The sequence below is a fragment of the Theropithecus gelada genome, chromosome 2, assembly GCF_003255815.1.
Source record: "Theropithecus gelada isolate Dixy chromosome 2, Tgel_1.0, whole genome shotgun sequence".
Classification (NCBI taxonomy): Eukaryota; Metazoa; Chordata; class Mammalia; order Primates; family Cercopithecidae; genus Theropithecus; species Theropithecus gelada.
The window spans coordinates 26,575,408-26,647,496 of NC_037669.1; positions in this window are offsets into that span (position 1 = coordinate 26,575,408).

Genomic DNA, 72,089 nt, shown 5'->3' on the forward strand with positions numbered 1-72,089 from the left:
AGTTGAAAGACTTTCCTCTAAGAACTGGAAAAAGAGTGTCCACTTTCACTATCCCTATTCGACATAGTACTGAAAGCTCTAGCCAGAGCAATCAGGCAAGAGAAAGGAATGAAAGGCATCCAAACTGAAAAAGAGGAAGTAAAATTTTCACTCTTTGCTGATGATGTAATTTTATATTTAGAAAAACCTAAAGACTCCATCAAAAAATTCTTAAGTTTGACAAATAAATTCAATAAAGTTGCAATATATGAAATTAATGTACAAAAATCAGTAGCATTGCTATAAACTGATAATGATCTAGCTGAGAAAGAAAGTGAGAAGGCAATCCCATTTACAATAACTACAAAAAATAAAATGTCAGGAATTCATTTAATGAAGGAGGTAAAAATCTCTATAAGAAAAGCTACAAAACACTGATGAAAGACCTTGCAAATGACACAAACAAACAGAAAAACATCACATGCTCATGAATTAGAACAATTAATATCATTAAATACTACCCAAAGCAATATACAGAGACAATGAAATCTCTATCAAAGTATAAACATAATTTTTTACAGAATTAGAAAAATCAATCCTAAAATTCATATGGAACCAAAAAAGAGCCTGATATGGTTTGACTGTGTCCCCACCCAAATCTCATCTTGAATTGTATCTCCCATAATTCCCACATGTTGTGGAAGGAAATTAGTGGGAGTTAATTGAATCATGGGGAAGTTTCCCCCATACTGTTCTCGTGATAGTGAATAAGTATCATGTTATCTGATGTCTTTATAAGGGGTTTCCACTTTCACTTGGTTGTCATTCTCTCTTGGTGGCTGCCATGTAAGATGTGCTTTTCACCTTCCACCATGATTGTGAGGCCTCCCCAGCCATGTGGAACTAAAGGGTCCATTGAACCTTATTTTCTTTATAAATTACCCAATCTCGGGTATGCTTTTTTTAGCAGCATGAGGACAGACTAATACAGTAAATTGGTACTGAGAGTGGGGTGCTGCTGTAAAGATACCTGAAATTGTGGAAGCAACTTTGGAACTGGCAAAAGTTGGAAAACTTTGGGGGGCTCAGAAGAAGACCGGAAAATGTGGGAAAGTTTGGAGCTTTCTAGAGACTTGTTGAATGGGTTTGACCAAAATGCTGATAATTATATGGACAATGAAATCCAGGCTGAGATGGTCTCAGATAGAGATAACGAACTTGTTGGAAACTGGAGTAAAGGTGACCCTTGCCATACTTTAGCAAAGAGACTGGTGGCATTTTGTCTCTGCCCTAGAGATTTGTAGAATTTTGAACTTGAGGGAGACGACTTAAGGTATCCGGTGGAAGAAATTTCTAAGCTGCAAAGCATTCAAGAGGTGACTAAGGTGCTGTTAAAAGCATTCAGTTTTAAAAGGAAAACAGGGCATAAAAGTTTGGAAAATTTGCAGCCTGATGATGCAATAGAAAAGAAAATCTCATTTTCTGAGAAGAAATTCAAGACAGCTGCAGAAATTTGCAGAAGTAACGAGGAACCAACTGTTAATCACTAAGACAATAGGGAAAATGTCTCCAAGGCATGTCAGGGACCTTTGCAGCAGCCCCTTCCATCACAGGCCCTGAGGCCTGGGAGGGAAGAAGGGTTTCATGGACTAGACCAGGGTCCCCCTGCTGGATGCAACCTAGTGACTTGGTGCCTTGCATCTCAGCTGCTCTAGCCATGAGCAAAAGTGTCAAGGGAGTGTAGGAGAGATGCCTATTTCTTATGTGGTACCCTAGTAAAATTGTGAATGATAACCAAGTACATGTATTACTCCCTAGCTAGTGTAATTTACTAACAACAATATTTTTTATAATAAATTTTTAATTTTGCTTCAGATTCCATGATCTATTGAGTGGTGATGGGATACTTCACAGTGTTACACTGTATATTGAATATTTGCATTTTTCAAAGTTTATGGACTATGTAAATCTGATGGAACTAATAATTTAACTTCTCTAACTAGGTAGCTCATTCTTACATTTAATAATCTTAAGCATGATATGGTTAGAAACAGCTGCAGAGCCATAAAGTAAAATAGATGCCTGAGTCTTTCAAAATATACATTCAAATATACCTTCAAACACTTTTAAATATGATTGCCTCCAATAATACTCCCAATGACACCTGAAAATGTTCAAATCTAGAAGCAATGCAAGGTGAAATAGTTTATAAAACTAAATCACCCCTTGGTTTGTTGTTGTTGTTGATTGCACAGGAAATGTTGCATAGAATTCATGCTATGAAGCACTGAGATAAAAAGGTCGCCAGAATTGAGGGAAAAGAGTGGGCATTCAGGTCAGTCATCTAAATTGTAATTTAGATGTTTGAATCGTTAGAAATTGTTTGGGAAACATTTTCATGTTACACAGCAGAAAATCTAGTTCCAATATGAAGTAAAATTCTTGGAAACACATTGGAATAGTGGCAAATTCATATGCATAGCAGAGGAAGCACTTGGAGCACAGATCTGTTGAATTTGTTTCGCTTTGTATTTATCCACCATAGCACAAGCACTAAAGGGAATCAGTGTTTTTAATATACCATGTAAATGTTTTAAGGAACAATAATAAGTGAGAAAATCTGAGTAATCAATTTCATTCTTCTTTCCACTTTTAAAGAAAAATAAATAAGACCTTTAAATTATGTTGAGAAAAACAAATGTTTATGATTTAAACCACCTTTGCAAAAATTATGACAGTGAGAAAATATCTGACCTAACCAACTTCATCTTGCCCTTAACTGCCAGACAGCCCTTGGTCATTCCTGGGCACGGTTCAAACTAACTTTGGGAGAAATTTATTGTTTAAATGATAATATCCATTCTCAAAAAGCGAAACTGCCTCTGTAAAATTAATGAAAGCCCACCATAGTAGGAGGTTCAGAGGCACCTGAATTCAGAAAAAATTACCAACTATGATTCCAGAGATCACGAGATTTGCCACTTCCCCAATTACTCCTCCACATAACATCACCATTGTAGAACCTATGGTTGGCCTTTTGAGGTGTCTTTTCAGACTTTTGCATTTCTGATGACCAGATGGCCCCACTCAGACTAGTGACTCTTGTGGTCCCCACCCAGATTTAGACTCAGCACAGGAGGACTCTTTTATACACCCCTATTATTGCATCCTCAACCAACTCATTCCACAGTCCACTGCCAGGCAAACTATCCTTGAAGAACCCTGGCTTGCAAATTTTAGGAGAGGGTGATTTGAGTAATAATTAAACTACAGTCTCCTGTTTAGTGAACACCACATCTTGATACATGTATCAAGATAACTGCTAGGGAGTTAAGCAAGATGGCCAAATAGGAAACGGTCTGGGCTGCAGCTCCTAGTGAGACCAATACAGAAGGTGGATGATTTCTGCATTTCCAACTGAGGTACCCTGTTCATGTCACTGGGACCGGTTAGGCAGTGGGTGCAGCCCACAGAGGGTGAGCAGAAGCAGAGTGGGGCATCACCTCACTCAGGAAGTGCAATGGGCCAGGGACCTCCCTCCCCTAGCCAAGGGAAGCTGTGAGGGACTGTGCTCTCCAGCCCAGATACTATGCTTTTCCCATTGTTTTCACAACCTGCAGACCAGGAGATTCCCTCATGTGCCTAAACAAACCACCAGGGCCCTGGGTTTCAAGCATAAAACTGGGCAGCTGTTTGGGCAGACACTGAGTTAGCTGCAGGAGTTTTTTCATACCCCAGTGGTGCCTGGAACCCCAGCAAGACAGAACTGTTCACTTCCCTGGAAAGGGGGCAGAAGCCAGGAAGCCAAGCAGTCTCTTTCAGTGGGTCCCACTCAAATGGAACCCAACAAACTAAGAACCACTGGCTTGAAATTCTCACTGCCAGCACAGCAGTCTAAAGTCAACCTGGAACTCTTGGGCTTGGTGGGGGAGGGGTCTGCCACTGATGAAGCTTGAGTAGGTGGTTTTCCCCTCACAGTGTTGAGGAAGCCAGGAAGTTCAGACTTGGTGACTCACTGCACTGCGGCAAAGCGGTTGTGGCCTGACTGCCTCTAGATTCCTCTTCACTGGGCAGGGCATCTCTGAAAGAAAGGTAGTAGCCCCAGTCAGGGACTTATAGATAAAACTCCCATCTCCCTGGGACAGAGCACCTGGGGGAAGGGGTGGCTGTGGGCACAGTTTCAGCGGACTTAAACATTTCTGCCTGCCAGCTCTGAAGAGAGGAGTGGATCTACCAGCACAGTGCTCAAGCTCTGCTAAGGGATAGACTGCCTCCTCAAGTGGGTCCCTGAACCCCGGGCCTCCCGACTGGGAGACACCTCCCAGCAGGGGTTGACAAACACCTCATACAGGAGAGCTCTAGCTGGCATCAGGTGGGTGCCCATCTGGGATGAAGCTTCCAGAGGAAGGAGCAGGCAACAATCTTTGCTGTTCTACAGCCTCCACTGGTGATAACCAGGCAAATAGGGTCTGGAGTGGAACTCCAACAAACTCCAGCAGACGTGCAGAAGAGGGGCATGACTGTTAGAAGAAAAACTAACAACAGAAAGGAATAGCATCAATACCAACCAAAAAAAGTCCACACAAAAACCCCATCCAAGGATTACCAACATCAAAGACTAAAGGTAGATAAATTCACGAAGATGAGGAAAAACAAGTGCAAAAATGCTGAAAATTCCAAAAAACCAGAATGCCTCTTTTCCTCCAAATGATTGCAACTCCTCTCCAGCAAGGGCACAAAACTGGACTGAGAATGAGTTTGACAAACTGACAGAAGGAGGCTTCAGGAGATGGGTAATAACAAACTCCTCTGAGCTAGAGGAGCATGTTCTAACCCAGTGCAAGGAAGCTAAGAACCTTGATAAAAGGTTACAGGAACTGCTAACTAGAATAACCAGTTTAGAGAAGAACATGAATGAACTGATGGAGCTGAAAAACAGAGCATGAGAACTTTGTGATGCATACACAAGTATCAATGGCTAAATCAATCAAATGAAAGAAAGGATATCAGAGATTTAAAATCAACTTAATGAAATAAAGCATGAAGCAAGATTAAAGAAAAAAGAATGAAAAGGAATGAACAAAGCCTGCAAGAAATATGGGACTATGTGAAAAGACGAAATCTATGATTGATTGGTGTACCTGAAAGTGATAGGTAGAATAAAACCAAGTTGGAAAACACACTTCAGGATATTACCGGGGAGAACATCCCCAAACTAGCAAGACAGGCCAACATTCAAATTCAGGAAATACAGAAAACACCACTAAGATACTCCTCGAGAACAGCAACCCCAAGAAACATAATCATCAGATTCTCCAAGGTTGAAATGAAGGAAAGAATGTTAAAGGCAGCCAGACAGAAGGCCAGGTTACCTATAAAGGGAAGTCCATCAGACTAACAGTGGATCTCTCTGTAGAAACCCTACAAGCCAGAATAGAGTGGGGGCCAATATTCAACATTCTTAAAGAAAAAAATTTTCAATGCAGAATTTCATATCCGGCCAAACTAAGCTTCATAAGCAAAGGAAAAATGAAATTCTTTACAGTCAAGCAAGTGCTGAGGGATTTTATCACCACCATGCCTGCCTTACAAAGCTCCTGAAGGAAGCACTAAAAATAGAAAAGAAAAACCAGTACCAGCCACTGCAAAAACATACCAAAATATACAGACCAATGACACTATGAAGAAACTGCATCAACTAATGTGCAAAATAACCAGCTAGCATCATGATGACAGGATCACCTTCACACATAACAATATTAACCTTAAATGTAAATGGGCCCCAATTAAAAGACACAGACTGGCAAATTGGATAAAGAATCAAGACCCATCTGTGTCCTGTATTCAGGAGAACCATTTCACGTGCAAAGACACACAGAGACTCAAAACAAAGGGATGAAGGAGTATTTACCAAGCAAATGGAAAGCAAAACAAAAAGCAGTGGTTACAATCCTAGTCTCTGATAAAACAGACTTTAAACCAACAAAGATAAAAAACACAAGGAAGGGCATTACATAATGGTAAAGGAATCAATGCAACAAGAAGAGATAAGTATCCTAAATATATATACGCCCAATACAGGAGCAACCAGATTCATAATGCAAGTTCTTAGAGAACTACAAAGAGACTTAGACTCCCACACAATGATAGGGGGAGACTTTAACACCCACTGTCAATATTAGACAGATCAACGAGACAGAAAATTAACAAGGATATTCAGGACTTGAACTCAGCTCTGGACCAAGTGGACCTAATAGACATCTACAAAAATCTCCACCCAAAATCAACATAATATACATTCTTCTCAGTACCACATAGCACTTATTCTAAAATCAACCACAGAATTGGAAGTAAAATACTACTCAGCAAATGCAAAAGAACCGAAATTATAACAAACATTCTCTGTCCACAGTGTAATCAAATTAGAACTTATGATTAAGTAATTCACTCAAAACCGCACAACTATTTGGAAACTGAACAGCCTGATCCTGAATGACTACTGGGTAAATAACGACATTAAGGCAGAAAAAAATAAGGTCTTTGAAACCAATGACAACAAAGACACAATGTACCAGAATCTCTGAGACACAGCTAAAGCTGTGTTAAGAGGGAAACTTATAGCACTAACTGCCCATATCAGAAAGCTGGAAAGATTAAAATCGGCACCTTAACATCACAATTAAAAGAACTAGAGAAACAAGAATATAGCAGAGGACAAGAAATAACAAATATCAGAGCAGAACTGAAGGAGATAGAGACACGAAAAACCCTTCAGAAAATCAATGAATCCAGAGTTGTTTTTTGGAAAACATTAACAAAATAGACAGACGACTAGCCAGATGCCAGATTAATAAAGAAGAAAAGAGGGAAGAATAAAATAGACACAACAGAAAATGATAAAGGGGATATCACCACTGATACCACAGAAATAGAAACTACCATCAGAGAATACTATAAACACCTCTATGCAAATAAACCAGAAAATCTAGAATAAATAGGTAAATTCCTGGACACATACATCCCCCCTCAAGACTAAACCAGGAAGAAGTTGGATCCCTGAATAGACCAATAACAGGTTCTGAAATTGAGGTAGTAATTAATAGTCTACCAACCAAAAAAAAACCCAGGACCGGATGGATTCACAGCCAAATTCTACCAGAGGTACAAAGAGGAGCTGGTTCCATTCCTTCTGAAACTATTCCAAACAATAAAGAGGGGTTCCTTCCTAACACATTTTATGAGGCCAGCATCACCCTAATACCAAAACCTGGCAGAGACACAACAAAAAAAGAAAATTTCAGGCCAATATCCCTGATGAACATTGATGTGAAAATCCTCAATAAAATACTGGCAAACCAAACCCAGCAGCATATTAAACAGCTTATCCACCAACATGAAGTTGGCTTCATCCCTGGGATGCAAGGCTGGTTTAACATAGGCAAATCAATAAACATAATCAATCACATAAACAGAACCAATGAGAAAAACCACATGATTCTCTCAATAGATGCAGAAAAGGCCTTTGATAAAATTCAGCATCCCTTCATGTTAAAAACTCTCAATAAACTAGGTATTGATGGAACATATCTCAAAATAATAAGAGCTATTTATGACAAACCCACAGCCAATATCATACAAAATGGGCAAAAGCTGGAAGCATTCCCTTTGAAAACTGGCACAAGACAAGGATGCCCTGTCTTACCACTCCTATTCAACATAATATTGGAATTTCTGGCCAGGGCAATCACGCAAGAGAAAGAAATAAAGCGTATTCAAATATGAAGAGAGGAAGTCAAATTGTCTCTGTTTGCAGATGACATGATTGTATATTTAGAATACCCCATTGTCTCAGCCCAAAAACTCCTTAAGCTGATAAGCAACTTCAGCAAAGTCTCAGGATACAAAATTAATGTGCAAAAATCACAAGCATTCCTATACAACAATAATAGACAAACAGAGAGCCAAATCACAAGTGAATTCCTATTCATAATGGCTACAAAGAAAATAAAATACCTAGGAATACAACTTACAAGGAACATGAAGGACTTTTTCAAGGAGAACTACAAACCCAACACCACAGGTTCTCACTCAAAAGTGGGAGTTGAACAATGAGAATACTTGGACACTGGGAGGGGAACATTACACTCCATGGCCTGTCAGGGGGTGGGGGGCAAGGGAAGGGAGAGCATTAGGACAAATACCTAATGCACACGGGGCTTAAAACCTGTATGACGGGTTGATGGGTGCAGCAAACCACTATGGCACATGTATACCTTTGTAACAAACCTGCACGTTCTGCACATGTACTCCAGAACTTAAGGTATAATAATAATAATAATAATAATAAATGAAAGCTGATACCATTTAAATAAAGCTTTAAACAGGTAAAACTAATCTTTGGTGACAAAAAATAAAAAGGGTACTTTTTGCTCTGTTTTTTTAAAAAAAACAAAAAAAACAGAAAAGTGGGTCAGTGAGTGGGAGTGGAGATTAACTGGAAAGAGGTAGCTGAAACCTCGGCCGATGAATTCTGGTCACACAGATCTATGCATTTGTCAAAACTTGGTGTTTTGTACTCTTAAAATTTGTACATTTTGCATTGCTATTTCTACCTCAATTAAAATGTTACTATAAAAAATGTAACGTCTAATAATTTAACTTCTCTGACTAGGTAGCTCCCTCTTTCATTTAGCAATCTTAAGCATACATATGGTTAGAAGCACCTGCTGAGCCATAAAGTAAAATAGTTCTCTGAGTCTTTCAAAATTTATCTTCAAATGCACCTTCAAACAAACACTGTAAATATGATTTCCTCCAATAATACTCCTAGTAACACCTGAAAATGTTCATGTCTAGAAGCAATGCAAGGTGAAATAATTTATAAAACTACATCTCCACTTGGTTTGTTGTTGTCATACATCTTAATACATGTATTATATGCATTGTAGAGCTGCTAAACACCCTTTCTCTATTTCAATTTCTCTGTCTTGATAAATCAGCTTCATCTGGGCAGTGGGCAAGAAGAATCTGTTGGGTGGTTCAAATTTGGGGTCTTATTTAGGATAGACCTTTCCGGTAACTGTCCATGGCTCAGTAGTCCCTTGTTGCCAGTGAGGGGCTACTGCACCATGGTTACCTTCGGGAAAAAAAGGTCAAGCCCAAGCAGCTGCCTAGTTCTCTTGGACTGTGGACTGTCTCTACTAGTAGGGCACTGTTGAGCTAGAGTGCATGGGTCTAACTGCAATGGAGAAACAGTTCTGGAAGATGTCTTTTAACCTCTTTGGTGAGTATTCCAGGTGCTGCCAACACCTGCTTCCTTCTCTCTTATCTGTTGGCCTCTCTAGAGGTGTTGTACGTAGCCCTGTCACAGGAACTGTCTGACTCTGCAAGCCTCAACAATAAGGGACTTTTTGGAGAAATACTCTTTTCTGGTTTGGAACCTGGTCTGGAATCTTGGTTTAAAAGACCTTTTGTTCATCTTTACCTTGTGTGTGCACTTTTATTTACAGACAGTATTTCCTGAAGGAACTGCTGCTGTAAGTCTAGCAGGCTCTCCTAGTTTGTCTAGTCAGTCACATTCTGTGAGCCCTGAAGGAAGCGCAACATACCTAACTCAGGATGACAGTTCACTCTTCCATCTCATCCAAAGATCACCCATTGAAATGCTTGGTCAGAGGTCATCCCACCCCACTCGGAGTGGATCAAAGGTGACAGGGGCTGCCAAAGGAAAGTTTGAGCCTTGTCAGGTTGATACTTTGTTGCTAAGCAGGATGACTGGTGTCTGTGTTCTCATGTACATTTTATTCCAGCTGGAATGAGAAATGTTAGTTTAGCTCCGCTATGCAGTTGTTTGGGTGGGATCTTGCAAAATTGAGAGGCTTTTGCTGATGGTTCCATAAAATGGGAAAATAAGATTTCTTTTGTAATGTGGCTTGTCCCTCACATCTATGGTACTGCAAGCAGGGGCATCAAAAGCTACTCTGCTATTCCAGAAGCTACAGAGAAAACAAACCCAGGTAAAAAAAAAAAAAAAAAAAAAAAAAAAAAAAAAAAAAGGTAAGAATTTCTTACCAGCCAGGGCTTCTGGCCTCTCTCTGTGAGAAAACTGGTTGAATGAATGGAAAAAGTAACTGTTTGTCTGCTCTGCAATGTTTTAATAAATAAGGAAAATGATTTGTGAGACTAGTCTTAGACTGTAGAAAATCCAGTATATTTTGTGATATAAATTTGTCCGTGTTTTTCTGTTACAGAGAGGGGTACCACAGGATAGAACACATGCTGTGAAACCCTGTAAGTCTACCGTTCATGCTGGCCCACAGACTGGTGAGGTACCAACTTTGCTGCAGGTCCCTGAAAAAGAAACAGTTAGATGAAGTTTCCCTCTCATCTTGTTTTATGTTCTTGAAAACTCAACCATATGGAGGTACACTCTCTTGGTCTCTACCATCTGGACGTTGGGAATTTTCAACTTCATGTCATGGCTAGCTTTAAGAATTCTCTTAAGCAGTGAAAATCCTTTGCAAGCTCAAAAACGATTACCTGAGAGTACTTCTGGGAAGAGCGATGGTGACTGCCCCATACTGTGACTCACTCACTAAGGCTTTGTCCTTTCATGATGGTGACCAGTGTTCAATTCCTAACTGAGGGAAGGAATCCTGATTTAATACTTGTAGGACTTTTGCCATTGATTATTTTTCCTGTCATAGATACTTCTGATTTCTTGTCTTGAATTTTCTTTTCTCTGAGCTTGGGGCAACTCTAGATCTTGTAAAAACTGCTTGCCATCTCTTTAAAGACATCTCATGCATCCATGGTTAAGTTATAACCTTAGCTAGAGCTTATTGGTTTCATGTGGGAGGAGGTTACTTGTGGTCAAAAATTCAAAAGCCAGAAATACCAGCTGTTTGTCCTGGCTAACGTCTGCTAATAGAATATTTAAAAAGATTTTCTTCTGAGAGGTCAGTAGTTAAAAATTAAGTGAATTAATATTTATATTTTGGATATATGTGTACAGATATTATTTTAAATCCCCTGCTCTTCTTTTGTAAAAACCTCTCAGACAACTGAATTCTGTTTCCCATTTACTACTGTATGTTTTTCCTTGCTCTTGTATCCAATCTTTTTGACTTTTGTAGACAGGGGAACAAGAAATTACTTTGCATCATGAGAAAAATTAACCTTGATGTATAATAGTTAGATAAGAAATACACTTTTAAAAATGACTGATGGCAGTTGCTTACAGTGGCTATTTATTAATCCAGGATGGCATTCCTTTCTTTGAGTGTGTACATAAGAAAAGCATGCTCTTGGATACTGACAAAAGTATAGAATAGGATATGAGCTAATTAAAGAGTGGCCTAATTGGTGTTGGGTTGCCCAGCAGCCTAGAGGAAATGTCCTTTCAATAAGATACACTGTGAAAGTATTGCACTATCTTCTCCCATAGCATTTCCCTTTTGGGGGGCCGCAGCGTTTGCTGTAAAAATTAGATCCTTATCTTGTGGATCTGTTTTGCCTTCCAGCTATACCTGATAATTAGGCCCTCCTGACCCTTTTCCCTAAAAGACTCCATCCTAAAGCCAATAACCTAATCAAGAAACTTAAGTCTTTAAGGAAATCTCCATGTGTAAGAGTGTCTGGTTTTCCTGGCCATCTTGACTGAACTTTACCCATACCATTTTTCCTTGGTGTAAATAAAATATGAATTTTCTATTTTGCTTCACTTAAGAATTATCCCTTTAAAGATGCAAATTTGGAATTGCATGCCTGACAATTGTTAGGGCCTGGAACAGGTAATCAAGAGACTGATGGTCTAACATAAGAAAGAGAAACTTAAAAAACAGTCAAATAACAAATCTTATCACTCTACCAAATCTGCTTCTGTCTGTGTACTTGAATGTGTCATGTGTGTGATGTTTCACTATCAAAATATATGAAAAAGCTCTAATTAATTGGCTTAAAAATAATAAGTGCTTAAATAAAATATTTTGTCAGGAAAATAAAAGCCTAAGTGCCCTTTTGTTCACGTCACTCTAATAATCTTTGAAAAATAAAGACAGTTTTAAAGAATTTTGGTAAAACTAAAATGTTTCCAAAATTTACACATTTTGTCTGAATGAGGCAGGTCAGGTACAGTTTTTTTGCTAGATGCTCTAAGGTTATAACACTGCTCTGTGACTTTTAATTATTATTCAACTTGGCTGCTTTGGAGCCATTAGATTCTAGGTAATGCCTGGGGACATGTGGAGTAGCCATGCTCCCTACCAGTGATGGAAAGAGTCTGACACTATCTGCAGTTCTATCCTGTGTCATAGGCTCTACACATGATACACAATTAAAATTGCTTCCATTTAAAATAAGAGTTATGTGTTATTAATTAAAAGGTATAGGAACATGTTGTTTTCAAAAGTAATTTTGTCTTATTTAGAGAAATTAAGGATTGTTTCAAATATTTAAAAAATATAGGATAAAACTGAAGGTTTAAGCAAGTTGTAAAAGGTTTGGGAAAGAGTAATCTTGTTTAAAAAAATTCTACGTGGAGCAAGTTGGATAAAATTAAAAATATATTATTTAGTTTTTCCATAAATTGAACATCAAAATAAAAGCACACTGATGCAGGGCCAGAATCTGAGCTCATGGGTCTCAATAACAGGGTTTTCTTAGAGCATTAATCTGCTCTTTAACAGAAAATTGTAAAGTGTTATAAGAGATTTATGGAAATATTACCATATAGTCAAACTGATTAAGATTGGATCCATTTGTTTACAAAGTTTTATTAGGAATTGAGTTAATAATATACTAATGCAAAGGTGAAATTTGTCTTTTTCTTTTTAACAAGATTTTCATATAATATTAAAAGATAAAGAAAGATTTTTGTTTGCTTTTTGAATAAATTACAAGAAAAAGAGGGGAGAGAGAAGAGAGATGAGACAAATTCAGTTGGTCTCCTGCTGTCTTTATCGGGTCTTGCTTTTTGGAAAGCTATGTCTGTCCTTTATCTATGAGTATAGGTTTTTGCTTTAAAAACCTTTGAAAAGTTTTAAAGTATCATTTTGGCTAATAATTTAACTTATATTGACTTTGGATTCTGTATTGTGACATCAAGTATTTTAAACCTTTGATATATGACAAACTTTCAAAATCAAAGTCTAAATTCAGTCCTTTTTTGACTTCATTCATCATTTAAGTATTAGGTTCCCTGAAGTCCAGAGAGACATATTTGGTTTATGTGGAATATTAAAACCATATAGGATACATCATCAAATATAAAATGATGTTTAACTTTCTTTGGGTTATGTTAGTATTTGTTCCAGAATAGTATAAGATTCCTATATGTTAGGAAGATGTTATCAGTAATAATTATGATTGTTACGTTAAATTTTTGTGTGTCACAGAGATGACAGACTTCCTTGTTGATTATGGCTTAAACTGTCATTGCCTTAAGATTTTTGTCATCCACAGATAATTGTCCTGTTTTGATCCCTTTCAAAAGGTGCTTTATAATCAGGCTGTAAGATTCTGTGGGTATCTGTTGAATGCAGCCCTCTGATAACTTTGGAAATTTTGTCATTGAAATAGAGGACACAAAAGGAACTTCTAGGACTCATGGAAAGCTGATGTGTTTACGATGTGGAAAGCTGATATGTTCATGATGTGGAAAGTTGATACTGGACTGCCGGCCCAATACCAGGCATAACAGGAGTTAATTACATAGACCAAACTAATAAAAGAGCCAAATTATCTTTTCATTATTATTTTGTGTAAAACATTGCTAATTCTTTTATTTTGCAGAGTCCAGAAACCCTTTTTTTGATCTATTTATTCCTTTTAACAATTGGGTAAAGTATATGCCTATGAGCAAAATTTGGAGCATATTTCTTTTTTTCTACCTGATTTCTCCAAAATTTGAAAACTGTTTGTAAGTATACTTAATTTATGGCAGTCTAGTAATTTGCATAAGTTCAATAAGAACCTATTTTGTCTTGTAACAGGACACCATTGGAGACACTGGTTGTTTTTACCAGATTTTGACCAGAATGACATACTTTCAGATATAAAAAGAGCTTTAATGAATCAAAGTTGACTTCTGGAGCCAATTAAAGCTACTTGGTTTTATCTAAAGGCTCTAGAAAAAGCAGTAATAAAATATAAAAAAAAAAAAGAACAACAAAAAGGCTCCTTTGGAAAACTAGTATCATATCTTGTCTATGCAGTCCCTGTACCTGTGGTAAGTAAAGAATGTCACTTTCCGACAGGTCTATGAACCCCTGTTACCTTGGGACCTTGAGAAGAGAGTCATCTACCCAATGCATAGAGGACTTATAGGCACAGATAAATCTGTGGGTGGGCTTGAGGCTTTAAAAGGTCTAATCTGAGATTGCTTATGAAAAAAGTTCCAACAAAGCCAATTTACAAAGAGCTTATATGACAAATAATTATTCTTGCTCCACTTTATGCAAATAATCAGGTGAAATAGAATAAGACTAAGACTTATTTTGCAAATAAGTTTGTCTGTCTATGATTTGTCTCTAAGAAAAATGGGGACTGGAGAAAAAATTGTTTCAGAAGAAAAAATTACAGTACATCTATTGTTAGATTCTAGCCTTGTCCATTATTTTTGCATCTTTATTAATTTCTGCAATTCAGATTGAATTCTGAATTCTTTCTTGCTTACAAGTCCCCAAACTAATGCTTTCAACTTTTTCTTCCATTTTTCTGATTTTGACTCAACGAAATTGATACTACCTTTTTCCTGAGGTCCTGCAAGATAAAACTTAGCCTTGTAATATAAGCCAGAAAAAAATGCATCTATTGCTACTGCCCTCCTCCTCTGTAACTAGAGATGCTTTGCCTCTAACATGTGGATAGATTGTGCCCAAAATTAAGCTTTAGTTTTCTTCTGTTTCCATAGAAATTCCCCTTATTAAAAATTTGCCTTCATCACATATAGAAGCCTAGCCCATCTGCAATGCCACTACCTGGAATGAGACACAGCTGTTTGAACTGATACACTCTCAGGACTAAAAACTAACCAAAAAGATATGGCACAGTACATCTAAATTTGCTCTTTCCTGTTTATTCCAATTTGTATTTCTCAGAACCTGTGACCCACATCACTCTCTACTAGTGACACCATGTCTGATTGGTTCTTGGGGTTATATAACTGGATTACAAGGGCTTCAGAACAACTCTACAAGGACTTCTGAAGCGAGGATTTTATTCCTTATATTAGGACTCATTATCTTGTAGTCTTCTGTTAACCACCAACCTGGCACCCATGAACACATGTAGACAGCTGCAAAGTGGTTTCACTCTTCTTACCTTGGGGCCAACCCCTATCCCAAGTGCAGCCTCTGTCAGCAGGAAGAAGTTAGAACGGCTGTCAGTCTTTTTCCATTTCTGTAGCTCTTACCTTAAGAATAAGGTGTGGTGAAACCCCGAAAGAGACTATTAAAACTGCCTTTACAATTTTGTTTCAAAAACAGTGAAAAAAATTATGACAGTAAAAGAGACCTGACCTAACCAACTCTATCATGTCTTTAACTACCAAACTGCCCTCAGTGGTTCCTGGGTGTGGTCCATACTAACTTTGGGAGAAAATCAATTTATTGTTTAAATGATAATAGCTCTTCTCAAAATCTAAACTGCCTCTGTAAAATTAACAAAAGATCATCAGGTTAGGAGGATGTGAGGTGCTTGAATTCATAGTTAAATGATTAGCAGTCATTATTTCAGAGGTCACAAAATTTGCAACTTCCCTGTAAATAACATCATTATTGTAAAATCTAAGATTGGCCTCTTAAGATGTCTTTTCAGGAATTTCTGATGACCAGATGGCCTCACCCAGAAGCAGACTCACTACAGGCGCACCATTTTCCACACCCCCATGATATTGTCTCCAACCAGCCAGTAGCACCCATTCCCTACCCCACTGCCTGCCTACCTATACTTGAAAAACTCTAGCCTGCAAAATTTTCAGGGAGGCTGATTTGAGTAATAACACAACTCTGGCCTTCCATTTAGCTGGGTCCATGTGTATTAAATTCTTTCTCTATTTCACTTCCCCTGCCTTGATAAATCAGCTTCATTTGCACAGTAGGCAAGAAGAACCTGTATTATAATTAAGATCTGGATGGATTTCAAGGTGTTGTTTGGTTGAGAACTATAGAGAAGAGAATTTTTTATAGAAATTTCTTATTTGAATAAATAAAATTAACAATTCTTTATCCAGTGGGTTTTATTAATTAAATTAAATGGAAATTGGATAGGGAAGCACTAACTTTAGATGTTGGATCTTAGATAATATTCCAGGGGAAGCTGCTATGATACACTTGCTTTCATAATTAAATTTATCCAAATTATGCTACAATATTTAAGGAAAAGAAAAAAAATGCAATAGTTAAAAAATATTCCAAGGGATTAATTTTAATTGTACTAGTAATGGTTTTCTTTAAAAGAAAAACGTTCAATAAATGGTTAGAATAGAAACTATGTGGGTCTTTGCCAAGCTTCAGTGATGTACACATCTGAAAGCGTAGTCAATTGATATCTAATAAATACACAAGTTAAAGGGCAGTTGTTCTCGTTATCCCTTTCCAAACCAGTAAAACAATGCTGAGCCTTCACAATCCAAGTAATTCAATCAAAATACCAACTTCCAAGGTTTAGGTTAAAGTTCACATTCTCTTTTTGTTTTTTAATTGACAAATGAAAATTGTACATATTCATGGTATACAGTGTTTTGAAATATGTATATATTGTGGAATGGCTAAATCAAGCTAATTAACATATGAATTACCTCAAATACCATTTGTTATAAGAACACTTAAAATCTACTCTCTTAGCAATTTTTCAGTATATAATACATTGTTGTTAATTATAGTCATCATGTGTATAATAGATCTCTTGAACAAAGCTCACATTCTGCTTAATGCCTTCCCTAATACCTACAAACAGAATAATGTTCTCCACCTCCGGTGTACACAGAGATATATATTTGGGTTTTTTTTTTCCATATATATACAAATTTATATATGTATGCTTTCCTTGTAAGATTCTTTTGCTGGGTATTCTGTCTGGGTCTGTACAATTCACAACTCTTCCACACCCCACAATGGGCCCTGTGACCTCTATGAGCCAAATTACCCAGGCTCCCTTTATCTTTTGCTGATACTTTGCTTTGACAGGGTATAAAAGGTGGGTAGAATGGAGAGTTAGGAGTACGTCCTCTCTCCACTCCTTTCCTACTTGGTCACAGTCCCGGGAAAGATTTCATTGTTCTAACGACACATCTCTTGTTGGGTAAATTCTATATCATAGTTCTCGCTCCTATCCGTCTAGTTTTTGAGGTAAGTGATATATTCTCTTTTTTTTTTTTTTTTTTTTTTTTGAGATGGAGTCTGGCTCTGTCGCCCGGGTTGGAGTGCAGTGGCCGGATCTCAGCTCACTGCAAGCTCTGCCTCCCGGGTTTACGCCATTCTCCTGCCTCAGCCTCCCGAGTAGCTGGGACTACAGGCGCCCGCCACCTCGCCCGGCTAGTTTTTTGTATTTTTTTAGTAGAGACGGGGTTTCACCGTATTAGCCAGGATGGTCTTGATCTCCTGACCTCGTGATCCGCCCGTCTCGGCCTCCCAGAGTGCTGGGATTACAGGCTTGAGCCACCGCGCCCGGCCGAGGTAAGTGATATATTCTCATTATTGCTAGTCCCTGGGTCTGCTGGTTAGTTCTCTTAACCCTATCCATATTCACTAAGTTGTTCCTTTACCTAATATTCTCATACCATTCTCAGTATGCAATCCATTTTCTACTTCAACCTAGCAAGTATACTCCCAAAGAGAAGAATTTAGGCACTCATTAGCTGTTTTTACAGTGCTTTATACAATGCCTAGAATAGAGAGGCACTCATTAAATGTTGTTGAAATACGTCAATGAATAAATGGAAACAGTATTAGGTTAGCTATGGTGAAAGAGAAAAAAATAAGTAAAAACAATGGCCCTTATTCTAACTAATGAAGGTTACAATCTAAGGGAGAAAAGAATACAGTAGTTCATATATTCAAGGCTATATTTGGTAAGTAACAAGTCACAGGCCTCCATTTTCATATTCCAGAAAAGGAACAATCCTTACTATTATTAAAAAAAAGAAAAAAGCTACCTAACAAACACTGGGTTAAATATATGTGTGTATATATGTACACGTGTGTGTGTGTGTGTGTGTGTGTACACAGAGAGACAGATTCAGTAATCTCACAAATTTCACATAAGGTAAACAAAGATAAAAAGAACAACAAACCAACACTTCTTTGCCTCATGGGTGTGCTGGCAGCTTTGATTAGTTAATATTTATACAGCACTTTGAAGATGAAAAGTGCTAAACATTATCTAACAGCTCTGTAAATGCAAATTTGTCAGGTCTTATGAAATTTAACAGAAATTAGAGAGTGACAGACTACTCACACACACACACACACACACACACACACACAGCTCAACCAAGGCTTTGCATTTAGAGGGGCCAGATGGGGAAGAAAGTACTTTCTGCCTAGGGCAGAGAATCAAGCTAATCTGTACCCCCACCCCTACCCTCACTCCCACCAACACACAGGCTGCAGAAACGTTTAATTTAAAGCCTGAAAGATAATGCACTTTGCAACAGCATGTAAATCAGTGTTTTATTAAAGCCTGTTAATTACTATGCAGAAAAATGCAAATCGCAATAAAACACATCAGAAGCGGTTTCATCCCTGCTCTGTTCTCAGTGGAGCAATTACCACACACCTTACTTTGGCAAGTGGGGGCAGAATATAACTGGGCCGGGTTGGGGGTAGTTTTACCTCTTGCCTGCGGAAACTGCAGAATCTTCCAGTCATTTCCTTGCACCACTCAGAAGTACAAGATTCCCCCCCTGCCATTTTTTTAAGTTGTATTTTTAAAATGCTTATGCTTTCCTCTTCATTGACTTGAATATGCTTAGTCTAAGAGGCTTGCCTGGCCGGATAACCTTTTTACACAAAAGAGAGGAGCTTACATACCATAGCATTTCTCTCTAACTTGTTCATTAGTTAGAAGGCTTGGATTTAAGATCATTAAGCTTGTCCTTTTATGTCATTTTATTTATTCAGAATTTATGCATATAAACTAGACATTTGATTAAATTGCCAGAACCATGGCCTTAATTTTTCAGCTGGTAGGTCAGGATATGAGCTCAGGTTTACTGTTTTTTTTTCATTTGTCATAGACAGGAAAAAGGCATGTAGGCAACAAATCCTCCTTAAAGAATACTGGAATGATGATAAATAATATCTACTGAAATTGAATGCAAACATACAGAAAATAAGGGAAAAAGTAAAGGAATAGAGAAAATGCAATACCAAATGAATTCTAAGAAACACTGTATGAAAAAAGGTACTAAAAAAATAGTAAACCAATTCTTCAACTGCCTTGAAAGTGAAAGTTTTTAGTAACTAAGGTAGAGAGGAAGAAGCAGAAGCTATTATTGCCATTATAATCCATAATCTTATTTTATACTAGAGTTTGTGGAACTCTTTCATTTCAAAGGAGGCCTTAAAAGGCTTCACTGCTATGCATTTTGTTAAATAAATAAGGCATAATAAATAAACTACAGATAATAATATATCGTACAAGCTCTAAAAAGTTAAATAGGCCTTTAAGGCTCAGTGATTTTTAATATATTAAGCAATTGGGTATCCATGACAAAATAAACTGAAATTGCTGCAATTTTATATGGCTGATACCTTGAACACTTAGTAGCTAAGTGAACTTTCAGTGCATATAGTTTATGTTATTTATGTGTAATAGAATGCATATGATAATCAACTTTTCCATTTCTCAAGCAATGGGTTTTAAAGATCAAATGAGACACTGTATGTGAAAGTGACTTAAAACTGTAATGAACTCTACAAATATTAGGTTTTATTTGGTGTTTCAAATAATGTAATACCTTTGGAAAAAGAACAAAATATCAATCTATTCACATTTAAATTTCCAAGCCAGCGATAATAGTCATCATCATCACCATTCTTTCTTGTGATCTGATCAAACATCCTTTTCCAATCCATGTCTTCATATGAAAACAGCTTGTAAGCAAGGATTCCCCCCAACGCACACATACCCATAAGAAAATAAAGGGTATGAGGGAAAAGAGCATGTTTCTTGTCTGGCATCTCTGACTTGTGCTTCTGTTTTATTCCTCAGTTTGGAACTTTCTGAGAATAGGCAACTAACAGAGAAATTTTCTTGTATGCAAATACATATTTCTTTAAAATATGTGGTTGTGTAATAAGTGAATAATTCCCCAAAAGTGGCTGTCTTCCTCACTTATAATGTAATTGTCTTCCCCACTCCCAATAGCTATAATGGTCCTCAATACTCTAATAATTTTATGAAGAATAAAATTCTGGTGTCCTAAGTTACCTATCAGAATGTACTTTCCTGTATAAATAGTATTATGAATGGTAGCTACATATATATTTAAAATACTTCCATTGACTCCATGTGTTAAGTGTGTGTCTCTGTGTGTGTGTGTGTGTGTGTGTGTATATATATATATGTAATTTCATTAGTTTTCTGAGGTTAATATTGAACAAATTATTAACTTAATTATTTGCTTAATAAACTTTTTAAAATTTGTAATACAACTTTACAAATCAACTGTTTTTGTGTATGTCATGCCAAGTGTCAGGTTTCAGACCATGCTGAGGTCTGAGGGGAGTGGGTGGATGGGTGGAGGATAGATGAAAGAACACTCAAGGGGGGCCATGGGCAGGTGAAATATGGTTTTATTTAGCACCTCTCTCACACTATCTGCCTTTGTCTCGGCTGTCTGCTCTGGTTGCAGCCACCCTTAGCAGCCGACTCTGAGGCTCCTATGACTCCCACACATATAGCTGTACTCTCTGGCACACTTGCTAGTTCCTGGCTCCCTCCTGTCCATCTGCAAGACAGCAAGCTCTCTTTTACAGGGTCAGCAGCATTTCTTTCTTTCTCAGGGCACGTGCTGCATGTACAGTGTCAGCAGGACAGTGAAACCTTTTACAAACAATAGTGGCTTTGAGACGAGTATGAGCTTACACAAACAAGTTATATAACAAGAGGAGTTGTGCACCTGCACTCCTAACTTGCTGAGTCATGCAGGCCTGGATGTCTGCCTCTGCCTGTTCTTGACCAAAGCACATCCATTGACCTTTCAGTGTGTTTAGTCCATTTGCAAATTGAGAAATATTTATTCAGCAAAATTTATTATAAGGATACTTTGAGCACCATATTCTTGGTCAGGCTACCATTCCAGGAACTGTGATAATAGTGTAAAGTATCATGCTCACTAACATCTACCTCCAACTGGAATGTCTTCACTATTTACCTGATGGCAATTCTTCCTTTGATTAGTCCCCAGATCCTGCAGAGACTACATGCAATGGTCAATAGCAACTGTGTTCCTCAAATGTATGTTAACTTAGCCCCTGTTTTTATAAATAAAATATAATCAGGCAATTATTAGCAGTTATATCTATTTCCTCAATGTCAACTTATATAGTTTTATTCTTTATTTTTGTTTTTACGCATTAAAATAATATTAAAAACAGTGTTTAATCAATGTTGTTTTAACACATTGAAATAATATCCCAAATGAAAATTTTAATTCTACTATTCTTTAAGGCTATATTACACTGGCTATTTTTATAAATGCAAAGAAGACCTAAGTATAAATTTTATAATTGTAACTAAAATGTAACATAAGAAAATGAGAATGTCATGCTTACTGACTCCAAAAATATTCCAAATGTTATTTATATTTTCTTCCTTCTCATTTCTTTAACATTATTTAATAAACCTACTTCAATATTTAATATTTGATCATTGATAAATGTTTCTTTACCTATAACCTCATGCTAAAGTTAGCTACAATAACTTTCACTACAAGATATGTATGCAAAAGTTGATAGAATTTCTCCAAATACTTATGACAATTGAATTTCAACCTAAAATATTTCTATTTTAAAAAATCAGAAATTTTACATGAGAATTCTTATTTTGACCAAGATGGAATAACTTTTCCACTGAAACAACTTCTAAAATTTAAATATAAACATATACATATTCATACATGCACATATATAATATGTATGAAACAATATGGCATTTGTTTGCCATCTTTCAAGGATCACTGTTCTATATTGCCATATAAACCATACGTTTTTCAAGGCATTGAACTTCATCAGGCAGTATAGTACAGTGATCCCTGAGAGGTGGTGAACAAATGAGTCAAGCCATACTATTGGCCAAGCTTGCTGCATGTAGTTTCTAGGCTGTAGTGCAGGGAAGAAAACTGAGGCAGAACCCAGCATGTGGCCTGGATTGAAGAGACTGAGCTAGAAATCTGGAGTGATCAAGTTGGCTAAAGTTCAAAATAGATTACTAAAGATGAAGGAACTGCACAAAGAAACTCCAGCAACATGCAGAAGGTCTCCTGTGAGTGTTCTGCAGAGTACTGACCAGTGCCCGTATGTGACAAAACTACTCGAGGCTCAGGAAAGAATAAATCACAAAGTTTAGAGGGAGCAGCACCCAACACTCACAGAGAGTTGCAAATAATGTCTATTCCTTCCAGTCACACTGGAAAACTTTATAATTAATTGTATATTGGGAACAATATTCAGAATATTCTTGACTTAGTAGTAAGGAATGATTAGCCCTACACTACATATGAATTTGGTCTTGCCTAACAAATCTTAAAAGCAAGACCGAAGCAGGTTAAACTTTTTGTAAGTAACTCAGCTGAAGTCCAGAGAAAAAGCTGAAGCATATTTATAGAAATATAAAAATATCTAGCACCCAAGAAGGCAAAATTCATAATAATTGGCATCTAGTTAAAAATGATCACACATGCAAAAAGCAGAAAAATGTGACCCAAAATAAGGGAAGAAACACCAGAATTTAAAATAATCAAAGTTTAAAATAACCCAGAATTGATAGAAATAGTAGAACTGAATTAAAGATGAAAATATTGAGAGAAGTATTCATTCTATATTTCGTGTTAAAAAAGTTGAGTAGATACAAGTAAGATACAAAAATACCCAAATCAAAATTTTAGAGATTAAAATGAAAATGTCTGAGATGAAAAAGACATTGACTAAGATTAATGGCTGATTAGACATTCCAGGAAAAGATTACAGAAATAAAATATATAGGCAAGAGCAATTATCCAACATGAAACACAGGAAGAAAAAACAATTAAAAGAAATAAACAGAATAGCAGTGGGCTGTGAGACAACTACAATAGCCTAACATCTGCAACTGGAGTCCACGAGGATGGGAGAAGAGAGATCAGATACATTATTTAAAGAAGAGCTAAATGCTTTCCAGATTTGAGGAAAAGTGTATGTCCACATATCTAAATAACTAACAAACTCAAAACACAAGAAACAAGAAGAAAATTACACCAAGGCACATGATAATCAAGTTGTACAAAATAAATAATAATAGAAAAATCATAAAAGCAGTTACAGAACAAGAATCACGTCCAGAGGGAAAGATAACAATAACTGCAGATTTCCATCAGAAACAATATACACAAGAAGAAGGTGGAACAACACTTTTGAAGTACTGAAAGCAAAAATCTGCCCACGTTAAATTCTTACATTCAGTAAACATACTTTTCAAAATGAAGAACTAAGGACATTTTCATATATTAAAAATGGAAAGTATTCATCAGAAGCAGATGACCATGATGAGAAACATTAAATAAAATTCTTTACATTGAAGGGAAATAATAAATGCATATCTGGATCTACACAAAGTGATTAAGAGTACCAAAAATAACTGAGTAAATATTTTAAAAATTTCTTTATTATTTAAACCACTTTAAAAGATAATTGTTAAAAGCAAGAATACAATATATTGTAGAATTTGGAATGTGTAAAAGTAAAATATATGACAATAAAGCCTAGGAGGGGAGACATACAAGTATACTGTTGTAAGGTTCTCATTCTATATGCGAAGTGGTATAATACCATGTGAAGTAGACTATGATAATTTAAAGGTGTGTAATAAAAACCCAAACCAACCACTAACATAGCAAAACAGAAAATTATAGCTAATAGCCTACAAAGAAAGAAATTATAAAAAATACTGAATAATCCAAAAGAAGGAGAAAAAGAGAATAATGGGAACAAAGCACAAGTAGAGTAAGTAAAAAAAAAAAAAAAAAAGATGATAAATGATGAATGTAAACGCAATCTTAACAATAATTTCTCTAAATATAAATGGCCTAAATACCTCAAATAAATGTGCCACTTCATATACCTAGGTTCTCAAATTTCCATTTGTTCAAAACAAACCTATAAAGAGACTGCTGCTATCATGACATTTTACAGATGTTCAGTGAAATTGTATTATTTACTTTGTTTTTGTTTGAGGTAACTAGCAAACCTAGATCCTAAGAATCAGAATAACTGCCTCCTATAGGGGAAATGCTTTATACCTCTAAGACTATTACAGTCAGCATCTATGATCATGTCATAAATATTATTACAGGAAAGGTGTATATTTATTCACACTGATAAATGTACACCCTATGGAAACCATGTCTTATTGGTTTATATATTTGTGATAATTTTAAAATTTTGCTGCCAAATCTCTAATTCTAAATTTGTTGTCTACACAGTCCATTGTTTTCTTGAATCAAGTGTTCCCCACTGAATGTAGTTTCTCAAATAAATGTGGCCTTACTGATTAGTACAATCACAGACAATATACTCAGAGAAATTTCCCACTTAATGTGAGAATAATTAATCAGTGTCTACATTATCCTTACCACATCCTGCTCATGTGCGTTCATTCATGTTCTTTGGCTTACAAATTGAAGATTAGCTGGCAAATGGAATTGAGTTAAAAATGTGGCTTATGCAGGTAACAAATAAGCAGATGTTTAATTGGGGATGTAAAGTGTGAGGTCAAAGGCACCAGGCAACGTGTAAACAAAAGTTGTGATCTTAGTACCAACTCTGCAAAACATTATCCTTTAGAGTAGAAAACTGATGTTACATTGAGACTTGATACGTAGTAAGCACTGTCTATTCATAGCCTCTTTTAATCCTCATGGAGTAAGATACTTCTGAAATCTTAATTGATGAGGTTTCTATTCACAGTATTCCTTTCTATATTTTGACCACCTCCTCCTTGAGCCAGTCATGTGAATGTTCACTACTCATAGAAAGGATAACACATAAGATTACAGAAACAAAGGATGATTCTTGACTTTTGGATTTCAAACATAGGGCTCAAGGACATGTGAAAACTTATGCAATATAGTTGTATTAGGTAAAAATGATAAAGGAGAGATAATCTTCCCATTCAGGGACTCTAAAAGAGGCAAGGAAATGAGAACAGATGCAAGGGATATAAAGAGAAAAATGGAGATTGGTCTGGATTAGGATGAGACCAAACTTACAGGAAGCTTGTGGAAAGGAGAAAAGTCACCATCCAGGGATCACTCACCTTCACTTTAAGGCACACCATTCAGTGCCAGTACCAAGAGGTTCCATAAGAGCAGAATCAGTGTTCACAAACCGTCTAGGCTCCATCTGAGTAAGTGCACTCACCACCAGGACCTAAGGAATACATAACTGTCATTTCTAGTGGCTTTCACTGAGGATTTCACTTTGATGGCAGCCAACGTCATACCAGCTGACTATTCAGAGAGTTGTTTTCCTATACTTTGTCTGATAGATCCCTTCCTAATTTCACTGCCACCTTTTCACCAGCAAAGTCGACCTTTACATCTTTGGTTTCTGGACTTGAGGAAGGCTTCTACGTTTGTACTTGAGTGAGCCTTAATGAGTCAGTTTGAGATTTCTCCTAAGCCAAGTTAGAGGTAAAACACAACACTATTATAGTCAAAACAGCCAACTGGGTAACTGTTGTAATTCTTATAACACATAGAATAAAACTAGGATTCAGAAGAGTTAATTTGTTCTAGTTCAGTTCCATACCCTCTTTTTACTATACCTATTAGTTTTGATTTTAATGACAGAAAATATCAGATAAGTAATCTTTTATGGGAAGAAATCTGCTCAATTGCCAGGTTTTAAATATCTCCTAAGTTTCTGAATTATAAAATAAACAAACTAAACTTCTAAGTAATTCACGGAAAAAAGAATAAGCAAAATAGTTTATAAAAATATTTAGGATAATATGAGGAATTAGTAGAGAGACCCTATACATTCTGTATCATAAAATAATAAATAAATATTATGCCAAAGTCTTTGAAATTCCAATTAATAAGAAAATTTTATAGAGCAAAATAATTTTCAAAATCCATTCAATAATTGATTATACCAAGGATTGAAAATTTTGTCCAATAAAGAGCCAGATACTAAACATTTTACTCTTACAGGCCATAGTCTCTGTCCCAACTACTCAACTTTGCTATTGTAGTATTGAAACAACCACAGATGATATTTTTTAAAAATGAGTGTGGCTTTTTCCCACTAAACTTTACAGCAAAACCTTGTAGAGGACTAGATTTGGTTTTTAGGCTTTTAGGCCCTAATTTGACACTCTCTTGATTAGAAAATAGCACTGCAAATATACTCAAAAATATAAATACATAATAAACTCTATTTCCAGGTCATTTTAAAAGCGGGTTTGCCAAATTCTGAAAGAATGGATAACCTCAGATGCAACTATTCCCATGTAAAGAAAAGCCCTGTAAGATTCAAAATTCTTTCATGTTAGTACAAACTTTACATCAAAGCTAGATAAAATACTGTGAGATTGGGTGACTCTAGACCAATTTCACTTAGGAATAAAATGTCATAAGTAATTAGTAAACCAAATCCAGCCATATATTTCAAAAAGAACACAGCACAACCAAATTGAGTTTACAGAGATTAAAATAGGGAAATCATATGAACATATTAAAAATGCAAAAAAGAATAAAATATAACATTTGTATGTGATAAAAACTCTCAGCAAAGTAGGAATAGAATGTAAATACCTTATCTAGTAAAAAATACAGACCAAGATCCCACAAAAATTTTATAGTCAATGATCAAACTATAAAAGTATTCCAATGAAAATAAGAGACCACAGAAACATAATCAGTACTACTTCAACATTTTACTAGAAGGGCTTGGTAACACAATAAGACAAGACGAGTTAGATACAGATCAGAAGGAAAGAACCCAAATTATCATTATATCTCAAATATGTGTGTCTTCAAAAAGAATTCAAGAGAATTTATACACAAATATGGGAAATGAAAAGAGAGTTCAGCAAGTTTGCATGATATAAACCCAATCTTCAAAACTGATTAGCACTTTTTAATATCAGAAACAACTAACTTGAAAACACTGTAATACTTTTCAAAAAGCATTCCATTCATAATGACCACTAAATACTATGAGGACTCTTGGAATAAATATAAAAGTTAGTAAAGGAAAAATCTGAGACAATATTATAAAACTTCACTGAAGAATAAAAATGAAAATGGCATAAATAAGTAGAGAACAATTCAGTGCTTATGATAAATTAAGGCAATATTTTTAAATTGTTGCCCTATGCACATACATAGAGGCCAAATTAATCTGAACGTATGCTTTAATGTTATTAGGTATTCATGTAATACATTCATTAGTAAAATTGCAATTGTTTTTTTAAACCACCCAAAACAGTATTATTGGTTTCAGTAAAATCCCTTCTACCATGTAATCATTATCAGGGTATAACTCTTCTAATAACGGTCAGATTTATTAAGTGTTTAATACATTCATAAAACATAAAGCACACATTGACATAAGCATTTACTATTTTTTCAGTTGTAAAACAAAATATGTTTATCACAAAATACACACAAAAAATTTTGAAAATACATAAAAGTGTAAGCAAGAAGAAGTCAATCATAATTTTGCCATCCCTATAAGCAGTGCATATATTTTAGTTTATGTTTTTCATTATTTTTATACATTTATTTTATTGATTTTTATATTTCTTAAATATTTCCAGATGTTATCCTACATTAAAACGGATAATCCAGAGGTGCTAAAATATGTATTTCTGTAACTAAGCATAAGTCTCCTGAGCAGCCATCTGCTTATAAAGTGTGACTTAAAGAATCCACAGGGCAAAGTCAGTAGCAAGGTGCACTCTGGGGATACCTGCACAGCAAAGTCAGAATATACAGACGTTTAAAAAATATTTTGTTTTAATTTCATTCTTATTAGCAGCTCTCTGCTTGCAAATATTTTTACTCAAAAACAGTTTGAAGTAAACATGTATTGCTTTGACACACAGCTAATTTTAAATTCATTATTTTTTATTTTTGCCAGTTACAAATCATTTTCTGTTGTCATATTATTTCAACAGAAAAGGGCAAATCCTATTTCTTTTTTCTTGAAAACAAGTGACTAAGCCTCCATTCAATGACACACCCATGAGAAATGTTTTGCAATAAATAACAGCTCAGGGGAACTAAAATCCCCAAGTAAAATTCAGAAAACAGCACTGTTGTCTTGTGCTAAATAACACATTTGACATGTTGTGAAAACACCAGAACTGTGCATACTATATGATCATGGTTCTCAGTTTTATTTCACTTGATCAATTTATTGTGTGTTATGAGGCATAAAAAGTAATTTATGTTTATGTACTTGATAAATTGTGATAAAAACCACTGGTGCTCATCATGTATCTACATACTCCTTATGTTTTCCTAGCCACAAAGCTTCTAGGTGGGGTCACACAATAAACTTTTGCAATGGAACATCAAATGAAGGAATGTAGGATGTGTCACTTGTTACCGAAGCAGTTAAGAATGAGTATTTTCCATCCTCCCTCTTTCTTCACAATTAGAAACAAAGTACACATAGGTCACAAAATTCTAAAAGTAAACAGCCTAAGTTCTTAATTCTTGAAAGACAATTGTGCTGCAGAATCTCCTGTTCTTCATGAAGAAATAAATAATATTTTTGATGAGCCAATAAAAGATAGGTACTGCTTTCTTACTACAGTGTAGTCTAGTTGGATCATTTGGCATTGTCATATTGTTTTGCAGTAGTTCAAGTGTGTGTGTGTGTGTGTGTGTGTGTGTGTAGGAGAACACATATGGAAGCTGAGTAACCAGAGGAAAAGATTGTGCCTATTACCAATTTATCTCCTCTCAGCTCCAAATTCACTCCTTAGCGCTGGCTCTGACATAATGACCTAGACTCTAAACATTTCTTCTTAACAGCGAGAATCATGTTATTTTTCATCAATAGAGGGCGGAGAAAGACATTACATGAGAAAGGGACTGCTCTTCCTGTTCTAGAATGCTCCATTAGTAAAGAGAGGAGAGAGAGAGAGAGAGAATGTGTGTGTCCACATCCAGGGTCATCCTACCCCAGCTGCACACCCAGAATGTACTGTCCCTCAGCAACTTTGCAGCAGCCCAGGTTGCGGCCTGGTGACTATCACCAACTCCATTCCAGTATCTCTCTGAGCACTCACCCATCAGCTTCAGGAAGCCAGTGTTGGAGGAGTTATTTCCTGCAGGCCTCCCAACCTTACATGCCAGGCCACATGCCATTGCCAGCTATTGGACTCCTAACACTTGATTCCTTTATGACTACCTGCCAGTCAGTCTCCATTTGACTGCACCTAAGGCTGTTTCCTGCTTTCATGACAACTTTGAACCAGCACTGGTCTATAGGTTAACTTGGTTTACCTACTCTGACTGGCAGGTGAACTTTCCTACCAGTCAGTAGATTAAAACTGTACCTTTTCCATTGAGGTCTGAATCCCAGTTGTTGGAGGTAGTGGTAGGGCAGTTTTAAGTTGTCCTTTCTTATATAGTCTCATCCAGTTGTACAAAGCCCTTCAGAGTTCTCTTCACAAAGATAGTCTTTAATGCTACTCCCCTATTATAGTTCAATAATTGCTATGTTAAACCTTCCCTCATCAAATTAGTATGCCGGTTTTGTCTGTCTTGTAATGGGTCCTAGACTAAAACACTAGCCTAACCTAACTTATGAGCAAGTTATAGTAGGGAGATTTCAAATCAGAAGACTAAGCCCTAGGAATAATTTAGATTACATGCTATAGAATACATGGAAGCTACTGTAGATTATTATACTTAAGCTCAAACCTCTTAAATTCCAAAATGAAAATAATTTTGTATTTAAAGAAAATATATGTGGGAGTCAAAATGGGCTACAGATTGAATTTGTGTCAAGGTAAGGGTGTTATAGCTACCCCCTTGTGAGCTATTTGGGGAAGGTCCAACATGAGACATTTTTGTACCAAATAAAATATAAATTCAATTAATTTTGATAGTTAAAATTATGGATCTCTCTCTCTCTCTCTCTATATATATATATAATTATAATTAAATTTTAGAACTACCACAGACAATAGTTTTATTACTATTATTTTCTTGATAAAACAACCTCAGAAAAGTTCATTTTAAGCCTGAGGTCACAGAGCTTTACTCCATTACACAGTCAAGAAAATGGAGAGATAGCTATGTTAAATAATTTTCCGATGTTACTACCGGTCAGTGTCAGAGAGAGAGAGAGAGTCCTACTCCAGAGCCTTAATTCTTAACCTTTAAGTTACAGCATATCCTGTGCAGTGGTGCCAAAAGAACTGTTAATCAGCCGGGCGGGGTGGCTTAGGCCTGTAATTCGCACTTTGGGAGGCCGAGGTGGGCGCATCACCTAAGGTGGAGCTCGAGACCAGCCTGACCAACATGGAGAAACCCCGTCTCTACCAAAAATACAAAATTAGCCGGGCGTGGTTGCACATGCCTGTAATCCCAGCTACTCGGGAGGTTGAGGCAAGAGAATCACTTGAACCTGGGAGGTGGAGGTTGCGGCGAGCACTCCAGCCTGAGCAACAAGAGAGAAACTCTGTCTCAAAAAAAAAAAAAAAAAAAAAAAGGAAGGGGAAGGTTTTTAAATGAATGATATCTTTGATGATTAATTTTATATATCAACTTGACTATGCCATAGGGTGATGAAATATTTGGTCAAACAGTATTCTGGGTGTTTTTGTGAGGGTGTTTTTGGATAACATTTAAATCAATACACTGAGAAAAGCTCTCCGTAATGTGGATGGGCCATATCCAATCAGTGAAGGTCTGAATAAAACAAAATGGCTGACTCTCCTTTGAGTAAGAGTAAGAGAAAGCTCTCCGGTCTGACATCCTTCAAATTGAATAATCGGCTCTTGTTTTTACAGCAGTTTCTGGCTATTGGACATTAACTGGGGCAATAGCTCTGTATATTTTGTGCACACATGCTCTCTCTCTCTTTCTCTTTGTATATATAAATATGTATTTTAAAAGTTTATATATGTAAACTTTTAAATATATATTTTATTTCTCTAGAGAACCGTGCCTTATAAATACAGTATCCAAAGTAGTTATGTTTTAATGAAGCACAATACCCAATAAATATTTAAGAATTAATCATCCCTCCAAAAATTGTACATAGAAGAAAGCAGAAAAAAAAAAAAAAGGAAGGCAGGAAGGGAATGGGGAAAGAAGGAGAGAGGTTGATTGAAAAAAAGAAAAACTAAATAGCATATACATGAGAAGTGTTAACTCAGGTAAAGGGTCAGCAGGAATGATTGTGAGGAACAAGCACATGGCAAAAGGAGATGAAAATATAATACTTTCTGTATGTGTTATTTTCTGGAGTTTGTCCATGGAAAGTTAAAACTGCAAACCCTCTTTCTTACTAAAACTGAGAGATACACTGCAGTAGAATAGGAAATGTAACAAATGTATTTTTCTCTGTGCCTTTACAGAGTCTTAAATACACATGTTAAGTCTAGAGTCACTAGCATTATTCAAGACTAATTTTCAGTATCAAATTTGGTGTATCTATGCCAGAAAATATACCAGGCATTTATTCAATAGCTTTGCAAACCCCTTTCCGCAGTGAATCTACCCCTATGAATATCTAAGCAGCATTAATCTCATATCAAAGACAGAGTTTTCTTGTTTATATAGGAAATGCCAATATGCTGATATCAAAAATAAACGATTCATAGACAAACTAGGCTCAGCGATGCAGCTAAGTCAATAAAGAAGAACACTTCCATTTGCTCTATTTTAATTTTACTCTCAGGCAATCCCTAGCTATGCTGTGCTGTCATTTAGAAATTTTCCAATTCCAAGTAAGAAATGAAAGTGCTTTAATTTAAAAACAATTATAATGTAGAATAAATATTAATCTCCAGTGTCTGTTATGATGTATTGGTCTATATAATTAAGAAAGTGTAAATATTATAAAGTTCAGTTTACAAAAATATTTGAGATTTTCCATTTTCTACTAAACTGATGGGAGCTTGTTTTTTGAGCCACTAATTTTTGGGATAGTGTATATGCAACAAAAGTTAACTGATATATTTACCCTATACTTTCGTTATGTTATCTCATAAAATATTAGAATATGCTTAGAATATTAGAATAATGATATTCATTCACATTAAAACCCAAGTGTTGATTTAGTTGACTAAGAAGATTTAGAAATCAAAAACATGTTAATGTTCTGGAACAAATGCAGTCAACTCTACACATAAATACCCAGATGGTTTCATAAATATCTATGCTGTTTGCTTGTTTTTTATGAACTAGCCTAAAAGGATATTCTGTTTTTAACAGTAATACTAAAATGTACTGAAGCCCCTATTAGAAACTATGATGAAAACTTTATAAGCCTTGCCTCAATTTTAACTTACAGTAACCCATAACATGTAATTAGTATCATCATCTCTCTTTTTTTAACCAATAAGAGAACTGGGTCTTGAAGGATTTGTTTTTCCCAAAGTTTATCTAAGAAGCAGAAATGAAATTAAATAGTTTCTGACTCTAGATCCTGTGTGTTTAATAATAAAATATGCTGCCTATAATTTTCCAGAAACGTAAGGAAGCAGTGGCATTACAATGATTTCAAAGTGGTTTTCTTCCCTTCAAATTCAACTGGAGATAATAAATGTGAAAAACACATGTAAATTTAATGCACCTAATTTGAACTTAAACAAATTTACTAATTCTCAGTCAACTCAGTCAACAACCCACCATATAAATTTATTGTTGTGATATTACCATAATAAAAGTAAATTTAAACAATAAAATGTAGATACACATAAAAATAAACATTACTCATTATGCAATTAACTGGCTTTCACAAAGGTAATGGGTGTACAATGGTATTACATGAAAGTGGAAAATACAGATTCATGCTATGTAAGAGTAAAAACAAGTAGTCAAGACACTGAATGGAAGTTATGTTTATAAATTGGAAATTATCATATATTATTGCATAATCCCATATCTACAGGTCTAACATTTAGAATATTCTGAAAATTGAAAATAATTTGGTAAATTGGGTACCTTCTGGGCAAGAAAATCTGAAGTGATGTAAAGTGATTTATAGTCTTTATTTATGCCACTTAGTGTGATTATATACTTTATTGAAGAAATATGTTTGATTACCTGGCTCTGCCCCAAGCCCTGCAGGGATTGTTATGTAACATAGAATATATTTACTATATAAATTTTCTAAAGTTCAAAAAATCTTAACTCTAAAACAACATAAATACAAAAATGTTAGATAAGTGATTGTGGTCTCAAAGTATGATTTGAGCCTGAAATTAAGGCAATATATCTTTGTTCCTCATGCTTATATAGACTAAATCAGTCATTTTCATTTTAGTATGAATAAGTGGTCAAATAAAAATTAGGGAAGCATATTTTCATAAAGAAAAGAGGAAGGACAAAAAGAATCTGAAGCCATTTTCCTTAATTCCACCATAGATGCTTTTAAGACATAAATATGTCAACACAGAAAAAATGAATTATGGTTTCAGAATGCAATATTAAACTTATAAATTATGGTAACATAAAGAGAAAATATGGACTTTCTTTTTTGGGGCCGGGGGTGGACTGGCATCTAAAAGCTTGAAAGTCACTACTTTTTCTTAACAAGTAAAAAGACGAAAAAAAAAAATGAAAAATCAAGAACTCTTCTTAGAGAAGGGAGGTTGCAGGGCAAATTGCTATACTCCAAATTGGAGAGATCAACAGTCAATCACAGAGATCACAATTTACTGCAACAGAAACCCATGAGCAGGAACAGCTGTCAGGATAGCGAAACCTAAACTGTAATTGATAAGTTGCTGGAGACTGGATGGGGCCGACTCTGAGGGTTAAAAACTCCAGGAGAACACAGTCATAGGGCAAGTCCCACACTTTTGTGAATGTTGCCTCCTGGTGTTCTACCAGGTCCTCACGGTGAATACTAGAGAAAAATCCCCTTGTGTTGCTGGCAGGTGGAGAAGCAAGGGAACCATTTTGAAATAAATCAGACCATTCAGTTCTCTTAACAAAGTCCACCCTCAGGAAAAACTATTTTTACTGGAGTTTAACCTGCTGTAACTTTATCAGAGCCAAACTGACCTGGGAGGAAGAGAAATAGTCAGCTCCAACCCACTTTAGCCATCCTGTCCCAAGGGGTGGAGAGAAGCAGACTGGGAAACATGTATAAAGTGTAATCCAGAGGCACAAGCTCACTAAAATAGAGATAATTAATCATAGGACTATAGAACACTTCTTCTTCCCCATACCTTACCTCTACATTATTAAAAGATTGTTTATAGCAGCCTCTTTGGCACAGTACATACGGCCAGCTTTTAAGAAAACATTACAAGATATACTAAAAGGCCAAAACACAGTTTGAAGAGACACAGCAATCATCACAATCAGACTCAGATATGCCAGAAATGTTGGAATTACCGGATTAGAAATTTAAAACAACTATGATTAATATGCAAAGAGTCCTAATGATTTAACTAGACAGTATGTAAAAACAGATGAGCAATTTAAGCAGAGAGATGAAAATTCTAAGAAAGAGCCAAAAGGAAACACTAGAGATCAAAAATGCCTTTTATCGGCTTGTTAATAGACTGAACAAGACAAAGGAATGATTTTCTGAGCTTGAGAATATCTCAAGCAAAACCACAAAACTGAAAAGTTAAGAGAAAACAGACTTACAAAACTAGAATATTGAAGAATTGTGGGACAGCTGCAAAAGATGTGACATATGAATGGAGAGATTACCAGAAGAAGAAGAAAGAGAGAAAGGAATCGAAGAAATATTTGCAACAGTAATGAATGAGCATTTCCTCAAATTAATGTCAAGCACCAAACCTCAGATGCAGAAAGTTCACAAAATACCAACAAGGGTAAATGGCAGAAAGACTACATCTAGACATATTATTTTCAAACTATAGAAAATAAAAGATACAAACAAATTCTCAAAGAAGCCAGAGGAACTTTAACCAAGAGAGACCACATTCCAGGCCACAAAATACACCTTAGTAAATTCTAAAGACTATAAATTATACAATGTCTGCTCTCAGACCACAGTGGAAGTAAGCTAGAAATCAGTAACAGAAAGATAGCTGGAAAATCCCAAAATATTTAGAGATTAAACAATGTACTTTTAAATAACACATAGTTCAAAGAAGAAATTATAAAAGAATTTCAAAAATATTTTTAACTAAATAAAAATGAAAACAAACATAAAAATTTGTGGGATACAGTGAGAGCAGTGCTTAGAGGGAAATTTAAACTATTAAATGTGTATTTTAGAAAAAAAGAAAGATCTGAAATCAGTCATCTAAGCTTCCACCTTAGGAAACTAGAAAAAGGGGTGCAAATTAAATGCAACATAAGCAGAAGAAAATAAATGATAAAAACTAGAACAGAAATTCATGAAATTATAAGCAAGAAATCAAGAAAGAAAATTAATGAAACCAAGAGCTGATTCTTTGAAAATATTAACAAATCAATAGCACTTAGAAACGAGGCCAGGCGCAGTGGCTCATGTGCCTGTCATTCCAACACTTAGGGAGGTGGAGGCAGGAGGATCACTTGAGCCCAGGAGTTCAAGACCAGCCTAGGCAATATGGTAAAAACAAAACAAACAAACAAACAAACAATAAAACAGAAATGAAAAGAGGTACATCAATACACATCCCATAGACATGAAAAGTATAATCGAGGTACAGTATAGAATACTCTATGCCCGTGAATTTGATAGCCTTGATGAAATTGACCAATACCTGGAAAGACACTATCTGCCAAGATTCACATTAGAAGAAATAAGCAATCTGAATGGGTACATAAAGAAATTAAATCAATGATTAATAACCTTCCAAAATACACATCACCAGGCCCAGATGGGTTCACTGGCAAACTCTACCAAGTGCCTTTTAAAATTTTATTTTACTTTTAATTGACAAATAATAACTGTATATATTTATGGGGTACAATATGATGTTAAGATACATCAATCATATCAATTGTGAAAATTGAACACTCTGATGTTGACAAAAGAATAGGTGTATATATACCAATAAAACAGAATACAGAGCCCAGCAATAGACCTACATAAATATAGCCAGCTGATCTTTTACACAGAAGTAAAGTCAATATAATGTAGAAAAAATCATCTTTTCAACAAATGATCTTGTAATAATTGGACATCCACATACAAAAAGAAAACAAAGCAATCTAAATACAAACTTTACAACACCCCAAAAAATGTAAACCAAAATGAATCACAGACCTAAATGTAAATTACAAAACTATACAACTTCTAAAAGATAACAGGATAAAATCTAGGTAACTCAGTTTTTGGTGATGACTTTTTAGATACACCAAAGGCATGATCCATGAAAGAAAAAAATCAATAAGCTAGATTTCGTAAGAATCAATAATTTTTGTTCTTAGAAAGAGAATAAAAAGGGAAACCACAGACTGAGAGAAAAATATTTGCAATATACATATCTGTAAAGGATTTTTATCTAAAATAAGAATTTCTAAAATTCAACAGTAAAAAATAGTCCAATTAAAAAAAGAGGTTTTCATATGACAGAAATTTAGATGTGGTGAGTAGAGAGAAGGAAAGAGACATCAATATCTTTCTTTTACATCATAGGAACTCAAGAGATATTATGTCAAGTTGATGGGAAAAGGCATTGAAAAAGCTATATATTGTTCAATTTTTGAACAGTAGAAGGAGTAATATTATACAATGATCAACTTTGGGAGGAAAGGATGAGAGTAAATTAAGAGTGATGCAAGGAACCATAGCTCGGTCTTTCAAAGTGAGAAGTAAACATCTATGACTAAATTTGATAAATGAAGAAATATCTATATTAGAGTTAAAATGCTAATTATAATAAAAAGTGAAAAGCCAAAATTGTTCAATCAAAATAATTGCTTCTGAACAATAGCACTAAGAAAGACGAAGCAGGTCAGAGACTGATTTTAATAACTTTGAAAAACATTTAAAAAATAGAAAGTAAATAAAGCAAAAATTTGTTCATGATAGTTGATTGAAATGAAACATTGGCTATAAAGTGAGAGACCAGTGGTTACTTTAAGTCAGGTGGTCTGAAAGTGACCTGACTTATGAGAGCGGGGCAGCCATGAGAAAACTGGAGTCAATATGCTCCAGGCAGAGAGCGATCCCAGTCTCGAGTTGCTAAGTGGAAGCCAGCTTGTCATGTTGGGGGAAGAGAAAGGACACTTTAGCAAGCCAAAGGATGCACAGGGAGGTGAGCAAGGACCAAACATACAGTCCCTTATAGGTTATGGGATAAAGTTTGGATCATATTTAAATTAAAATGGAAAAACACCAAAGGGTTTACAGTAATGAAGACATATGTTCTGCTTTTAATTTAAAGAGACAATACTGGCTGGTCTGTAGATGGTAGACGGGTGGAGGTAAAAATAAAGGCAAGAAGATAGTTAGGGTGCTCCTACCACAGGTTGGAGAGAGGTAATGGTGATGTGATGAACAGTGTTTAAAGTTTGTGACATATCTTTGGAGACAAGGTTTATTCATGGATTATACACGTAGTGTAAACAAAGAGGGGGAAACACTGGAGACTCCTTGCAGCAAGGTGATGGTGTTGATTTCAACAGCTCTGTGACAGACACAGGTGGAGATTTTTCCTTGAAGTAAAAATCCAGAGTTCTCTTTTGTGCATCTTCAGTTTGAGATGTCCATTAGAAACTCACATGCAGATCCTATATGTGGAATTTGACATATGAATTTGTAGTTGGAAAAAGGGTTCAACTGCTGAAACGTATTTGATAATCATCAGAATGCAGGTAATACTTAAAGCCAGAAGAGCCTCATCTTAAAAAAAGAGGGTCTACAATAAAAATAGCAAATGTTATTCTGTGGTTATGATATGCCTAACACTCACCTAAATGCTTTTTACATGTTATGTTTGGAGGTCCCAAGACCACCTCTGGGTTTGATGATTTGCTAGGGCTGAAATAACTCAGTCTGTAATCATCCTCATGGCTATGATTCATTAAGGAAAAGTATAGAAAGCAAAATCAGCAAAGGAAAATGGCACAGGGGGCATTTTCTGAGGGAAACCAGACACAGTGTTCTCTCTCAGTGGAGTGATGCAGAATATGTTTAAATCCCCCAGCAATTAGTTGGGATAACACAGGAAGAGTTGCCAACCAGGTAAGGTAGTTAAAGACTCAGATTCCAGGGTTTTTATTGGAGGCTAATCACACAGGCAGCCTCTGTCCGGTACACACAAATATTCCAGAATTCCAGAAGTAAAACAGGTGGTCAACACAAACCCTATTGTTTTCATAAATAGTTACAGTGAGCTACTCTAATCAGTTAGTTGTGTGGAAATACTCCCCAAATCCAAGTTCCCAGATGCCAACTCAGGACCAAAGTTATGAGCAGGTCTATCTAAGTCAGGCCTTCTCTTTTGAGTCTCTTTGGGACACATATCTCAGACTACTTAAGACTCCAACAAGCTTTTCTTATAAGTCTTATTACTATCTTTATTTTACCAACAAGTAAACCGCGGGAGACACGCACTCATTTTATAAGGCAAAAGTTTGGAAACTAAACTAAGGTTTGGTTCTTGTGTGATTGCTCTTAGGTACTTCATAAAGGAGCTTCTCTCAATAGAGAACAGAAAATGGCAGGGAAGTAGGGTTGATGGACTGAGCCTTGGGAGTCTCAACATTTACATACCTAAGAGACTAGGAGGACAAACCAGTGAAATATACAGAAAACCAGGAGACCATGCAGGTCTATCTCAGGACTGGCAGTGGGGTTCAGAAAATGGGCTATTTGCAATTGACATGTTGGAGAGGGTGCAGCTATTGTGGATAACAAGGTTAAGTACATGTACTCAATTTAATTTTCCAGCTTCACCTCCTACCCTGATCTAGTACCCTCTACCTCCGATCACATGGGCCACATGCTTTTCCCCTTCTTACTACACCTGACATTTGCTTACAAATACTTCTCCTGTTATCTGAAATGCTATCCCCTTACTTTCCAAATAGTAATTTCTAGCCATCTATCAAAAGTTGTCTCTAGTAGAAACTTATTTAGAAAATATTGCTGCTTCTTCCAGAGTTATCTGCTTTCTCATGGAAACTGTTCTCTTCATGTTTCTATTACAAATTCTCTTCTTAGTTTCCTTTCGTGTGCTTACTTCCCACCATTTACCTTTAGCCTGGTAGCTGCTGAAGGCAGGATCTGCACCTTGTTCTATACAGTACTCTCAGAGGCTGGTGCAGTGTCCAGAACAGCAGGTGCCTAATAAAGGCTGTAGGGAAAAGGGAAGGCAGGGAGAAAGAGGGCAAAAGGAAGAAAAGAAGGCAGCAGGAAAGTAGGCAGAAGGCAAAAAAGAAGGAGGGAAGGGAATAAAAAAGGAAGGAAGGACAAATGGACTGAGGTAGTGCTACTGAGGAGCAGTAACGTGAAAGAGAAAAGGCATGCTGGGGTGAGTGTATGTAAACATTTTCTGTAACTCAAGGCCCCCAAGGCTTTCTCAGATTGGAAAACTTTAAATACTAGGGATGTATAGATTGAATTTGTATTCACCTAGCTGGTTGCTGCAATTTGAAAACTTGCCCATCTGAAATTCATGCTGAAATTTAATCCTCAATGTAACAGTATTAAGAGGTGGGGCCTTTAATAGGTGACTGGGCCCTGAGGACTCCACTCTCATAAACAAATTGATCTATTCATAGGTTAACGGATTAATGGGTTATCTTGGGAGTGGCCTGGTTAAGAGTGGGTGTGCTATGAAAGCCAGTTTGGCTCTTGGTGTGCCTCTCTTGCCCTGCGATGCCTTCCGCCTTGTCATGATACAGCAGGAGACCCTCACCAGAAGCCAACCTGCTGTAGACCCTCAACCTGAGACTTCCCGGTCTCCAGAACACTAAGGAACACATTTCTTTTCTTTATAAAATACCCAGTCCCAGGTATTCTGTTACAGCAACATAAAATAAACTAATACAGTGGTGTTATACAAACAAATCTATAAATGTTACTTTTCACTTACACACAAGCACCTGGGAGCTATAGATTGAAGTCTCCTAGGCACTGTTTTCCTTCCACTGGACTGGAATCCCTCTTGGACTAGGTGTAATGCAAAATCTCCTTAGAAGAGAGTGAGAGGAATATTTTAAAGAAACACTACATTCTTACCTAGTGCAAATGAATTTATCAGGTCTTTTTACAGGGATACTCCCCCCTTTTTTAAACCTGGGGTTGAAGGAGAAAATATGAGGATATTGGGAATCTAAAAATAGATAGCCAGAAAAAAAAGAAGAAATTATCCACAACCAGGAGGCTAAGAGATTAAAGAAATTAAATTGTGTACTTTTTTACCTAGAACTAGTTCAGATTTAAACATCCCATCTTCTGAAATACAACCAAAAAATCCCTATGTAGAGAATCCAAAGGTGACATGGATTCTGTTTCCAAAGAGGTTTAGAAATTGTTAGAGAAAATTCCAGTTATATATTATAGTTAACCACGCTGGACAGGGAAATGTTGGATAAAGGCTCAGTATAAAACTGATCAGCCTCAAAATTCTCATTTGAAACCTCGTGTAACTCTGGGTGAGTATTAGGGTCTGTCCAGAAAACATGAACTATTAGGACTGGGAAGGAAGGTACTCTTCTATTTTACCTGTATAGTGTGTGTATTAATCAGGGTTCTCTAGAGGGACAGAACTAATAGGATATATATATACATATATATATATCCTAATAGTATATATATCCTAACTAATTTTGTGTGTGTGTGTGTGTGTATGAGTTTATTGAATATTAATTCACAGAATCACAAGGTTCCACAATAGGGTGTCTGCAAGCTGAGGAGTAAGGAGAGCCAGTCTGAGTCCCAAAACTGAAGAACTTGGAGTCCAGTGTTCGAAGGCAGGAAGCATCCAGCACGGGAGAAAGATGTAGGATGGGAGGCTAGGCCAGTCTAGTCTTTTCACGTTTTGCTGCCTGCTTTATATTCTAGCTGCTGCACTGGCAGCTGTTTAGATGGTACCCACCCAGATTAAGGGTGGGTCTGCCTTTCCCAGCCCACTGACGCAAATGTTAATCTCCTTTGACAACACCCTCACAGACACACCCAGGAACAATACTTTGTATCCTTCAGTCCAATCAAGTTGACAGTATTAACCATCACAGTGTGGTATGTATTAAGGAATCTTTCTCAGATGGGGCTAAATTTGATGATGTGGAAAGTTGGCAGGGCTACCTACCCTTGGCTTCACAGTTCTCCCATGCTCAGATGTTTCCTTCCTTCCCTACAAACTACAGCCTCCTCTGAGGCTACTGGGTTTTCTTGTAAACACATTCGCTACAGCTGGACCCTGTTGTACAATCTGTTTCTCCACCATTAAAAGGAGAGCAATGAAGAGTTTAGTAGATAAAGTACTTACTAAATTCACTTTGGCCCAAAGTGGCCCTGTACATAGTGAACTATACCCTAGCTTGATGTGTAAACCAGTTGCAACCTAACCTAGAAGTATACACCTTCTTAATCAAGCAGCGGAGTTCCATGAAAGCTGCCAAATTATGCCCAAATAAGGCAAATGCCTGACTGTACCAATCAGGTAATCGCTGTCTCTCATTTTCTGTTTTCTGGTTATAAATATAGCTTAACACATAGGAGGTGGGGGGCATTTCTGAACCATCGTGGGTCTTGGGTGGTGCCCGCTTCTTGAAACATTTTCTTGTTTAAATTAACTTTGTTAAATTCAACCAGTCTTAGGGATATTTTTTTTTCTTCTTCAAACTGAGCACAATAAATCAATTCTATATGTTTTTATTACTCCTTTTTTAGACATTCCATTTTTATTGTGTATAAATTGATTTCTACCTAACTGGATTTCCATTAAAGAAAATAGGAGAGAGGGAGAGAAAGAAACAAAAAACATTGCATCCTATATGATTCTTTTTAAAATGAGTAGAGACTTAATAGATGGGAAAATTAAAATGAGTAGAGACTTAATAGATGGGAAAAAATGTATTAAGAGAAATTAACGGCATTTTAACTGCAAGGACCTGGCAGGTATCGTGAGCAAGTGAAAGGATACTTAACAGCTTCTGCCCTCTCTGAGCTACTACATCATGATTCTAACACTGTAGGTGTTTGTATTTCACAGCATCTTTAAGAACAAAATATGCAGTTGCAGAAGATTGTAACAACATTCTGTAAAGGGATCCACACCAAGTGTTATTTCTTCAAGATGATCCCCATTGTAAACCATTTGCAATTGCATTTCTTGTCAGAACTCTCCACTCCTCAACATTGAGGTCAGCTTCCTGAGGCTTCCCCCAACCACCATTTGCAGTGTATCCTCAGACATTTGCCCTGGCACTCTCTGATTTCCTCTTTTATTTTCCTTAGAGTATCTGTCACTATCTAGATCATTTTATTCATTCATTCATTCATTCATTCATTCATTCATGTCCTTGTTTATTATAGAATGTTAGCTCTCTGAGGTTAGGGCTTTCTCAGTCTATCATGACTTTTTCTCGTACTTTGGAAGTGCTAAAAAGTAATTTATATGAAAGCCAGAATGAAGTTTTGACCACTTACAGTGAATTCTGATGCTGCCTCCTGTAATTCCTCAGTAAGAAACTGTTTATGAGCCTTAATCAATTTCCTAAGGACAATTTGTCAAATCAGAGCCATCTTCTGTGTAGAGTACTTCCTACTGCTCCCACTATTCTAGTAGGTTCTGAATGCCTTTTTTGTGCCCTAGTGCCCTAATCACTCTATTATGTTTATTAAGTGCTTTTTAAGTCTGAAAATGGTAGAGTTATATTACAACTCCGTTTCTCTAATGAAGAAACTTGTCTGCTTTATCTGCATGCTTCCTCAATGAGACTAGCTTAAGCATCTTCTGGGGAAAAAAGTCTCTCTTTGTTTTCAGTTACACTGAAATTTAATGCTTGCTAAGCAGTTTATCTGTTTTGTAGCAATAGCTTAGGATGTTACTGGTTAATCATTTTGTGTTCAACATCATGTTCATTACACATGCCTGTGAAAAAATACCTGACTTGTATCTTACAAGCTGTTAGCTCCTGGACTGACCTTCCCCCGAGACTTGTGTTCCCACCATCCACTGTTGACCTGTAAAGTGTTTAAATTTTAGGTCTTTTTCAGCCTTTGAAAATGGGGAGCTTGCACATAATATCCAACATAAGCTTCTCTTAAAAATCTAAAGTTCTGGTCGGGCGCCATGGCTCACACCTGTAATCCCAGCACTTTGGGAGGCCGAGGCAGGTGGATCATGAGGTCGGGAGATCGAGACCACCCTGGATAACACGGTGAATCCCCGTCTCTACTGAAAATACAAAACATTAGTGGGGCGTGGTGGCGGGCACCTGTAGTCCCAGCTACTCGGGAGGCTGAGGCAGGAGAGTGGCTTGAACCCAGGAGGCGGAGCTTGCAGTGAGCCGAGTTGGCACCACTGCACTCCAGCCTCGGTGACAGAGCAAGACTCTGTCTCAAAAAAAAAAACAAAAAAAAAAAACTAAAGTTCTGGGGAAAACAGGCCTATGTTCCTACATGTTAATGATCTGCTTGGACTGGTAGTAACTGCTCACTTTGGGTGGTCATGAAGACCCCAGTAGGCCAACTTCTCAACCCTTGCTGTTGCTCCTCCCCAAATGAAACCGAGGATCAGTTCCTTTCATCATCATATGTCTGTGTTCTTCCAGTTATTTTGACTCCTTGAGCTCTGGAGGATCTCAATTTTGGGTCATGTCCTAAAAAACTTAGTAAAGCTAACATAATTTTATATTTCACTTAAAAAGTCAACTATAACTTAACACCAAATACTAGTAATACATTTATTGTATTATTCATAAACAAGCCATTTAGAAAAAAAAATGTGAGATAGACTGGCCTCTGTAGAAGACCACCTCTGCAGGGGAAAATATTACTTACATAGGCATAGGAATAGTTTCGCTGAAAAAACAAAATCAGAGTTATATTGAATAAAGGCATAGCTTCACTCGTAAGAGTTAAAGCAGTAGCATGTTTTCTCCCAAAATATTCAAATCATAGCCTGTTGAAGAAGACAGAGCTTGTTTTGAATCCTTACTTTCCTTTTTGAGACTTTGACAAGTCACTCAAACTCTATGAATATCAGATCTTTCATTTGTGGGTTAGTAACACATATATGCACTTCCATGAGAGCCATGAAGGAAAAATGCTAATATATATAAGTGCTTAGTCATGTATCTAGCCAAAATCCAGAGGGTTCTTGATTTGTAATGATTTGGCTTAATTTTTCCAATTTATGTTGGATATATTGGACGTAACCCCATGGTAAATCAAGAGACATCTGGACTTGTGATGGTTCCACATAAGATTTTTCAACTTTGTGATGGCTTTATCAGGGTAGTAAACACATTTTTAACTTATGATATGTTTAACTTATGATAAGTTTATCACGCCATAGCCCCATCATAAGTAGAGGAGCATCTGCGGTCTATCCTCTGTATTTTAGTCTTCACCATACCCCCATTTTCTAAATGGCATCCTATTTAGGAAACATCCAAGCTGATGCCAAGATGAAAAGGAAATTTTAAAAAGCCAATATTATGCATTTAAACTTTTTTTTTGTCTAAAGACAAGGTAATATTGAAACTGGTCCAACTGTCCCATAGAACTGACGTTTATTGTTTTTGTTTGTTTGTTTTTTGTTTGGGTTGGTTTGGTTTTTTGGATAGACATAGAAATTAACCCCTCTAGTCCAAAAGCTTGAAATTTATATTTTTCTTACCTGAGTTTTTCCTCAGGAAAACAACCCTCAGGCCCCCCAGATAGTATCAAGAAACTGAAATTCACCAGATCACTACATCCAGACAATGCGATGCCAGACCTATGTGATTCCTGTTTACCAACTCCTCTTCCTTATCCCTCCCTAATGCCTCTCTTCCCACAGGTAAACCTCTTCTTCCCTGCTGTATAAACCTCTAGTTTTAGTCAGTTGAAGAGATGGATTTAAGAATCATGCCTCATTTCCTTGGCTGCAACACCTGAATAAAGCTCTCTTCCCTGGCTCAGTGATTGACTTCCTGTGCTGCAAGCAGCAGGACCTAGACCGAGTTCCTGGCATTCAGGTAACAATATCAGTACTGAAATACAAATACATACAGTCATTCATACCAAATATGTACCAAATACATACCAAGGTGAAATATTGTTTATGGTTCTCATATTGCTGGATTTCATGAAACAATATTTTTGAAAGATTAAACATAATTTTTTTTCTTTTCTTTTTGAGCAAGAACATTCACACACAGAAAAACAAAAAGGTTGTCATTTATTATTATCAACATTTTATATAAGAAATGATATTTTAATAACCCCTCAAAAGGTAAAAAAGAACCCATCTGAAAATGAGACAGCTTAAGTTCAATCAATTTAACCTCGTGACAAACTTTCCAGATGGTTCTAATTATTATTTTTCTATGACTGTAAAAACATTGTTAGAACCTAGAGCCAGACAGTAGATCAGTGTTTGAGAACCACTTGTGCAGGCTACCCTTGAAGTTCTTGTTTCAGTAGCCAACCCTACTGACATATTAATTTATATTTGGAAAAATTAACTTGACCTAATTAGATGATTATGTCCCTCAAACAATCACACAGTCCTTCATCACTGACATCACTGAATGTTCATAAATTTCTGTGCTTAAAACTAAAACCAGCCCAAATGTCCATCAATCAAATGGGTAAAGAAAATTATAAATATGTGTGTGTGTGTGTGTGTGTGTGTGTGTGTGTGGTGTGTGGTGTGTATGTGTGTTTCCTTAAGCCAAGGAAATGAGACATCATTCTTAAATCCATTTCCTCAACTGACTGAAATTAGAGGTTTATACAGCGGGGAAGAAATGTAAGTATACACACACACATACATACACATCATGGAATACTACTCAGACATAAAAGGAGCAAAATTATGTCTTTTGCAGGAATTTGGATGGAGTTAGTGACCATTATTCAAAGTGAAGTAACTCAGAAATGGAAAACCAAATACCGTATTTTTTACTTAGAAGTGCAAGGTAAGCTATGGGGATGCAGACATATACACAGTGATATAATTAACTGTGGCAACATAAGGTGGAGGGATGAGAAGTGAGTAAGGGATAAAAGACTACATATTAGTTACAGTATACACTGCTCAAGTGACAGTGCATGAAAATCTCAGAATTCGCCACTGAACAACTCATCCATGTAACCTAAAACCACCTGTACCCCAAAAACGATTGAAATTTAAAAAAAAATATTCTGTGCTTGATGAGTTGGATGGGGAAGGAAAGAGACACGGTATGTCTTCCCTCCCAAGTCCTTTCTGGGTTATCTTAATGGGTTATCTTGGGAATGAGGCTTTAGGAAAATATTTTTAAAAAGGGGGCATGATCTGCTGACTTTTATTTTTTTAAATGCCTTTTTTTAAAATTGCTTAGAATAAAATTATAAATGTGGAGCATACATTATAAGATGCTGAGTCAAAGGCCCCTAAAATCACAACTCCTTAGCCATGACATGCTTGAGATGCTGAACCAGTACTAGTAATTGCCTATGCTAAGTTTGCTTATAATGTGAGAAACATATATCCTTTTATGTTAATGCTGTTGTAGTCAGATCTCCTCCTTGCAGCCAAACTCAATCCCTAACTCGCACAAATATAATAAATAGACAAAGGAAGAAATATAATTTCCTCAGTAGCAAAATGTTTAAAAAAAGTAATGGGAAGAATACATTACTTTGCATCTTAAAGATTGACGGATAATTACATTTGTGTCATAGGTCAGTTTGTTTTGTGAGGCATTTAAAAGTACAGTCTGGATGAGCTCATTATTTGTCATTTCATATATAAAGTTAGACAAAATGGCATGCTTTACATGGGCTATGAGTTGAACTGTGTCTCCTACCAAAAGACATATTGAAGTCCTAACCTCCATTACCTGATAATGTGACCTTATTTGGAACTAGGATCCTGTCAGAGGTAATTGGTTAAATTAAGAAAAGGTCATTCTGGACTAGGATAGATCCTTAATGCAATAGGACTGATATCCTTATAAGAAAAGAAAAAAGAGACTCACAGGAAGAATACCATGTGACAACTGAGGTAGAGAGGAAGTGCTGCAGCTGCAAAAGCAACGGAATGCCAAAGATCAATGGACACCATGAGAAGCCAGTAAGGGGCAAGGCAGGATTCCATGCAGAGCCTCAGGGGAAATGCAGGTCTGCTGATTCCTTGCTTTTGGAGTAGACTCCAGAACTGTAAAAGAATAAATTTCTGTTGTATTAGGCCACCAGTTTGTGGTACTATGTTAGAGAAACCCTAGAAAATAAATACAACACAAAACCCAAAATATTTATATTCTAAAATGTATTTTAAGAGTTGCAATTAAGAATATTAGAGTCTAATTTGAATAACTTTCCTGGTTATAGATTTTCTGATTTTTGTCTTACATGATACAGAGACACTAAAAGAAAAAAATAAAAACTGCCTACAATCTCAATATCCACAAAAGTCACTAACATTTTACAGTATTTGCTTTCAATATGTTGTGTACAAAATTTGTATATGATAATTTTATGAATGTGTATATGACTGCCCGTTTGTGTATTATGTGTGTGAAAGAAAGAGAAAGACATTGTGTAAATAATGTATTACATTCCTCTCTCACTCTTTTGTCCCTTTCTCCTATAAATATTCAGAGAGCACTCTGAATGCCCAGGCACTCTCCTGGGTACTGGGAATACAGTGGTGAATATATCAGGCAACATGTATTGTTTTGATATGTTTTGCAATTTGATCTTTATATAAAAGATGCGGGTTGGCATTTCCAAAACAGTGTTAAAACAGAGCAGCACAGGTTGTTATGGGAGAACATCCACTGGTACCAAGTCCCCATAGGAAAATTTGAGAAATATTTTTGGGAGGAAATCAAGCCTCAGCTGATGTCAGATGGATGAGCAGCAGTTGGCCAGGGAGAAATAAGCAAAAGTGTTCCAAGCAGATGGAGAAGCTTAGACAAAGACTTGTGGGCAGCAGAGAACAGGACATATTTGAAGAATATAAAGAAGCTCAGCATTTCCAGAATATGAGTAGAAGGGGAAGCAATGGCAAGAAATGAGGTATTCAAGGGCCAGGCCACACAGGGTCTTCTAAATGCTATTTTAAAGTTGGATTATCTTAATACTGAGAGATAGGAAAAAGTTTATGTAGATGAAATTAAATGGTCACATTTGCATTTTAGGGAGATCTGTTGGATAACCTGGGGAGTTATTGAAAAAGAGGAAGGCAGCCAGGAGCAGTGGCTCATGCCTGCAATCCCCGCACATTGGGAGGCCGAAGCAGGCAGATCACGAGGTCAGGAGATCTAGACCATCCTGGCTAACACGGTGAAACCCCATCTCTACTGAAAATACAAAAAATTAGCTGGGCGTGGTGGTAGGCACCTGTAGTCCCAGCTACTGGGGAGGCTGAGGCAGAAGAATGGCATGAACCCGGGAGGCGGAGCTTGCAGTGAGCCAAGATCATGCCACTGCACTCCAGCCTGGGCTACAGAGCAAGACTCCATCTCAAGAAAGAAAAAAAGAAAAAGAGGAAGGCAGCTGACATGGCCTGTGGGAAAGATGATAGCATCCTTAAATGGGGCATCAATAGGAGAAAAAAGAAACCAGTTGACATTGGCATAACAAACTTATTAGCTAACTAAAATCACAGCGAGGGCAAGAGAATGATGAGGGTTAATCCCAGATTCCTGGCCTGGCCTATTTCTTTTTTTTTTTTTTTTTTCTTTCTTTCTTGAGACGGAGTCTCACTCTGTGGCCCAGGCTGGATGCAGTGGCGCATTCTTGGTCCACTGCAACCTCTGTCTCCTGGGTTCAAGTGATTCTCCTGCCTTGGCCTCCTGAGTAGCTGGGACTACAGGTGCCCACCACCACGTCCAGCTAAGTTTTGCATTTTTAGTAGAGATGGGATTTCATCATGTTGGCCAGGCTGGTCTCGAACTCCTGACCTTGTGATCTGCCCACCTTGGCCTCCCAAAGTGCTGGGATTACAGGTGTGAGCCACCACTGGCCTGGCCTACTTCTTGATAAATCATGAGAAGAACAGATAGTTTAGGGTGAGTGAGACAACAGAGATAATGAATATTTGACATTCTGAATTTGAAGTGACTTCCAGGCATCTACATGGGTAGACACTTAGGGAATGTGGCTAACCCACAGTAAACAATTTTTAGCCAGAGATGTGCATTTTGGACTTGTCAGTAATATTTGACAGTGTTGAGGCTTTGAGACTAGACAAGAGTGTACACTGAAAATATTGGGACTGGAAAGAAAATGATTGACTCAATTTGGAGGAGCACCTGGATTTCAAGGGCAGGCAGAGTAAGTGAACTTACACCAGGAACAGCAAAGCAGAAACCAGAACAGAGAAGGAATCAGGAGTCTTTGACGTTATAGAAGTCAAGTGGAGATTGCATATCATGGCGGCTGTAATCATATGGTTATAATGATTCAAACTATTTAGCTCTGAAACAAGACTTGGAAGAGCAATGGAAATTGCAGTGAGTCTAGAAAGAAATATATAAATATATATGGGAATGTACTTTATGATAAAAGCAACCATTTAAATTGGTGGCAGAGAAGCTGGATTATTTATAATAGTAAATGCTATTGGATCAAACAACTACTTGTATGGGAATATGTATATAGGACATAATTTTTCTTCTTTTCTTGCACTAAAATTTCCAGATGTGCCAGAAATGTACATAATGACAAAGTTAGGTGTAAAAGTACTTTAAAGTCATACTAGTGAATTTTTTAAACAGTGTTGGGATGGGGAAAGCCATTTTACATATGACATGAAGGCCAGGAACCATAAAGAAAAAGATGCATACATATAGGTAAATATAAACTTACAACATATCTATAGAAAAAAAATGACACAAAATGCAGATGAACAAAATACAAAGGAAACCTTGCAATATATTTGGAAAAGGACTACTATCACTCCTGTACATGAGGCTTTAAAGAGCTGGTAATAGTAGTGTTTGCCATTATTATTATTTATTATTTTCATTTTCTTTCCAGTACAACTTAAAGTCCCTTGTTATCATTTTAACACATCTCACACACTCAGAAGCATCTTCAACACATTTGCTTTTTCCTGTCCCACGTTCTTGAACTTTTGAATAAATATAATAGTCTGTATTTCAAAAGCATTTTATAAACCAAAGTACATATTTTTAAAGCCCTCAGAAACTACATTTCAATATTCTGTCTATGTAATTCAAACCGTGCCTGAGTGAAGAATTTTCTTACTCTGAATCACATAGTAAGATAAAGATGGGATTTTCTAACATGCCACATTTTATGGATAGACACCAAGATCAGTTAGTTTGAATTATTCCTCCACATCAGTCATTCTCGGGAGTAACTTAGGCACTTAGAGTGAAGAAGCTTTGGTTCTGAAAGAGTTAATACAACTCCTTAACTTTCCCACCATTGTTTTCATATATTCCTGGAATTAGACATCATATATAATATTTATTCATTCATTTTAAAAAGTCTCTCTCTTACAAAAGAAACTAGTGTAATTCAAGAAACCATTTTAAACTAATATATATTTCATGATTTCAAGTTTATTGAGTACTTAAAAATATTGTACTGTTTGAATCTCACAACAATCTTTTGAATAATGAGAATATAATTTTGTAAGATCCCCATTTTACACATGAAGCTGGTAAGGTTAATATAAATGATATAAATTGCCAAAGAAAATTCAGCAAGAAAAATGTCAAGCCTAGCACTGTAGCCTGTTTCATTATTTTTATTCTACTTATGTTTAATTATTTATCATATATTTTTTGACCCCATGGTTGTTATTACCTTTTTTTTTTTTTTTTTTTTTTTTTTTGAGACGGAGTCTCGCTCTGTCGCCCAGGCTGGAGTGCAGTGGCCGGATCTCAGCTCACTGCAAGCTCCGCCTCCCGGGTTTACGCCATTCTCCTGCCTCAGCCTCCCGAGTAGCTGGGACTACAGGCGCCCGCCACCTGGCCCGGCTAGTTTTTTGTATTTTTTTAGTAGAGACGGGGTTTCATTGTGTTAGCCAGGATGGTCTCGATCTCCTGACCTCGTGATCCTCCCGTCTCGGCCTCCCAATCTCATTCTCCTTTTTAACTTGTTTATCTACCTCTTCTTGAAAATAGCTTTTCTTCCTAAAATAACCTTCTTAACTTCACTTGAAATAAAGGTTGAGTAGTAATGAATTAGGGCTGTTTACTCACCTTCACAGCTCACTGAAGGTCTCTGGTAACAGACATATAGTTAAATAGCTAAATATAAGTAGGGGACGGTGAATGTGTGTGCATGCCTATATTTGTTTTTTAGCTACATTTTTTTTGCTGGTGCAGAACAAGCACAACATGAATCAGGAAAAAAAAAAAAGGAAATCACACACAAAGACTTTGAGAAGATAATATGCTGTGGCTGATGAGACATAAAAATCTGACCTGCCAAGCCACTGACAGTCTATCTCCTTTCTCCTCTGATGCGTTGCTGTGCAAAGTGTCAGGGCAGTGACTGAAGCAGAGAAGCAGCAACTTGTTCTCCCTTCACATTAATTTTCTATTCCTAAAACTTAACCACTTATCTTCTAAACTATTTTGTCACTCAATTCCCCTCCAACACACGCTAATGCTCTAAAGCTACATTATCCTCAGAAGCCCTTTCCCTTGTGTCAGGTCCAGTTTTGTCTTGATGAAAATGTTTAAGAATGGCAACCAATGGTTATATAAGAATCTTCCCAACTCAGAATTCAACCAAAAATTTCAGAGTGCTTTACTCTGTAAAGCAAACAATGTAAATGTTAAGACACATCTAATTTGGGCTCTGATGAACAATATGACTGGTCGATTAGATTGACAAACTATATACACCATCATCATTTATCTTATACAACACAAACTGTATGCATGTATGTGTGTGTGTGTGTGTATGTGTGTGTGTGCATACTCTGAAATAACATACACAAATAGACTAATGAAGGTTAGCTGTCCAATGGAGTGGGAGCAGGTAAACAATAATTTTTTGACAATATAATGAATTCTATATTGTGCTTCAACTCGTATATTATGTATGAATAGTGTTTGAAAAGAAGCATAGGTTAGTTAAGTAATTTTTTTACTAAAAAAAGAAATTTAAGAATATGGAATTACATAATCCAAGTTGAATGTATTAGTAATCAAAGAGGAAGGCGCATAATTTTTTTTGTTTATCTGACCAGAATTCCTGACCCACAGACTTGCTACAGGCAAAATTTCCAAATGGAAACTGCATTTCAGAAAGAATGACAAGGATTAAAGTTTAGAATAGAAATGGTTTTTATCAATTCTAATAACACAATAATGGTTAACAAAGCATATTGCTTCCATCTAATACACAGTAAACCTCTAAGCGAAAGTAAAAAAAGACTGTCAGGTATAAAAAAATGTAGAAAAAAGAAGTAAAAGTCTTTTAGAATTTTCAGGAATTCAGAGACCTGAGGCCTCTGTGCACAATACATTTGCTATTAGAGATTTGAGGTCTCTGTGCAGAATATATTTGCTCCCTTCCCTATCTAAATTGTACTTATACTTAGCTTTAAAAAAACTTCAACAAATAATAATTATATTTATGGGGTACAATAGGATGTTTTGATATATGTTTACATTGTATAGTGATTAAGCTAATTAACATACACATCACCTCACATACTTATGTTTTGTAGTGAGATCATTTAAACTCTTTTAGCAAATTTGAAGTTATACAGTATTTTAACTACAGTCATCAAGTTGTGCAACAGATCTCGCAAATTTGTTCTCTTGTCTAACTATAATTTTGTACCTTTTGAACAACATCTCCCCTTTCCCCATCTTACCAGCCCCACATTCTCTGGTGACTACCATTCTATTTTCTATTCCAATGAGTTTGACTTTTTTAGATAACAGTTAGCTTAATTCAGGGGTTTTTAGCCTGGAGCTCATGGTTCCCCAAAGCATCACTTCATAGAGAGAATTCAGAGAGTCTGTGAACTTGGGTGAGCAAAAAGTTATTTCTCTATTTTCATCTAAATCTAACTGAAAGTTAACTTTTCTTCAATTACAAATGTCAACATCAACCACCGTTGCATCAGCAGTACCAGCAACTTTGCCACCAAAAAAAAGATACCACAGGTATTTTTACATCATCTTACTATTGTTGCATAGATCTCAAAATGCTACTAATATTTACGCATATTACCACCTCAGAACTACACTGGTTGTTATGTCTGTTGCTAGATCTTGTTTGTAATGCTTTAATAAAGCAGCACAAATTTGTTTTAAAAAATGTTTTGACAACTGTATTTTATTATTCTTGATTTCCTTGAAAATTCATGTATTTTATTACATGCATCCAAAGATATTATCCTATGAAAAGACCTATAAGCTTCACCAAATTGCCAAAGAAGTCCATGGCACAGATAAAGTTAAAGCCGCTTGTTCCCATTTAGTCTGAAGCAGCCAATTCTCTTTAGATGTCATTCCCCTGTTCCCATGTTGCCCTGTGGGTTCCTCCATCCAAGCCCTTACCACCACACAGTCGTCCTCAGTTACTTGTCTACTGCCCTAATACCTAATGCAATGACTGACATAAAATAGATGCACAAGAAAAGATTTTGCAAGTGAAAATAACCAGCAACATAAAGTAACTGGGTACCCAAGGTAAAGAGAGAATTAATATGTGAAATAATACACAGCCTTTGCAGGATCCAGTCCCTATCAATATAATTAACAGAACTGAATTCTGACAGTTTGAAACTAGTTTTATTGCCCTAAATATTATACTAAAAGTAGAAAAATATTTATATTCTCCCCAGTAAACAATATTTTTTCTTATACCCATAACATATTATCCTTCTATTATATTTACCATATTGTGCCTTTGGCCAGAGTTGTAAATATATATATGTATACATATAGACACATACATACATATCTGACTATACATGTGTGCATTTTTCTCAAAGTAGATTATAAACTCCTCTGGTGTAAGTACTAAGGACTGTTTTTTTAGTTTAACTGGAGGACTGACAACCTGCCGGAAGCTGAGTGATGACCTCAGCTCAATTTTATAGGTTCTTTTTATACTTAACTATAACTGAAGATTCTTCTATCTGCCCGCTCACCCTTGACAAGAATCGCCTTTTATGGTCCACAGGGAAGGGAGGCCCTTGTAAAATAAACAAACTTTAACATATAAGGTAGCCGAACTTAAATCACTTTTGAAGAAGAAAAGAAAAACTAATAGTTCTGAAGAGACCAAATATATGTTTGTTTGTTAAAGTAGAGGAATAGGCTTTGTTAAAGGAAGCAAATGAGATACTAACATTGAGGAGCTGGAAAAGGGGCTTCAGATTTGTTCAGGGAATTAAGTGTTGGTGCATGTGTTAGTTGAATTTTCAGCAGTTAGAACAAAAAGTTCTATCAATGATTGAGAGGCTAGTTTCCTCAACAGGATAATGTCTTTTTTTATTTTTAATCACTGAATTCACCACAATGTTTGATACCATATTTCACACATAGTAGGTACTCAGTGTTTGTTAAAATGATTCAATGGTTTATTGTCTGAACCTGCTTCTCATCACCGGTGGTGTAAAATGGGACCACATAGTGAAATAAACCTCAGTTACTCTATTTGAGATTCAACTGCTGGGAGACATACTTAGCACGTGCAGATTCCATCCATGACTGATAAGACTTTCTGATGAAAAGTCTACATGCATCAGTAAATCTAACCTAAAAATGGCAAGATCTATAGGTATACATTCTTCAGACATACACGCAATTTTTAACTGCTTTGCAAGAATTATCGCAATTTCTTGTCTTGACAAATATTGTAGAAGATTAAGCTTTTACATCTTCCTTTACCTGGCAATTCATATCGTTAGCACCATGTTTTCCCAGGCATTTGGATCTAATTTATGTAATAAAAATCTACTACCTAGGCTACATTGTTCTCAAATGCCCTAATTGGTAAGAAAACTGAAATCAAATTAATAACTTGCAGAGTGAAAAGGGGTTTGGACCAGGACTTCCTTATCACGGGTTCTAATTAATCAGGTGACAATATGTCTGTGTGCCATGTGTACTGGTAGGTCCCCTGGAATTTCTAAACTGTTTTGAACCTGTGAAGTCCAAAACGGAAGATAAAGTTGTTATGACAGAGTGTCATTTGACTCAGTGCCATCACAGACATCACTTCTAGCTCCTTAAGCAGAACTACTTTTAAGTCCTATTTGATATCACATGTCAGGATAGGATCAATAAAGTCCCAGATTATAATCAGTTAACTATTCCTGGAGCAGCGCTCATTACCAAACAACTCAATTATGCTTATTAAAAGGCTCAAAGACAGTCGACACACATGCACTTATATTTTTGAATATGCAAAAAAAATTTAATGAAATTATAGTAAGTATGAGCAAAAGATGTGACTAAGACACATAAACAAAAATGAAGCATTTATGTTTTAAAAATTACATATGGCCAGGTGTAGTGGCTCACGCTTGTAATCCCAACACTTTGGGAGGCTGAGGCATGTGAATCGCCTGAGGTCAGGGGTTCGAGACCAGGCTGACCAGCATGGTGAAACCCCCATCTCTACTAAATACAAAAAATTAGCCAGGCATGGTGGCATATGCCTGTAATCCCAGCTACTTGTGAGGCTGAGGCAGGAGAATCGCTTGAACCCGGGAGGAATAGGTTGCAGTGAGTGAGATTGCACCACTGCACTCCAGTCTGGGCAACAAGAGCAAAACTCTGTCCAAAAAAAAAAAATTACATATGTGCTTCTGAAAAACAGAAATGTATACAGATTGAACTGGAGTACTGAAATTAAAGATATCCTGCTGTGGTTACATTTAAATCTGGGGAGCAGAGAGACATGATGATCATTTTAAAGAATTGCAGCTGAAAGCAAACATCACTGTGTTGATCATGTGAAAACCTGATCCAGCAAGGGCCTGTCCATTATCCTACCTGCACACATGAAAGCAACACTGCCAAGGGAAATCCCTTCTCTCCATTTCAAGGGCTACTATCCCCTAACTTGGTATTTCTCAAACTTCAGTGGGTGTAAAAATCTATTTGAGGGTTCCTTTTGAGTGTATATTCCTATACCCATCACCAGAGATTCTGATTCGATAGATCTAGAGATAAGGACTTTGACAAAGCTACTGTTCAGTACTCTTCATTAAAAATAAAAATCCTCAGGTTATCATGACACGAGAATTCGGTGATCATATTTTGAGAAATGCCATTCAAACATATGTTGGAAAGAGAGGGTGGTGGTGCCGGATCTTTCTCTGTGGCTAGGGTGTCCCGTAACCTCTATGTAAGACGCTGCCTCTTTGTCCCCAGCTACTAGGTGTGCCTCCACTGTAGTTCTGAAAGTGATTGTCTTTCAGCTCTGAAATATCTAGAACTACTACTTCTTTATTGTCCCAAACATAGGTTGCTGCTTATTCTGTAAATGCAAATGAATGTGAGCCAAACCACATTTGCCTGTATTGCCTCATCCCTTTGTTCTCAACATCATTCCCTTTAAGACTGTGCAGGTTTCAGCAAACTTAGTGGTAACTAAAGGCAAGTACAACATAGAAAGGGAGAAATACATTTCATTTGACTGTCTGCCAAACCTAAGTACACATAACTGATAAATCTTTTAGGAAAGTTATATATCAGACTCATCCAGATTCTTTGTTTCCCTTTCATTCATGACTGCCTTTTCCAAGTGTATAGGTGCACCTCTTCCCAGGGAAACTATAGCATCTGGTCCCTCCCTCCAATATAATGCACTGGGATACCAGAATCTTCAAAAGTCCAAAATTTCCAGAGACCGAATTATGACATTAGGATGACTGTGTCTGTGGCATTTGCATAGTAACTGAATTAAATTGCTTTATCAATAAATTGCAATCTCTTTGACAGCATAGATCCCACTCCTCTCCCCTTTTAAACCCTCATACCACAGGCTTTCGCATGCAATAGTCCTCAGAGATGACAGTGCAATTCAGTGTCCTGGAGAGTTGACAAACAGAAAAACCAGGAAGGGTTTATCTTTATTTATTTAGTTTTTCTCTAAAGAATGAATGTTGCATTATTAGCCCTATAAAGTTAATGAAGCAGAGTCCTTGGGTATTTCCATCAAGATCACTTCAACACAACAAATCATGATCCCCACCTACCTCACATAAAATGCCAACCATTTTCTAAGGTTTTGCCTAAATAGTAGAAATAATTGGTTGGGTTAAATGCTACTTTTAAGTGTTATATATTCACTTGGAATTTACAAGGAATCTCAGATAACTAAAAGTGCAGGAAGAACAAGTAAATCCCCTTAAAGAACATTGAATCCTATTGCTACCAGAGAAACTACTGATCTCAGCACATTTTAATTGAAACTGGCAGTGTTTTCAGGCCTTGTCACACTAACCCTGAAGAGCTACCGTGCAGATATTTTACTTTGACTTCACTGTGTAGTCATTGAGAGTCTACTTGGTGAGTAGAATACTAAAAGGAAAGGAAATAACTGCTAATTGAGGTGCATATTTCAAGAAGCAATTGTATCATAGGCTATTGGAATAAAAAGTTTTGCAATCTAACAAGACTATATTAGATGTAAGGCTTCATCTCATACTGGTAGTGTGAGTCCGGGAAAATACATATTAATAATAGGATTTATTTTAGTATTTTTGGGGTAGGCCTTATGCCAAATTACTTATATAAGTGATCTGAGTTGCTAAAATCAGCTTTCTTATCGGTTAATTTCTGTGAGTTTTTAAATGAGACTATAAACTAGAAAGTGCTAAATATAGCGTCTGGAATATAATAGGTACACAATAAATTCTCAGTCCTCTTTTATATCACATAATTTTTTGTCTAATCTATTTCAGTAGGTTTTATGTTTTTAAGGTATACAGACAGCCAGAATTTATTTGTGAAATCATTTTCATACAATGAAACACAAATACTTTGCTTTAGTAAAGTTAATCAAGATGCATGGCTGTATCAGTATGGTGTCAACTTTATTTCATTTGGAGGACTCAAATAGGGCCAGTCTCAGAAGTAGATTAAATAGATAGTAACCTGCATGGCATGCTTCTTTTTTTTTTTTTTTTTTTTTTTTGAGACAGAGTCTTGCTCTGTCACCTGGGCTGGAGTGCACTGGCGTGATCTCAGCTCACTGCAACCTCTGCCACCTGGGTTCGAGCAATTCTCTGCCTCAGCTTCCCAAGTAGCTGGGATTACAGGTGCCTGCCACCACACTCAGCTAATTTTTGTATTTTTAGTAGAGACAGTGTTTCACCATGTCGGCCAGGTTGGTCTTGAACTCCTGATCTCGTGATCCACCCACCTCGGCCACCAAAAGTGCTGGGATTACAGGTATGAGCCACTGCACCTGGCACTGCATGGCATGGGCATGTTTTTGAGGAACTGTTGTACAGTTTTCCAAAATAGCTTTACTAATTTACATTCTCACCAACAATGTACAAAGGTCACCTTTTTCCCCACATCCTCACCAACACGTCATCTTTTATCCTTTTGATAATACTATTTTAAGTAGAACCTTTCTACTTACCTGATATTCCCCCTAACACCGTATCTAAAATAATCATAATCATAAATGTCTATTGTGGGACCTGATATTTACTATGAGTTGGTAAGTCCTCTCTCCAGCACAAGACTCCCCACTTGCTCCCTCATCTTTCCTTTTTTGAGCAATGGGTTTCAAATGTCTCACTATTAAAAGGCAAATACACATAGAAGGCCTTTCACAGTGTGTCTCTGGCTGTGTATTAGAATTATCTCAGATGATTAAAAAAATAGAAAATAAAAAATAACTCCTTAGTAGTATGTTTGTTTCAAGATGAACATAGACTAGCTAGGCAAGTAAAAGCAAATAGGTAACATTTTAAAATGAATATATTTTATTTTACTTTTAGCTGAGTATTTGTAACCCTTATCTTAACTGGTTTCATTTGTTGTGATTTTCCTCTTAACAAATTTGTATACTTGTAATCCTATATCATAATAGAACCTGTAATAGTGATATCTAGCCTGTCTGCTTTTGAGAGTTATAAAGCACAAGGCAATTAAAGAAGAGTTTATTAAATTACTATGCAAAGATAGAGAAAATAGTAAAAAGTTACTGTGAATAACAAAATGAAGAATATCAATATTATTTAGGTAACAAATACAGCATATTATTTTGGAATTTAAAATGATCCAGTACAGACCCAAGGTTGTTCATTGTTCTAAGTAATATCCAATGACAACTGAATATATATATATATATATATATAATGAGCAATTGAATATATACATATATATAAAATGAGCAATTGAATATATACACACACATATATATATATTCAATGACAATTGGTTTGGTTTTCCATTCCTGAGTTACTTCACTTAGAATAATAGTCTCCAGTTCCATCCAGGTTGCTGTTAATGCCCTTAATTCAATGACAATTGAATATATATATCTATATATATAGATATATATAGATTTTTTTTTTGAGACCAAGTCCTACTCTGTTGCCAGGCTGGAGTGCAGTGGCATGATCTCATCTCACTGCAACCTCTGCCTCCTGGGTTGAAACAATTCTTCTGCTTCAGCCTCTGGAGTAGCTGGGACTATAGGCACATGCCACCACATCCAGCTAATTTTTGTATTTTTAGTAAAGATGGGGTTTCACCATGTTGGCCAGGATGATCTCAATCTCTTGACCTCATGATCAACCCGCCTCGGCCTCCCAAAGTGCTGGGATTACAGGCGTGAGCCACTGCGCCGGGCAGAAAAAAATATTTTCTAAATTAACTGAAAGTTATCATTGTGTGATTTACCCTGCCAAGAGAATAAATACAGAAAGGAATAATTCAGTCAGTAATTGATGCTACTTCTATGCTGCTGCAGACACGGTTAGCCCCTGAGCAGCTGGGTTTGCCTTCTTCCTTTTAGCACAGAACTAATTCTATGAGTTTTATTCGGAAGTCTTCCCATCCCATGTGCCTCACCCAGGTGTAACATTTTCTTTATTTTTTTTAAATTTTTTATTTCCGTAGATTTTTGGGGAACAGGTGGTATTTAGTTACACAAGTAAGTTCTTTAGCGGTGATTTGTGAGATTTTGATGCACCCATCATGCCAGCAGTATACACTGAACCCAACGTGTAGTCTTTTAAACCCACTCCCCTTCCACCCCTTCCCCTGAGTCCCCAAAGTCCATTATATCATTCTTATGTCTTTGCTTCCTCATAGCTTAGCTCCCACTTATGAGTGAGAAGATATGATGTTTGGTTTTTCCATTCCTGAGTTACTTCACTTAGAATAATAGTCTCCAGTTCCATCCAGGTTGTTGTCAATGCCCTTAATTCATTACTTTTTATGCCTAAATAGTATTCCATTATATATATATACACATATACATACACACACACACACACACACATATATATATCACAGTTGCTTTGTCCACTCGTTGATTGATGGCCCAAATGGGCTAGTTCCATATTTACTCCAAGGAAAAGAAGTCATTATATGAAAAAGATACTTGCACACACTTGTTCATAGGTATAATATTTTCATCTGTCTTCCAGTATTCAGTCGAAAGGTGGGCGTGATGATCCACATATGTCCAATGAGTTATGAGGGAAGACCTGGTGGAAGACTTCAGAGATAACTTTCTGTGCTCTTAAAAAGGGACACACAGGAGGCCGGGTGTGGTGGCTCATGCCTGTAATCCCAGCACTTTGGAAGGCCAAGGTGGGCAGATCACGAGGTCAGGAGTTCGATCCAGTCTGACCAATATGGTGAAGCCCCATCTCTACTAAAAATACAAAAATTAGCAGGGCATAGTGGCATACACCTGTAATCCTAGCGACTCGGGAGGCTGAGGCAGAAGAATCGCTTGAACCCAGGAGGCAGAGGTTGCAGTGAGCAGAGATCGCGCCACTGCACTCCAGCCAGGGTGACAGAGTGAGACTACGTCTCAGAAAAATAAAGAAGAGACACACAGAAAGAAAAGGCACTCTCCCGCTGGAGGTTTTCATGGCTTTTATGGTTTTAGAATTGTGACAGTCATTTTGCAATCATTGCAGGAGGTAAGGTGGCATGCTAAAATGGCAAGGTGGAAAGATGGAAAGAACCTGCATTCTTCCTATGCTATTTAGCCTCTGAAGTAAGAAACCTTAGAACTGTTCTACCACAGTCCTTTCTGTTATCTGTAAACTTTTCTATTTCTTAATAAATGAACAAATTTCTTACTGCTCACAACATCCTGAAACACAAGCTCACTATAGAAACTTGAGTATATGCAGAAAAAAATCTGAAGACGAAAATAATTTTCAGACACTATTATTTCTTATATTTGTAAATTCTGTATTTTATTCTAAATGTATATAATTTTATTGTCAATTTTTCATTTAATATTTTAAGATTTTCCTCATGCTATTAAAAACTTAGAAATAAAATTTTCAAAGCCTATTGTTATACCATAATCTACTTATTTCCCCTTTGCTAGCTGTTAAATAACCTTCACTATTTTCAAATACGAATAACTCTGATTAAAGTCAAGTTGTAGTATAGCTGAATTGTTTTTATGGGTTGTCCATTGCATTCATTTGTTCATCTAACAAATGTTCATTGAGTACCGATTATATACCAAATACACTGCTATGCAAAGATGAAAGAAATTATTCTTGCTTATGGAAGTATAAATTGTGGTTCAGGAGGAAGCAAAACAACTGTGAAAAAATGTATAAAAGTTTTTAGTTGTTTAAACTGGGTAAAATCAAAATGATGACTAAATGAATGATAGTTCTAAACCATTAAATTTTATAATAAAAGTGAATTTTTGTTATAAGAAAATCTAGAAAAAAAAAACAATAATAACTTCAAATGAGATTGAAAGAGACCTTTATGATAACTGCCAGTAGTGAGCACCATTGACTGTCCACATTACATTTTAGCCCTTCTTATTTTTACAGAGTCCTGTACCACATAATGACATTTTCATCAATGGCGGACCACATACACAACAGTGGTCCCTTAAGATGGTGCTGAAAATTTTCTTTGGCCTAGTGACAGTGCAGACACTATAACGTCACAGTGTAACACACTACTCATGTTTGTGGTGATGCTGGTGTAAACAAACCTACTGTGCTGCCAGCCATATAAAAGTATAGCACATACAATTAGGTACACTACAGGATACTTGATAATGATACTTGTAATACTCGATAAGGAATGACTGTTACTGGTTTATATATTTACTATACTATACTTTATATCATTATTTTAGGGTATAATCCTACTTACAAAAAAAAGTTATCTGTAAAACAGCTCCAGGCAGGTCCTTCAGGAGGTATTCCAGAAGACAGCACCGTTATCACAGATGGCAGCTCCCTGTGTGTGACTGCCCCTGAAGACCTTCCAATGGAGTAAGATGTAAAGGTGGAAGACAGTGATATAGATGACCCTGGCCCTGTGCAGTTCTAGGCTAGTGTGTGTGTCTGTGTCTTAGTGTTTAACAAAACAGTTTAGAGACTAAAAGAAAATTATAAAACTTTTAAAATAAAAAAATCTTCTAGAATATGTATACAAAGAAAATATTTTTGTATGACTGTACCCTGTGTTTGTGTTTTAAGCTAAGTTTTATTACAAATGAGTCCAAAAGTTAACAAATAAAGAAGTTATAAAGTAAAAAGGTTATAGTAAACTAATTTTATTACTAAAGAAATCAATTTTTAAATAAATGTAGTGTAGTCTAAGTGTACAATGTATATGAAGTCTACAATATTGTACAGTAATGTCCTGGGCCTTCCAATTCACTTTCCACTCACTCACTCACTCATCCAGAGCAACTTCCAGTCCTACAAGCTTCATTCATGGTAAGTACCCCATGTGGGTATACCATTTTTATTCTTTTATTCTTTTTCAGTTTTTAAATTTTCTTTAGAGTCAGAATCTTGTGCCATTATCCAGGCTGGAGTACAGTGGTAAGATCATGGCTCAATGCGGCCTCTCCCTCCTGGGCTCAAGCAATCCTCCCACCTCACTCTTCCACGTGGCTGGGATTACAGGCACACACCACTATGCCAGGCTAATTTTTAAAAATTTTTGTAGAGACGGGCTCTGACAATGTTGCCCATGCTGAACTTGAACTTTTTCTGGGCTCAAGCAATCCTTCTGTCTCAGCCTCCCAAAATGCTGGGATTACAGGCATTAGCCACCACACCCAGTCTCCATTTATGTTTAGATACATAAATACTTCTCATTGTGTTACAACTGGCTACAGTATTTAGTAAAGGCTGTACAGGTTTGTAACCTCAGAGCAATAGGCTATACTATACAGCCTAGGTATATAGTAAGAATACCATCTAGGTTTGTGTAAGTAACACTCGATGATGTTGGCACAATGACAGAAGCACCTAACAACACATTTCTCAGAACATATTCCTGTCTTTAAGTGGTGTGTGACTGTATATTCTTCCCAATATCTAACATCAATTTTAAGTATCCACAGCTCTGCACTGACCTCAAGTGATTTAAGAAAAATGAGCCAGGATAGGACTCAAAAGTAAATTCTGACTATCTAAAACCAATAATTGTAAATCCTATCTTTCAAACCAAGCTTAAGTCTAATTAGTGTACAGCATCACTCTAGTGAGTGGTTTTGGCCCAGCACTAGGTATATGACTTCAACTGACTGAATTAGAATAGAGGAGAAACCATGAATATGTCATAATTGGTAAATAGTAGTAGTTAACAAAAGTAGGTGAACAAGGATACATATTGTCCCATTTTCTGCTTGCAGTTATTGTTATCCTATGGGGAAAAACATTTAAATGAACAATCTGGGCGCGGCAGCTCACGCCTGTAATCTCAGCACTTTAGGAGGCCGAGGCGGGTGGATAACGAGGTCAGGAGATCGAGACCATCCTGACTGACACGGCGAAACCCGTCTCTACTAAAAATACAAAAAAAAAAAAAAAAAAAAAAAAAACACATTAGTCGGGCTTGGTGACGGGCGCCTGTAGTCCCAGCTACTCCGGAGGCTGAGGCAGGAGAATGGCGTGCACCCAGGAGGCAGAGCTTGCAGTGAGCCGAGATCGCCCCACTGCACTCCAGCCTGGGGGACAGAGTGAGACTCCATCTCAAAAAACAAAACAAAACAAAAAAACTAACAAAAAAACTAAGACACAAAAGCGGACAGAGCTAAAGAATCATAACTGAAATAGAATTAAACACCATCCCTTGTTGTTTGATAAGCCAGCTGAATTTCATAGCTTTGAAACTTGCAACTAAAAATTGATGTAATAAATTTCCCAAAATATTTAGGAAAAAAAAGGTAAAATTTAAATCACCCAAAATATTTTCGAAAGACTTTGTCTAAGAAAAGCCACAAAAGTTAAGACTCTTTGAAAATAGTTTATATAGTCTCTATGCTGCTTATGATTGTAATAATAGTCAATACACATTATTTCCATAATCTGTAATTAGAAAAATTTAAACAAGAAAAAAATAGGCCTTTACTAAACCTATGAACATCGAATTTTATGATTCAAGGTGTTTTATTAGGTGAAAGCAAAAAGTTGTTTTGGCGATATAGGAAGCATATCATTAAAATGGAAATAGATGTATATACTCTGAGATAAAGACAGAAAAGTAGATGGATAGGTCAGCAGATAGGTGAATGGAAACATGAGAAGACGAATAAATCAATAAGTATGCTAATGGATAGTTAGACAGACAGAAAACCAATAGAAATAACAGATGGACAGATAGCAATTTGGAGAGACAGACAGCCATTCTGATGGGTAGAGACTGATATACTAAATATAGTTAAATAATGTATAATGTAGAAGATAGGCAGGAAAGCATGAAGGCAAGAATGGCGTAAATCAGCCAGAAAATGTGCTAGACTTTTTAAAAAATACCATGTATATATGTATGTATTCATGTATTTAGTAAAAACACTACAGTAGTATACATTTTAATTTCCTTTATGCGCTTGCAACAAAGGCAAAGTAGCCTGTAAAGCTTTACACGGTCAGGAGTGGCAGAGCAGAAATATGCAGTGAAGGCAGACCAAGTCCAAAGCCACATGGCTCTGCATTCCATCCGGCGTAACAACATCACAAGACAACGCAGATGGAGTTATCACGGCAAAACAACAGCAGCAACGGAAAAACCCATACGGCAGCAAATGCTATAACAAACTAGTTGTTGAAAATTATATTTAAATAAGGAAATAAACAATTAAGTCTACTCCTCTGATAAAGATTTAATCAAGTGAGAAAATGAAGCAACATCAAGCAAACCTGTTTATTTTGCCTTTGGAGGTAATTTTATTAACACTGGTTGTATATTTTTTAAAACTGAAATTTCATCATGTTTTAGAACAATGAGAAAGGTAACAAATTCAGATATATGCCATATTATAAGAATTTGTATCCTAATATTGAATTACTCTAATATCGTTGGCTAACATGGTCCATATTATGATGGCAAATACATATTAAATTAATCTGTGTTTTGAATAAGCACTGCATACGCTAATTACGAAAGTAACACATTCAATAATGTGTCATGAAAAAATTCACAGTAACTTTGCTAAAATGTTATTAGAAACAATAGTTCCTTTCGCTACTGTGTTTTACCCTGAGTCTAATGATACTGCAGAGGTTGCATTATCAACAGTTACCCCTCAGTTGTGGATTAATACCTGGACTCACACTGGCTTTTTGAGCCAATTACCATAGGAAAATACTTGTTATGAAATATACGGGGCTAGAGTTTTCATTATGGAATCACTAATCTGCAGATTGTTTGCCCGTCTGCTTGAAAATCCTAATAAAGTGGAAAGCTTTTTACTGATAACACTAATACATTGCAAAATATTTTAAAAGAAGTTATACAAAATTAAAATTATACATGTAACTCTGACTGATGAACTAAAGCAGATGTGGATAGTGAGGTACCTCCAAATAATCTCTACTGAGATTCTCGATGTTTTTTCTTAATTCAGCATACAGAACAGATTGTTCATGAATATGATTTAATGATTTAGTTAACCAGTGATTTATTGCATAGATACATCAAGATTTTGACAAAGCCTTTTTCTTCCATATTTGACAAGGACTAACCTATGGAATGGAATAAGGAGTAAAGTACCCAGAAACTGACATTATAGTTTTGTTTGCTTTTTTGTCTTATTTTAGTTGTTACATTTATTAACCATTTACCAGCAATACATGTACACATGGTAGTATGAACTAGGCAGGCTGCTTGTGTATAATTTCTAGCCTGCTAATTGTAGTTCTGTCCTTTTCTTTTTCACTGAAAAAAAGCATATCAGGGCTGGGCGTGGTAGCTCATGCCTGTAATACCAGTACTTTGGGAAGCCAAGGCAGGTGGATCACGAGGTCAGGAGTTCAAGACCAGCCTGGCCAAAATGGTGAAACCCCATCTCTACTAAAAGTACAAAGTTAGTCGGGCATGGTGGTGGGCACCTGTAATTCCAGCTACTCAGGGGGCCGAGGCAGAGAACTGCCTGAACCTGGGAGGCAGAAGTTGCAGTGAGCCGAGATCACGCCACTGCACTCCAGCCTGGGAGACAGAGCGAGATTCCATCTCAAAAAAACAAAAACAGACAACAACAACAACAAAAATCAGGATGCAAATAGTGGAAGTGACATTATTACAGAACTAATTTTGAATCCACTTTGATTTATGAAATTGTAATACTTTAAAAGCTTTAGGTCTTTAACCAAGACACCACATTCTCCTTGATTTTCCTTTGCCACTTTTGCTACTCCTTCTTGGTTTCCTTTGTGGATGTTTCTTACCCCACACCATCACCTGTGTCTCTTATTGTTGGTGTGCCTCAGAACTCCATCCTTGGACAGCTTATCTTATCTATCCACACTTAATGTTTTATTATCATCTCATTCTCATCTAGTCCCATGGCTTTAAATACTGTTTATAGGTTAATGACTCCCAGATTTCTCTCTAGCTAGACCTTTTCCCCAAACAGTAGGTTTGAATGTTCAATTGGTGAACCACTATCTCCACCTAGATGTCTAATAATCATTTCAAACTTAACATGTCTAAAAGTGAGCTTCCAACCTTCCTTGTGCCACCCTACACATAGCATTGATGCAGGACAGGCAAGCCCCCAAATTGAGGCTTAGCTCAGGAGGGTTCTTGACTTTCCCCAGGAAAGAATTCAAGGGTGAGCTGGTGATGTTAAACAGCAACTTCTGTTGCTGTTTTATTAAGTGGTAATGTACACCAGCAGCAGAGGAATGCCTCCTTGTGGAGTAGGGCTATCCCATAGGCAGTGTGTCTAAAACAGCAGCTCAGAGGCAATTTTGCTATCATATTTATATGTACTTTTAATTATATGCAAATTAAGGGATGGTTGGTGCAGAATTTTTTTAAGAAAAAGGTAATAACTTCCATGTAATTAGGTTGTTGCCATGGAAAGAGGCAGTAACTTCCGGGTGTTGTCATGGCAATGGTAAACTGACATGGCACCCTGGTGAGGGTGTTTTATAGAAAGCTGCTTCTGCCCTGGCCCTATTTTAGCTAGTCCTCAATTTGGTCTGGTGCCTAAGACCCACCTCCAGAGTTGAGTCCCACCTTCTACCTCACCATCTACCAAAGATGCTTCTTTGGTGGTCTTTCACCTCTCAGTAAATGGGAGTACCATTCTCCCAATTGCTTTGGTTCAAATTTCTGGAATCATTTTTTATTCCTTTCTCATATCCCATTGTGTTTTATATCCTGCATTTGATTATAAATTTTGTTGTCCATACCATTAGTCTGTTTTCACACCTCTGTAAAGAACTGCCTCAGACTGGGTAATTTAGAAAGAGGTTTAACTGACTCACAGTTCTGCATGGCTGAGGGGGCGTCAGGAAACTTACAATAATGGCAGAAGGCAAATGAGAAGCAAGGCAAGTCTTACATAGCAGCAGGAGACAGAGAGTGAAAGGGGGAAGTCCACACTTAAAATAACCTGATCTCATGAGAACTCACTCACTATCACGAGAACAGCAAGGGGAAGTCTGCCCCCATGATTCAGTCACGTCCCACCAGGTCCCTCCCCCGATATGTGGGGATTACAATTTGAGATGATATTTGGGTAGGGACACAGAGCCAAGCCATATCATCTATTAAGAACGTAACCACTTACTACTCCATCCAGTCCTACCGCCTTTATCCAAGGCATTATCATTTCTTCTCTGGATTATTACAAAAGCCTCCTAATTGTTCTCCCTACTTTCCTTTTAAAATGAAAGTTAGATCATAACAGTCCTTTGTTTAAAAGTCTCCGAAGTCTTCCCAGAGCATTCGGAATGAAACTCAAGGCCTTCCAGTGGCTTACAAGGTGCCATATACTGTGGTTCTCTGCGACCTCTTGAACTGCATCTGTTATTAGCTCCAATTATAAGGGTCATGTTCCTATTCCTCTAACACCTCAGGTCTCTCCCAACTTAAGTTTTACTTTTTTTTCTGCCTAATATGCTCCTCTCTAAGATGTTTATATGGTCACATCCCATCACTTATTAGGCTTTTATTCAAATGTAACCTCAACTGAAGCTTTCCTCGACCACCCTGTGGAAATATCCAACACTCCATACATTCTAGTCCCTCACTCAAAGTTTTTTCTTCATTTTCTTAATAGTTATTGCCCTTTAATGAATTTTTCATCTTATTTATGTTGTTTATAATGTCAGTTTCTTCACAGTACAAAATAATTTATTCGTGTGATGTCATATCTTTCTGTTTTGGTCACCATCATTTCCAACATTAAAAAAGTGCCTGGCATATGATAGAAGCTCAAGAGCTGTCTAATGAAAAATGTACTAATTAATACATTTTTGGCCTATTTCACAACTGTTGGTGGAAATTACTGTTCTATATAGAGTTTTCTCATTCATAATAATGATTTGATTCTGTATTTATTTCGCTCTTCTATAATTTCTGTCAGCAATATATTATAGATTTTAATCCTGCACATATTTTGTATAATCTAATTACTTCATATTTATTGATATTATAAATTGTAATTAAAAATTATTTTCTAATTACTCAATGCTAGTATATAGATATAAAGCTTGACTTACATATATTTACATTATATCTTGCAACTTTGCCAAACTCATTTTTTAGTTCCACTAGCTATTTGAAAATCAGGTAACCTGCAAATTTAGTCAGCATTTTCTTGTAAATTTGTATGCTTTTGTCCCTAAACCCTTTTTTAAGAAAAGTAATATCTTTTTTCCCTTGTTCCAGATCTTAGGGAAAAAAGGCAGTCCTTCTCTATTAAGAACAATGGTAAGAATAGGTGTTTCATAATTGGCCTTTATCAGGTTGAGGGCAAATATAAATTCTATGATTAATTTTCTGGGAGTGAGTATAATAAATCAATGCTAAATTTTTTCAAATGATTTTAAACATCCATTGAAATGATCATGTGTCTTTTTCTTGTTTAGTGTGTTATTGATGACTTAGATTAATTGTTTTAAATGTAGAACCAGACTTGCATTCCTGGAATGAACTTTATTTGGGTGTTATCCCTCTCATAGATAGCTGAATTTGATTTGCTAGTATTTCATTAATTATTTTTACATCAGTGTTCATGAGAGATAAGAGTCTTTAGTTTTCTTGTGATGTCTTTGATTTTGGCAGCAGGGTGCTAGCATTATATGGAAGAGTGTGTATAGAGTTGGTATTATTTCTTGTTTAATTGTTTGACAAAATTCATTATTAAAGCTACCTCAGCAATGGATTTGTATGTAGGGAGTGGGGGAATGGAGGGTGGCTTTTACTACAGATTTAATACCGTTAACAGGTATACATTTATTAAGATTATTGCTTAAGCAAACTTTCATAATTTGTATCATTCCAGGAATTAGCTACGTTGGTGAATTTTTGGTCATAGAAATTTTCAGAATACTCTTTTATTTTTATTTTAATTTCTATAGTATTTATTTTGATGTACCCTTTTTTATTAGTATTCTTATGTTAATAGTAGAATACCGATATTAGTATTCTTTTGTTTTTCTCTTCTGATTTCCCTGGCTATTGATCTCTTCAAAGAATTTGATTATAGTTTTATGGATTATTTCCACTTTTCTTCTGATTTTTATTTTATTGATTTGTGCTATCTTTACTATTTATTTCCTTCTGCTTCCTTGGTGTTTGTTCTTTTTTTTTTCATTTTATAAGATGAAAGCTTAAATCATTTATTTAACACCTTTTTTAATGAACATAAGAACTTAATTCTATACTACTTCAAATGTATCCCACAAATACTATTTTAATTTTCATTCAACTTAAAATGATGTGTTTTAATTTTACTTCAATTTAAAATATTTATAATTTCCATTGTGACTGCTTCTTTGATTCCTATTATTTAGGACTGCATAAACTTAAAATATGTTAGGCTTTTGTAGTGGACATATTTTGCTTTATTATTATGAAGCTCTGATACTCAGTATTGCTTTGTCTTTTAGATGAATTGAAACCTTTATGATTATGTAATGTTCCTTTTTATCCCTAGCAATATTACTATTTCTTACATTGCCTGATATTAAAATAGTTCCATACCTCCCTGTGACATGTCTTTTTAATTTTTTTGTTTTTAATTGGCACATTGTACATATTAATAGAGTGAAATTACAGTGTTTCAAGATATAAATATATATTCAATATATAAATAATCAAGTCAAAGTACTCCGGCACCTCATTAATTTATCATTTCTTTGTGGTGAGAGCATTCAAAAGCTTCTCTTCTAGTCATTTTGTAATATACAATATTCTACTATTAACTATAGTCAATCAATAGTGCAATATAACATAGACCTTATTCCTTTTATCTAACAGTAACTTTGACCAACCTCTTCCCATCCTACCCCCTTTCCACCCTGCTCCCTGGTTGCTGGTAATCACTATTCTACTTTCTGCTTCTATAATATCAACTTAATCATTTATTTATTTTTTAGATTCCTCATATGAATGAGATTGTGTGGTATTCATCTATCTGTGTTTGGCTTATTTTGCTTATTATGATGTCCTCCAAGTTTGTACATGTCACAAATAACAGTATTTCATTTTTTATGACTAAATAGCATTTTGCTGTATATATATACCACATTTATTTCCATTCATCCATTTACATATACATGTCAGTTCCAAGATAGCTATCGTAAATAGCGCTGCAATAAATATGGAGTATAGGAATCTCTTCAACATACTAATTTTTATATTCTTTGGATCTATTTTCAGTAGTGGGACTTCTGGATCATAGAGTAGCTCTATTTTTAATTTTTTGAGGAACTGTCATACTATTTTCTAGAATGGCTATCCTATTATACAATCCCACTAACAGTGTGTAAGAGTTCCCTTTTCTCCACATCCTCATCAATACTTGTCTTCTTTTATCTTTCTCCCAATGAGTGTTGTTGGCAACTTTGTCACAAATCAGTTGGTTGTAGGCATGTGAACTTATTTCTGGGCTCTCTATTCTGTTCCAATGGTCTATGTATCTGTTTTTATGCCAGTACCATGCTGTTTTCATTATTATAGCTTTATAGTA